Source organism: Carex rostrata, chromosome 9 (assembly GCF_964058835.1).
Source record: "Carex rostrata chromosome 9, lpCarRost1.2, whole genome shotgun sequence".
NCBI lineage: Eukaryota > Viridiplantae > Streptophyta > Magnoliopsida > Poales > Cyperaceae > Carex > Carex rostrata.
In genome coordinates, this window is record NC_135926.1 from 3,461,338 (window position 1) to 3,532,769 (window position 71,432).

Consider the following 71,432-nt stretch of genomic DNA (forward strand, 5'->3'; position numbering starts at 1 on the left):
CGTGCCGTGGACCCGGTGCACCAAAGTCGAGTCACCGTGCTTGCCGACTGCCTCGCGCATCAACTGAAGGGCATTGGTGGGGTTGCCACGTCGGAGCGCAGTCAAAGACCGCTCGCACTCCGATTTGATCTCCTGCATGGGATCGCACGGCGGGGAAACCACCGCCACCGGTGACGCTGCGGACATCGGAGAGAGCCGAATGGGTGTGGTTTAGCTTCTTGCCACAGCCGAATGGGTAGATACCAAAGAAAGATGATTCGGTTTTTTATAGAAATGAAAAAACCCAAAATTACCCGCGCATTTTTCAATGTTATTTTTGGTGAAATTCTTAAAATAAAAATTTCGGAGTGAGTCTATGGGAGGGGTGTCAATGGTACTTTTTTTAGCCATTTATCCGACCCGTATTGTATTCGATAAGGTGGGTATGGATAAATTTTTTTTTATTAGCTTATTGGGTATGGGTATGGGTATGGTAATAATTTTTTTTCGTTAAATAAATGAGTAAGGGTATGAGTAATAACTATTTCGTACCCGTTATCCTATAGGATAATTATAAAATCCAAATATATATTCAATTCAATTTCCAACTCACTTAAATGTATATTCAATTCAATTTTCAACCCACTGAAATATATATTTGTGTTTTTGAATTTTTATTCTTTATAAAAATTAATTTAGTTGAAATTGATTGCACATCTATTTTATTTTATTTTTATTATAAATGCACTTATATATGTGTTAAAATGAATGAGTTTTTGATGTTTAATTTATAAAATATAATAAAACTAATTATTATACTAGTATTATCCGTTATTCACCTGCTACCGTTTCGGTACCCGATAATATTAACGGGTAGAGTAGGGTAAGATCAATTTTTAATGGGTATGAGTAGGGTATGTGTAAAGTCAATTTTAATGGATATGGGTATGAAAATGTCTCCACCCGACCCGTACCGTACCCTTTGACACCCCTAGTCTATGGTACTATGCATATCACGGGTTGGTCCGTGCTACGGCATAATATTTGAGTTTTCAAAATCCTAATGATCAATCCGAACCGTTTATCTTGTTCTCCATATTAATATGTGTTTGGAGACCAAATTTTACATTTTTTGAAATTTTTTTACTATTTTTTTAGATATATAGAAAATCACTTAATCTGAAAATTCTGGACCATTCAAAAATAGTGATTTTCAATAAATCTAAAAAAATAGTAAACAAATTTTAAAAAATGTAAAATTTGGTCTCCAAACACATATTAATATGGTGAACAAGATGAACAGTTCGGATTGACCGTTAGAATTTTGAAAAGTTAAATATTGAGCCGTAGCACAGGCCAAATCGTAATATGCATAGTACCATAGACGCACTCAAAATTTCGTCCTCGTAGATAGAAAAGAAACAAATAATTCGGTCTTATTATAGAATTAAAAAAACCAAAAAGAGAGTGTTCTTCTTCGAAAATAGCGGATTTGGATCCCATAAAACTCTTGTAGAATTTAAATTATAAAGGTTTCAAAGAGATATTTAGTCACTCAATAAGCCGAATTTTTTTTAATTACCACGGTAAAAAATTTAAATTAATTCGTTACCACTCTAAATTTCAAATTGAAAAACTACCACTCACGCAAATTCAATCCGTGCACGAAATTTCATTTTTATTTTAATTTTTGTTTGTTGTGTGTGAAATTTTTAGACTAAGTTTTCTTTTTTTGTTCTATTATGCTTTGTTTTGTGGTGTATAGATAGGGGTGAAAACGGAGCCGGATTATCCAATCCGAATCCGCTCCGAATCTGGTTACTATCCGTATCCGAATTATGCGGATCGGATAATAGACGGATACGGATCCGGATAATTTCTTAGTATTCACAATATATCCGGATACGGATTCGGATAAATTCCAATACCCGTAAACGGAACGGATATCCGAATAAATCCGAATTTATCAGCGAACCCGCAAACTCTTTATCCGCGAACCAGTTGGCGCCGAACCCGTGAACCCGCTGCTCCAAACATGGAAACCCACTTTTATTTGAAAATATTCAAAAACTGCAGCTGGCGTGAATCGAGCCCAAGACCTCATGTTTAAGAACCATAGCACATAGCCACTGCACTAAACACCCTTTTGTGTAATTGAAGCATGTCTTGAATATTTAATATTGGCTATTCTTTTATTTTTCCATTCCCTACAATTTCTTCTATTCTCCCTTTTCCATTTCAAACCTTTTATTTCTTTTCTGATTTGTTTTTCATTTTTTTCTGTTATTATCTAATATAGAAAATCTTGTATCTTTATATTATTTTTGTATTCCCCACATTATTTGTATATAAAGTTTATGTGACTCAATTATCCGATCATTATTCGTTTTATATCCGTATTCGAATCCGTATCCGTGGACTATCCGTTCCGTATCCGTATCCGTTTCAGGCGGATTTGGTTTTAAATTTTGATATCCGTTTACTATCCGTATCCGTATTCGTATCCGCTCATTATCCGACGGATGCGGATATGGTATCAGCATTATCCGCTCCGTATCCGCTCCGTTTTCACCCCTATGTATAGAACTATATTTTCGCATCAAATTAAACAAAGAAATTGTAGAAAATAAAATGCACTTGACACAAATTTTTTACTAAGTTTAAACTAAAAATTATTATAATAAATAAGTTGGTGTGCAAAATAATATAAATTATACTCATAATTTGATTAACCTTTTAAACTACAATAGAACATAACTAAAAAAATTAGTGCGCAAGATGGGTTGACGCACATGTTAAAATTTGTGAGCTCACTAGAGTAGCGTGAGTAGTGGTTTTTCAATTTTGAAATTTAAGATGATAACTAGTTAATTTTGAATTTTTACCGTGATAATTAAAAAAATTTCGGCTCAATAAGCATGAGACATGAGTCATTTGATTTTCTACTTATCTAAAAAAATAGTAATTTTTTTCCAAAAAATGTAAAATTTAGTCTCCAAACACATATTAATATGGAGAACAAGATTAACGGTTCGGATCGACCGTTTGGATTTTAAAAATTCGAATATTGAGCCGTAGCACCGTAGGTCTCTATGCAACCCATAGCACCTTAGCCTTATCCAGAAGGGCATTTTTTATTATTTTTTCTCTATTTAATGAAGACACAAATAAATCATCAAAATAATAAATACGGTAAATTAGACCACTTCAATTATAAAAATATAATGTACAAACTATAAAACTGCAGACATGCAAAATTCACATATAAAAATGATAAAATAAAATATTAAAAAATATTAATTTTCAAACAGTAGAACCGATAAAATTTAGAGAGGTAAATAAGACATTATGAATTTTAAAGAGAATTTTATGTAGATCTTTCAAAAACTAGAAGTTTACGAGGGGCATACCTGAAATTCCACCCTTTTTTCCCCTTTGTTTTTGTTTTCGCCTAATGCGCTGCCTAGCTGTCTGCAACAAAATATCTCCTTTGGTTTTTTGTTGCTGTTTCTTATTTTGAAAAATGTAATAGTTCTCTGCAGATAGAAAACATGACATTTAAAAAGTAGAACCCAATTGGAAGGACCCGTTAGATAAATGTGATACAGTGATAGAAATATCCGACTGTTCACTTATCTTTCTCTGTTCCAACAATATTGATCGAAATGCTTATTCATTTGAAAATATTTCTCTGTGTACTTTCTAAATACTGGAGACAATTGGGTGCTTTTTCGCAATAAGCTTTCCTTATTTAAGAAACTCTTGTTGTAACCGGTCTAAGTGGAACACCTTAGACTCGGTACGTTATTGGCTATTTGGCTTATTTCAGAATACCGCGGTCGAAGGTGTAGCATTTCATAAACCAGGTGCAAGTAAAATATCTTCTCAAATGCAAAATTAGCAAAATCTGAACTCTAAACAAAATACATACCATTTATTACAGTTTTTTCAAATTTCTGTCCTTCCCGTCCCCTCTCCATTTTCCTTCTTCCTAGGTAACCTTCAACGCGTAGGTTTTGCTCCTCTTCTCGGTTTGCTCTCCTTCTCTTTTGTCCGGGACAGATCTTTTGTAGGGTTAGGCCTGGGGTTGTCTCGAATCCAGGATGGGGCAACAGACGTTGATCTATAGTTTCGTGGCGAGAGGCACGGTGATCCTGGCGGAATACACCGAGTTCTCGGGGAACTTCACCACCATCGCTTCTCAATGCCTCCAGAAGCTTCCTGCGAGCAATAACAAATTCACATACAATTGCGATGGCCACACCTTCAATTACCTCGTGGAGAATGGCTTCAGTGAGTTGATTTTTTTTATTATTATCTCTTTGCATTTCTCATACTCTAATCATTTTGTTGATCCGGGTTTTGATATACGATCTTTATGGTTGTGGCGCAGATTGAGTTGGTTGAATTTACTTTGCATTTTCATGTGTTTTAAAATCAACAACACGATGAAACAATAATATTGGAAATTTGACATTTTCGATAATAATTTATTTATTGGTTTTGGATGTGTTCAAATAGATAAGACCCACTCTGTCAGAGTTTCGTTCAATAGGCTGGTTGAATTATTTGGATATATTATCTGGGACATGACTGTCTAAGTTTTGTCACGGTGATTTGCGTTGTACATAGGAAATAGAGAATTTGGAAACTTCACACTGTGGTTATAAAAAAATAAATAATAATAACTACCATTTTTAACAGAGCTCTGGAAAGGGTCAGGTACATTGGATTCCTGGAAAATACCTGTCTGAATTTGTCATGGTATATGCAATTTGTGGTGGAGAATAGTGAACTTTGAGAACATCATGGAATTATTACAGTATTATGATGGGCCTTGGGATGAATAATTTGCAAACTGTTCAACAGATAAAATATCTCAACTGACTAAGTGTACACACTGGTTGAATTGACCGTTTGTGAAGAACCACCCCTAACACAATTGGCTAAGGCATTGCTCTCCGTGTGGGTGTATCCGCATTGAGGATGATTGGAGGGCTTTGTCCCTCATCTCATGCTAAAAAAAAGAAAAAAAGAAAAGAAAAGGAGAGGAATAACCAGTTGTCCTCTCGTTCAACTTTTGAGAAGTCGTAATCTCAGATATAAGTTTGGATGCTACTTCTAACTCATGCATCAAGATTATTACAAATGTGCTTAATGACTTGATGCTAGCCTCAACCAAAGTTCAGACAATATAAAATGCATTGTGAACTTCTCATTTTGTTGACATACTAACCACTTTTAAAATATACCTTTCATTTTCACTTTTCAACTTTCACAAAGGTTGTAAGTTTCATTGTTCTTCTTGATTGCGCTTTCTTGGATAGATGGTCAGATGGTTGATTTTCTTGCTTTACATTTTTTTGTTTTGTTTTGACATTGTTTATGTAGTTCCTTTTTTTGTTGTGTAGCATATTGTGTTGTGGCAGTGGAGGCTGCTGGAAGGCAGACACCTATGGCCTTCTTAGAGAGGGTAAAAGAAGAGTTCACCAAGAAATATAGCAGTGGCAAAGCAGCAACTGCCACTGCCCATAGCCTCAACAAAGAATATGCGTAATTCCTCTTTTTTTTCTTAACGTTTTACTGGGGCTACTTTTCACGTAGCAATTCTTATTTTTTGAAGAAAGAAAATTTCTGACTTTTGAAATAACGCCAAACTATCTACTCCCAACACCTAAAGCTGTTACAGAATTTTTTTAAATAATTCATAATGATCATGCAATTCTGATGGAATAATTATGTTTTGTCTAATTTTGAGAATTTAATGCGAGTCATGTAATATCGTTTCAAGCCTGAGATGAACAAAATAAGCCAAATGGATTTTTTTTGCTGAGCCTGCAGATTTAACTAATTAATTTGAAAATATTTGTTTTGAGTTTTATGCAGCAAATGCTATTTGCAAAGTAGCAAAATATTTGATGTGATTTGCATGAAGTCATTAACCCAAGTGAACTCCTGTATTGAACCTAAAGTATTGCACATTGGTCAATGATTTGACTGTAGTATGATCATGTTGTTAGTTTTTAATTGTAAATGTGACAAAATATTTGATCTTATTATGGGAATGTACTTGATGTAATTTGCAAAAAAACCTATATAACGTTTTTCTCAGTTCACAGTTCAATAAGAGGTGGTTTAATAGCATATTTAATTCAATCAACAGTTCATCTGTCATAAAAAAGTAATGTAACTACACAAGTAGCTGTGCTTAAGACCTTTTCTTTGAAATGTCATAGGTCAAAGCTGAAAGGACACATGCAATATTGTGTGGATCATCCAGAGGAGATAAACAAGCTTGCTAAAGTCAAAGCTCAGGTCTCTGAAGTCAAGGGTGTCATGATGGAAAATATAGAGAAGGTAATATTCTGTAAAAAAAAGAGGTTGAAATATCATGCTGTATGCACCTCTTCTTGCAGTGCAAGCTTCATTTTTACAAACTTTCTTCTTTTTCCGTCAGGTTTTGGATCGAGGGGAGAAGATTGAACTGCTTGTTGACAAGACTGAGAACCTTCGCTCCCAGGTTTGTCTGTAACCATTAAAATAAGCTTCATTTGTAAAATTATGATTTTCTTTTTGAGATTAAGAAAGCATAATTTTGTTTTAGAATTGACACCTAGTGTTTTATCTTTTTGCATTTGCAACTAGCACCCAAACTGGCGTAAAGTTAGGCCAAGAGGATGAAACACTTGATTTTAATTCAGTATAAATAATCAAGTGATCTGTCCTGAGTTTATGCTCAAAATTTAGGGTTGTTTAGTATTTTTTACAGTAAACCTTATTTTAAACAATGTCTGCTTTTCAACAAATAATCGAAAGTATTGACTGTTGCCTAGTAATAAATGAAACATCTTCTGTAATTTGCAAAACACCGTTGGTATATTCTTCAAATAAATTTAAACAACTTTCATTTTCTATTGCAGGCACAAGATTTCAGGCAGCAAGGGACAAAAATAAGGAGGCAGATGTGGTACCAAAACATGAAGCTTAAGCTCGTTGTCTTGGGCATCATTATTGCTCTAATCCTCATTGTAATTCTCTCTGTTTGCCACGGCTTCAAGTGCACTTAATTGGGTCGGAACTCAGAACGGGTCAAACTTATTATAGGGTACCATTACACTTTCATCTTCTTCTTCTTTTTTTGTTTTTTTTGTTTTTTTGTTTTGTTTCAGTCGACAGGCTGGTTTGATTTTTCGTGTATTGTTGGGTTTTAGGAGTGGGGGGATGCGGAATGTTATAACATACAAGGGTATTGTATCAGCGATGTACTTACTGACTATACGCATGTATAAGATGCAGCTTGTTCTTTTACATTATAAAATTAGTATAGGAAAAGCTTTGCTTATTTACTAATAACTAATTGAGTGTTTTCTTATGTTTTGTATATATATTATTTTGTCAATCATCCATGTCGATAATTCTTTGATATTATTGTTGGTAAAGGTGTATACAGGCGGTTGGTTTTGATTTAATTTAGGTCATTAATTCGATTTATTATAGTCAGATTATAATATTTATAATTCATAACTAACCACAATATGAAAATGATCCAATTTTAACTTTATTTTAAGTATTTGGATTTACACGAATTTTGACATGATTCATCGGAAAATAAATTGTAACAAAAACACAAGTAAAAAGTTATAATTGCAAAAACACGAGTGCAAAATATATCAAACTTATAATAATATAAAGATGTGGGTTGAAATGCACCCAAATGCACCCTATCTTTCAAATTATTTTTCTCTGTTTTCAAAGTCCGAATAGTCAATCCAAACCATTAGATGCGATATATATATTAAGATGTGTTTGGAGACCAAATTTTATATTTTTTGGATTTTTTTTACTATTCATTAAGCCACTTTGAAAATCGCTGATTTTATATTTTCTGGACCATTGGATCAGCGATTTTCAAAGTGGCTTAATAAATAGTAAAAAAATTCCATAAAATATAAAATTTGGTCTCCAAGCACATCTTAATATATAGATCGCATCTAACGGTTCAGATTGATTATTCGGACTTTGTAAACGAAGAAAAAAGATAGGGTACATTTGGGTGCACAAAAATTTGAATACCAAAACGCCACTTTTTCAGGAAAATTTGAATTTTGACACGGTCACATTCCCTAGGTTCGGCCACTTTTTTGCGGACCGCATCCCCTAGATGCGGCCATCCTTTTTTTTTTTTTGTTCAGACTGAACTGGCGCACGAGAAGGAAAAAAAAAAGGTGGCCTAGATGCGGCCATGCTATTTTTCGAAATTCCACAAAATTGTGGTCTTTTGATTTATCATTTTTTGAGGTATGGTATTTTTAAAATTCTTGGCTATGTTTTGTTGCTACTTAAATTTAAGAAATATTAAATTACTTCATCTTACTTTTTATGTTTTATATTTCGTTTGATAACTTAGGTTATGGCTTAAAATTTAATCTGCATGAAAGAGAAAGATGAAAGATGAATATTTATCTATGACAGTAGACTATAGACGAAGTGTGGTATAAATTAAAATTATAAAGCTACTTATGACAAACAAAAGTTATTTAAAATTGAATGATTTCACAATCAAAATTTAAGCATAGATATTGTTTTTATCAACTTAAAAAAGCTATAATAATAACAACATTTATTGGATATGTCATATTTTAATTCTTTATAGGCATTGGAAATTAGTTTTAAACATATTAGAATAAAGTTATTGTTATTTCAAATTTGAATGACCATCAATTATTACTCACAATAAGACAGATAATACATTGGTTAAAATCATATTATGTTTTATTAACAAAAATAATTTAAGAAAACAAAAGTCTAGTCTCTATATATAGATTTCTGACCTTTTCTAAAATCCTGCGATAATGATAAAACAAACAAATGGTTAGGAAACCCCCTCAGGACTAGATCAATTCCTCCATTTGTCGCAATAAACCCCTCTAGAATGGCATCATTAACACAACATTGTTAGTATGGTTCCTTGAAAGTTGAAACTCAACCTCATCCAGCTCGAGAGACGTGACTTTGTTGTTAATTACCCATATCAAAATCATAATTTAAATTATAACTCTAAACTAAATTTAGTTGCTCTATCTATTTACAAAATATTTTTTATTTTATTTCATGTCTATGTTCGACTGGATGAGCAAATGACTAATACAAATCATATAAATTAGTGTGCTTATATTATCCAACATAGTGCTAGGAAATGCATATTACATGTAGAAAATGCAATTCATATATAGTTTCATATAAACTTGAGTAGGAACTAATGCGTTTGTTATGCAAAATATGCATCTAATAAATGTGAAATATAATAAGTGAAAAATATAAAACTCTACTGTGTCAATTATGATATAAAAATTATGTGCGCCTTCTATATTATTATGTTTTTTAATTAAATTGACTGTGCTTGATAAAATGCGGAAATAAATTTAAATGCATAAAATTAATCTTTTGCACATACAACCTTTGAAAATTACAAAATACATACTTCATTTTCGTTTCAGTACACTTAATAGTTTTACGAAAATCAATTTCTATCTTAAATGTTGAAAAATTAAGCGCACATATAAGGCACTTCAAATTTCAACAACATCTAAAAGTAATTAAGAACATTTTTAGTCCGTTTGAAAAAGTGGTTTAACTTGCACGAATATAAAACTAGAGGAGGGTTCAAATGCCTCTATGTTTTTGTGCCTCCATCTCCCTCCATTATTTTCAAAGTTCAAACAGTCGATCCGAACCGCTCAACCTAACCTCCATACTAAAATATGTTTGAAGACCAAATTTTATATTTTTAGGAATTTTTTTACTATTTTTTTAGATAAGTACAAAATCAGTAAATCTGAACCATCTAAAAACAGTATTTTTCTACCTATCTAAAAAAATAGTAAAAAAATTCCTAAAAATATAAAATTTGGTCTCCAAACATATTTTAGTATGGAGTTTAGGTTGAGCGGTTCGGATCGACTATTTGAACTTTGAAAATGATGGAGGGAGATGAAGGCATGATGGAGGCACAAAAACATGGAGGCATTTGAACCCTCCTCATAAAAGTATTTAATTAGTTGGCACAAACATTTGCATTATTATTTTGGACTGCTTGAACTCCATTTCTCAGACGAGATACAGAGAAATCTTACATAACATATCTATATTTTAGCTAAACCAACTTAAACTAACTATACATACCCTTAACAGGTTAAACATATGACTAACAGAAATTTACACAACATTAGACCATCTACAGTACACATGCACTACACAGCAAAACCCACACTATTCACATGCACCAAAAATACTAACACTCTCCTCTTAGGCACTGGTCGACAGGAGCAGTTGACATCATGTGCCAACCATATATATAGCAAGCTTTACACCTATAAATATAACACGTACCACAAGTCAACAAGAACTTTAGCAAGCAACTGGATCTCTGAAAGCAGAAATTTCTTCAAAAATAGGCAGCCTCTTAGACCTGAAAGGAGCCCATTGCTTTATTGCCATATCCAGTATCTCTATCATGTCATCCTCCATCCTGCTCTCATCATCCACTGGCTCCTCCTTTTTGTCCCAAATGAGAAACTTTGTCTGTGAGTTGATCCTATCCATCAATTCCTCTGCCCTTTTGAAGATCTTGCTATCACTGTAAGTCATGTACTTTCTTTGGAGAATGTCAGTTAGAATTTGGTTGGCCTCCTCTAGACGACCTTGTTCAATGAGGCACACAGAGAGATTGCATGCTTTGTTTGCATCAGGATCGATCATTTGCGCCTTTCGGTATACCACCTCAGCTGCAATGTAGCTCTGTTGTTGCATATAAGCCCATGCTAGGTTCCCCTAAATATAGATTGAGCGGAAATAATTTAGTAGTGTTTTTCTTATGAACGAATAACCTTGCAAAACTTCTTTTTTTTTTTCTCATTCACGTGTGCCTTCTCATCATAGCCATTTGCTTAAATTGGAAACAATTAAATCTTGAACTTGATCGAAGTATATATCGTCATTATAGTAGTGCTGACATGCATTTACATAATAAGTGTGTGCGGTACCGGTACGTTGCATACTGTATCGATATATATCAAAAGCGGAGTGAAATGATATGAAGAAATGTTAGAGAAGTAAACGAAACAGACATACCAGGACACGAGATGTCTCTTGCTTGACTGAAACTTGGATCTTTTTCCCATGAGACCTTGCTCTTTTCGTGGTCTTTCCTTGGAATGCTTCACCTATGTATATCTTTCTTAGCTTCCTCTTCAACAACTCTATCTCTTCTTTGGTCCTCCCGCATTTCTATTTACCAAAAGTACAAGTGTACTTAATTCAATAAGAATATATATATAGATAGATTATAGATACTGATATATGTGAACTTAATTAATTATCTGTTTAGTATAAAAAGCAAACTCAGAATTAATTAATTATCTTATAATCATGTAGTTAGTAATCGTTTTAATAATTTAATTTCTGATTTGCAATTGATGGAAATTTCTTTAATTGATAGACAATTTACGTGGGCTAGATCACAAAATTCCAAATCCTTCACTCTTTTAGATAGATTTTTTTGTACTGTAGATTGGGATTCGCAATTTAATCATACAATTTTGACCTTTTTTCCTCGAATTTACTTAGATCACTCCCCTTTACTTTTAAAAGTTGGCTTGGATAGTTCGCAAAAGGAATATATGTTTAGATTTGATAGGAATTGGTTAAAAGAGGAAGGATTTTTAGAACTGTTGGAAAAATGGTGGACCGAACATGTGATATTAAATGATATAGGTAATAATTGGAAAATAAAATTGCAGAAAATGAGGCAGAAAATTAGAGGATGGCATTGTAATTTACTAGGGGAAAAGAAACGTTTAAAAGAAGGATTATTAAATGAAATTGGAATTTTGGAGAAAAAACAAGAGTCACATCACTTAGAGAGGGATGATTTGGATAGATGGGTTAACGTTGCTTGTCAGGTGAAGTTTAGAGAAATTATGAATGAGGAAGAGTCGTATTGGCAAAATAGGGCTAGATTACAGTGGTTGCTAGAAGGGGATTTAAATACAAAATTTTTTCATGTTTGTGCTTCTAATAGGAAAAGGAAGAATACTATTTTATCTTGAGAACATGAAGGAATTCTAATAACATATCCTATAGCACTAACATGTGACTAGTTTTTATAAAAGGTTATTAGGGTCCACATGTGATAGGGATCTGACTTTAGCTGAGGGTTTATGGAGTGATATAGAGATGTTAGATGACAGTCAGCATAATGACTTAGAAATTTTTTGTACTATAGATGAAATTAAAGCTACTTTATTTAATTGCAATGCTTCTAAAGCACCGGGGCCAGATGGCCTTTCTTTTGCGTTTTATCAGGCTAGTTGGGATTTTGTCAAATCAGATTTGTATAAACTTTTTGCTTCTTTTTATTTTCACAACCTTGATATTTCTAAACTAAATCTAGCTTATGTATGTCTAATCCCTAAGAAAGAAGTAGCACCTTTTATTTCTAACTATAGGCCTATTAGCCTAATTAATTGTAGTTTTAAGCTTATTACAAAGTTGTTGGCTGATAGGTTAGCTAGGGTTATGGACTTTTTAATTGATGATACACAAACAACTTTTATAAAAGGTAGAAACATAATGGATAATGTTGTTGTTGCATCAGAGGTTTTACATCAGGTTAGGGTATCAAAATCAAAAGGTCTTCTTTTTAAGTTAGATTTCGAGAAGGCTTATGACCTTATCAATTGGGATTTTTTGTTTGAAGTTTTAAAAGCAAGAGGTTTTGGGGAGACTTTTCAAAGATGGATTAGGGAAATATTGTCTGGTAGTCGAACTTGCATTAGTGTCAATGGCTCTTTAGGTGACTATTTTAGTTGTAGAAGAGGATTACGACAAGGGGATCCTTTATCTCCTTTTTTATTTGATATTGTAGCTGACTCTTTAAATAGAATTTTAAGTAATGCTAAACAGGCTGGTTATTTGAAAGGCTTAGGTAATTTTGAAGGGGTTGGGGATATCTTAAATTTGCATTTTGCAGACGATACACTTTTATTTTTAGAGGCCAAAGATAACATGGTAGAAGCTTTAAAACTCCTACTTTTTGATTTTGAAAACATGACTGGTCTTAAGATTAATTATCATAAAAGTGTGTTGATTCCTCTAAATATTAGTAAAGTTGAAAGTAATAGATTAGTGAACATTTTTGGATGTACTGTTTCTCAGTTACCGATTACGTATTTGGGGGTTCCTATTCATTGGAAAACTATACCTATTGAGTGTTGGAATGTGTTGATAGACAAAATAGAAAAACGTTTGCAAGGGTGGAAAAGCAAGTTACTTTCTATAGGGGGTAGAGTTACTTTACTTAATTTTGTCATTTCCGCTATTCCATTATACTGGTTAGCTATTTATAACATGCCTGTCACGATTAGACATATAATTGATCAGTTAAGGAGAATATTTCTTTGATATGTGGGGCATTCAGTTAGGAAAAAAAATTCCCTAGTATCATGGCAAGAGGTGTGTGCAGACAAGGATCAAGGGGGGCTAGGATTGATGAATTTAAAGACTATTAATTGTGCTTTGTTGGCTAAGTGGTGGTATAGGTTTAATGATCATGGGGTAAATGGGAAGTGAAAATGCATTCTAAAATCTAAGTATGGTTTGTTAGGTTGTACTACTACTATGTCTGCTTTTAGGTCGGGGGTGTGTAAACGTAAGCATATAGTGGACTTAGGTTTTAGCAAAGAAATTGGTAATGGAGCTAATATATTGTTTTGGTATGATAGATGGTTAAGTGAGTGTGCTTTATGTGATTTATTTCCAAAACTATTTTCAATAGCTGTAGATATTACCATTTCAGTGGCCGATGCATGCGCTGAGGGTACTATAAATTTGGTATTTAGAAGACAATTGGTAAGAGATTTAAGGAAGAATGGATGAAGTTGTGTGATCAATTAGGTCGGGTGCGAATCTTTAGGGATAGAAAGAATAGACTTTTTTGGAGATGGGATGGTCAAGGTAAATTTACGGTTCACTCTTTCTACACGTGGTTGGAGTTTGGAGGAATTAGGAATAGAGATTATGATACTGTATGGATGGTAAATATTCCTTTTAAGATCAAAATTTTTCTATGGTTAGTTAAGAAAAAAAGTGTACTTACTAGGGTGACTTTGAGTACACGAGGATGGCAAGAGGATGTGTCTTGTGTGTTTTGTGGTGCAGCTGAAACTATAGATCATTTGTTTGTGCAGTGTCATTTTATTCGAAGTATTTGGAATTGGATAGCTGATTTTAACAATTTTTCTTTTGATTATTCAACTATTGATGAATTATGGTTTATTGACAAAGATATTCCCTTGAAAGATAGGTTATTGATAGAATTACTTAGAGGAGCAGTGTTATGATCAGTATGGTTAGCTAGGAATAAGTTATGTTTCCAAGGGGTTACAACAAATTCCAAATTAGTAGGGGCTCAAATTATAGCTCTAGCGTATTTTTGGGTGAATAATAAGTGTTCGGGTTCACTTTTGAAGTTATCTTTATTGCTTCCTACTAATGTTGATCAAATTGTGGTATATTATGTGAATTCATCATTGCAGATGGGGCAGCATGGGCAGGAAGAGGTAATTAGGGGTTTCCTGCCTATCGCTGGATCCGACCAAAACATACATCCAAGTGAAGTAATAGAAGAGTAGCCTCAGTTTGGTTTTTTTTTGGCAATTTCTGCTTATAACAAGTTGTTTTGCAAATATTTTAGTTTTGTATGCTTAGTTGGAGATCTTTGTTTTTCTAGGTTGGATGCTATGTTGCCATTTGGTACTATTTTAGATGTATGTTTACATTTGTAGCTTGTTTCTTACAGGATCTGGTACCAGAGGTTTGATACCGACTCCTATGACATTGTAGGTTTCTTTATATAAGAAATCGGTGGTTTTATCCACTTTTATCAAAAAAAAATGAGTACTAGTTAAATGCATCAAAATTCATACAATTTCAAAAAGCATTCCTCTTGGTCATGACAATCTATGCAAAGGATGCAACTTCTTTTTCCTTTTTTTTATTATGTTGCAAAAAGTGGCATCTGATACCTGCTTGTGTCGATAGTTGATACAGAAAGCTAGTTTTAACATCATTCATCTGAGTTTTCAAGCATATAATGATATATTTCTATATATGCTTTCGCTACTCTCTCTCTCTCTATATATATGCTTGCATATCTGTCTCATGCGTCCATGAAGTGAGGCAAATAAAAAAAAATGTGGATTCCTTGAAGCAGCTGTATACATGCATATACAATCATCGAGAAGGCCTTTTATAATTATATTATTACATTATTACATTTATTGTTAAGTCTAAAGATAGCTATATTATATATTATATTGAAAAATTATTGAAGGGAGTAAATAAAAGATAATACTAATCAATAAAGTACCTTGTAAAGGTCAATGAGAAGATTGTCAAGGGATTCTTGGGCTTGCTTGGAGCAAAGGTGTCTAAAAGATTTAATCGCTTCTATCGCCTCTTCTGATCGTTCTCGCTGCTTCATCACCACGACCATGTCCTTTAGAGCACTGTCAATCCGGTCACAACTGTTCACCGCCTTCCAAAACCACGGTATCGATGCATCCAAATCCTTCTCCACCAGCTTTACATGCATAAATTTTTTCACATACCAGCTAATTAATTTATCACTTTCTCCTATGTAATACCCATTGACAATCTTATTATTAGCAGAATATTACTATCATACAATCAAACTTCCATCTTGAAAGTTGAGATAAAAACATATCAATTCTATCCATGGTTGACAATAATTAGCTTAATATAGTAACTATTAATCACAACAGATCTGAAAGAGGCAAAATTTGAACTAATCCAGAACAACTATATAATTGAAATGTATAATTGTACCTGTAAGTGCTTCGCTCGAGCATACGGCCCGTCTCCCGGCGGGATCTTGTATAATACATGCATTGATTCCTGGTCTGCATCTCTCTCTTCATCTCCCCATTCGTATCGACCATTTTCCATCTCCTTCAAATCTCTCTTTCTTCTAGTAGACTTTGAGAAGTACACTCCAGGCTTTTATATATCTTCCCTTTTTTTGTCGCACAGAAAACACTCAGTAGACCTGTTACAATATTTAAGGGACTGGAATTAATGTGGGTTACACTGATCATTTAATTAAGTGGGGCCCGTGCATATACGACTGGTGTTAGTAGTCCATGATGGCGAAGAACACCGGGATCATGCACAAAATTTTGTGGGTCAGGGGAGAGGAGAGGGATCCAATCATGTCATGAATCTGGTACGGTTTGTATCAAGACGCTTTTCCGACTAGGTTGGTCGTGATTGCTAATTTGGTGAGGGATTTGGATGGATAGTTTCTTGCTATTCTTGCAAATTAGTTGCTTCTTTACAAATTAGACCCTAAATGTTATGGAATATGAATAAGCGAGCACATAATAAAAATTCCTCCAATAATATTTCCCTAAAAAAATATCCTTTGTTATTTTTCAAAACTGCAGCAGATTTGAACGAAATGGTGCTGACTATCTTGGAGCGCTCCAATTGGTATTTTTGTTAATAGATATAAGTTATTATGTTAATAGATAAATATGGTGCGCCTCAATTCTTGGTGCCAAAATTAATTATTGTTTATGTTTCAGATCTTACATCTTGAAATAGTTCTATAAACTCATGTCAAGAAATAAATTTGGTGTTTTCATTTAGCTTTTCAACTGTTCATATTATATTACAAGCTTTTTGAAACTTTTTAGAGTTTATGAGTTTACATTAGCATGATTTTATGTGTAATTATGTATTTGTATTGCATCAATCTTCTATTTAATTAAACTTGAGCGATGTTGATGCCTGAACTTTTATATGCATTGAATAGTGATATCAGAAAAGAAAAAAAAAAGCCAGATCAGTTTGACCTAATTGTGTGTTTATCAATTAGATGTTTACCTGAAGAAAATTTAATGTTTATATTGACTATTGTCTATCTTAAAATCCACCACAGAAATTACCCCTAAAAACTGTGTCTTGTTGAAGAGATTGCAAATTAAAATTAGAGCAACGGGCCTCAACATGATAATAATATGAATTATTTTAAACAAATGAAAGAACTCAAATAAAACATAAAAATTCACAACAATTATCACATGTCGGATCCAAGTTGAATTTCAATTGAGATTACATGCATGTAAGAGTCGAGGCATACCTGTATCAGTCATATATAGGAAAAGAAATGAGGGAGCATTTTTTATTTTTTTGTTTTCAAAGTCTAATAAGTTGATCTAACCTCTCGACATGATCTCCATATTAAAATATACTTGGAGGCCAAGTTATATATTTTTTTGAATTTTTTTTTACAATTTCTTATATAGGTACAAAATTAGTTTTTTAGACCATCCAAAAACAATGATTTTGTACCTCTCTAAAAAATAGTAAAAAATTTAAAAAATATAAAATTTGATCTCCAAACATATTTGATCATGTTGAGTGGTTTAGATCAACTGTTTGAAATTTGAAATGAAGATAAAGGATATTGTGAGGTACGGTGAGGCATTTGAACCCTCCTAAAAAAATAGTTAATTCTAGAAAGTAATCAATCTATCATATAATGAGGGTAAAAATGTTTGACAGTTCTATTTTGACTTCACTCATTACATGAATTATATATATTTTATATTTTAACTCTATTGTTCGCATATAAAATGATGCAAAAATAACACCGTCAATATCTTTACCCTATAATTATACTAGCAAAAGAGAGTTTAAATATTCCCAAACATTACAATTCGATGGATTTATAATAAACAAAAATCCATATGGAGGAACAAAATTGAGTAGTAAACCGCTAACCGAAAAAAAAAATTTAGTCAATAAACTAAGTGTAAGTTTTGAGATTTTAAATAGTTCAAAAAAAATGCTTCAGTGATAATCCAAGCGCAAAAAAAAAAAACGCATCGTATCTTTTCTGTAACACCTTTGCATCAAATGTTTTTATTTGATCAATCGCTTGTAAAAATATCATCTAATGGAAGGAATTAAAGGATCTTCCAAAATGAAGAGAAAAAAAGGAACAGGCGCCAAGAGAAATTTAAATTCGAAAGGTGATTTTTTTTTTTAAACAGAAATGAATGATGAATCCACACAGTTGAGATGGATATATAAGAGTGGATCAAGATGAAGGGGATTTTTGGGGTGCTTGATATGAGGGAGATTTTATAAAATTATTTTTCGGAAATTATTCTGAAATTAAATACACATATTGAAAAAAAGTTTTAACTTTTAAATTAATATACTATCAGATAAAATATAATATTAAAAAACATACAAAAAATTAAATAAATGATAAAAATGTTATGTACATTTAATTAAAAAAATACTCACGCGTTGATTAATAAACCACATATTTATGAATATCTATTAGTAAAAAATTGAATAATTTTCATTCATGTGATTAAATTAGACAATTAATAATTAACTCAACAAATAAAAACACTTGAAATATTTTAGTGATTTAAAACTAAACTATCTGGAGTATTAATTCATTGAATAATAAATATTTAAATTCTATTTAATTCGATAATTGTTTTACTTTTACAGCCGCAATTCAACATCACATTATATTGCCATTGTACGCTTTTACGTTGAATATAAATTTTTTTTTTCAGTGCACACTTAAGTCCTTTTTTACAGTATGCATCTTTCTGTCATAAAAAGCCTCTTGACCTGGGAAAATAATTTACCTCCTTTATTTCTTCTTTTGTTGACAACAGTTTTGAAGTTGGTAATATGAGATGTGTGTTTCCTTGGTGTATTATATTTGCGGGCACTTTGCTCATTGCTGGTGGGCGGGTTATAAATGTGAAAAGGTGTTCAAAATTATACCGGATTTCCGCTTAGTAAAGTTCATACTGTTCTGATAAGTGTTGAATTGATATAAATTTAGATTTGTAGAGAATTCACACTTAAATAGAAAAAAAAAATATAATTATTCACACTTAATTTCTTTAATAAATGTGAATCTGTACATTTTATTGGTACATGGTTTCATATTTCTAACCATTTTAGCATTACAAGTTTACAACATAGATTTCAGTACTTTACTTTATCATCACAATTAGAGGATATATTAATTTAGAGATGGTCTCAAAATGATTATTTTACTGTCCATTCTTTTTATAGATGATTAGAATATGAGGGAATACCAAATTCAGAGTACAATACTATATGGAAATCACATATACCTCTGAAAATCAAAATTTTCTTATGGTTAGTAAGAAGAGATAAAATTCTTACAAAAACTAACTTGGCAAAGGGTTGGCCGGGTAATATAATTTGTGAATTCTGTTTTGAGCTTGAAAGTGCATATCACATTTTTGTTCATTTTTCATATATATGTTAGGTTGATTTGGAATTGGATTGCATTTCACAATAACTTTATTTATTTTTTATTGTGATAATTTAGATGAACTATGGTTGATTGATGTTGCTATTCCTTTGAAAGATAAGTTAATACTTGAATTATTAAGAGTATCTGTTCTTTGGACAATATAGTTGGAAAGAAATAGAGTATATTTTAATGACTCTAATCCTCTCCCAATTAAGTCCATTGGTACTAGAATTATTTTCTTAACTACTTTTTGGTGTCATTCTAATTCTAGAAATTATTTACTTAAAATTAAGTTTAATGTTGCCATCTGATGTTAAGGATCTCCCATATTTAATTCGGGAGAAAGAGGCAAACAGTTTGGATACAAACCTGTTGTTATCAATAGCTAGAGAGGGCACCAACGATTTTACTCATGATGGTGAAGCTGGCAACCCCCCAAATCAAATGTCTAGAAAAGAATTGAGTGAAGAATATATTGTTAACTGGAATGCCATAGTTTAGCTATTATTAGTAGGTTGTTGTTTCTTTTGATTACTCTAGCTTATTGGTTTGCAAGTGCTGATGTAAGATGAACAACTGTATGACTTATTCGTATTTAACTTTGGTATCCATTTTGGACACCATATCAGATACTTTTGATTTCTATAAGAAGTCAATGGAAATCTCCACTACTTACAAAAAAAAAATTGGTGCCAAGAAGACTTGGGCAACGAAATGTCAGCAGAAGAAATCATTCCCCCCCTACAATTTTAGATATTTTGAAACAACTTACAACTTTCCAATTTAATATACATATTCATAGTCACTCTTTTGTGGGGCATATTATTATTCTCGTAGAAGTAGAATGTCGGGTGCACCATTACTGGAAATCATATTTGGTTGATTATTGAATTTATGGTATATTAGGTCAAGACACGTATATAATTTATTTAGTTATTTATTGAATTCTTGTGCATAAATATTCACAATTATGTTACGAAATTCAAGCATTTTTTTTCCAACATTATTGTGTTTGGACTTCCCTAAAAATAGGCAATGCTAGGTTGGTAAATCTGATTTACTAAATCATAACCCTCATAATATTGATATGATATCATTAACGGTGTTCTTATCTTACAAAACTAAACTAAACTAAAGGATGAGAAAATAAGAATTTCAAATATTCTTTAATTACTTTTGCACAGATCAAATGGTATTTTCAATATATTTGCATATACTCAAAAAAATTTCAATTTAAATTAAAATATCCAAAATATTTTCAATATAACAAGATGACTAAGATCCAATTCCAAACTAATGGCTTGGTGATCTATAATAAGATATCCAACGATTCTTTAAATTTATACAAAGAAAACTCAATTACAGTATATTATTGTTGAAACAAATATAAAATTTTTGTTTACCAACTTCAAACCAATTAATAGATACTTACATTGGCTGCAGCAAATTTGTTAAAATTCTATTTAATACCATATTACAAATCTCAAATACATTCATAAGTCATAATATTATAAGATGATTTGCCCAGTCTGATATGATATCCTTCTAAATATGATGTATCAAAATTCACAATCATCTTTTATTTCATTTTTTTCTCCTAAACCTGGATAAAGAAAATTGCCATATTGTTTTAGGCAAATAATTATTATCGTAAAATTCAATTACCTTGGTCAGGATAAGACAATAATTTTCGAAATATCAGGTTTATGCTAATACAGATAACAAAAGAAGGGTGATTTATCTTCAACTTTCATGATAATATGGATAGTAAAACAAAGACAATTTATCTGAAATAATACAAATCATTTTACAAATACTTGATATTAAATAATTAATTCACCTAACTATTTAATATTCACAATCTTAGACAATACATCATCAAACCTAAACTACAACTAGGCCTGCTAAACTAGCTGGACCAACTCATGGGCTTTGAGCTGGGCTCTTGAATGAGTCAAATTTAGAGGTTTGACAATACCCGGGCGGGTCAAACCTGGTCCGGTCCACCCGTGCCCGGATATGCACGGGTACACAGGTTCGGGTATGAAAAGGGCCGGACCCGGTTTTTTGGGCAAAAATCCGAGTGAACCAGGACCAAATTGAACCGGTGCTTGCCCGGACCGGACTGTGAACCCATGCCCGTTGTGCCCGTGCCCGCACCCGTGTACCCTATACCCGTTGTACCCTCTTTTTTTTTTTAATTTCAAAAATTTTCAAAATTCCCCCCAAATTCAATTTTTTTTCATATTTCTTGTGACTGCACATGTGTATATATATGTATATCCAAGGCAATCTTCATGTATGATTACAAATAAATATTTTCCTTCAAATCTTAAGCTAAACTTCAAGCTTTATATTTATTCCATACATAAAAGTTATTATAATTAGTGTATAATTATATGAAGTTTAACATCAATTTCTTAATGCCAGCATGGAGTTAAAATAAAAAAATATATAATTTAGTGTCTAATTAATTTATTAATAAAAGTTGTCATTTTAGTTTAAACTTAACTAATATGAGTTTCTGATGGGTTTGATAATTTTAAAAAAATATTGAACAAAGATGATTTAATTAGAAGGTTAAATTTGATATTATGAATTTTAAAGAAAAACATATAAAAGTATTTTAAGAAGGTTAAATGTCTATATATATGTATATGTATATAGGGATAAGCTACCATACATTGCAATGCATAGGCATTTTTGTGCATTGGACTATAAATCATCGGATTCAAAGTCCAAATGACCGATCCAAACCGTTCATCTTTTTCTCCATATTAATATGTTCTTGGAGACCAAATTTTATATTTTTTGGAATTTTTTTACTACTTATTAAGCCACTTTGAAAATCGTTGATCCAACGGTGCCTTTTGATTTTACTATTACCGTTGGATCAGTGATTTTTAAAGTGGCTTAATAAATAGTAAAAAAATTCCAAAAAATGCTTATGCATTGCAATGTATGGTAGCCTTACTCTATGTATATATATGTATTATAATATATGTATATGTATATCAAATTTAATCTCTGCTGATAAATCAGCAAATCTGGACTGATACAGGGATCAAACTGCAAAAGTGATTACACCAGCATGTAGAGGATTCAAAAATTCACATAATTGACACAAATTTCAATTTATTTGGATTTTTCTACAGTTAGTTATGAATTTTTAAAGTTCAGCTTTCGAAAAAATTTAAACAGCCATAACTTTGGTTAGGAAAGTCGGATTTGCACGTATGACCACTTTTCGGAAAAGGGGGACGAGACGGATCTAATTTTGGGCATTGTCACATCCGAAGCATCAGAATTTAAAAAAAAAAGCCGTTTAGTGCCTCAAAAATTCAGTTTAAGTTTTCGTTCAACGATAGACATACAACAATCAGTATTTTCAAAGTGACTTAATAAATAGTAAAAAAAATCAGAAAAATATAAAATTTGGTCTCCAAGCACATTTCAATATAGAGATCACATCTAACGGTTCAGATCGAATTTTTGGATTTTAAAAACGAAAAAATGACTTATAAGCATATAGTCATATACTCTCATATGCTTATGTAAGTACAGTAGCCAACCTCTATATTATATATACATATACATATACGTATATTTGAATAATGTTGTAAATCTTTTTGCTGCATATAAAAATAATACTATTTGAGTATGTTAGAAATGTTATCACGTAAAATTGATTTTGTCACACCCCAAATTAGGAATTTTGGATTAAGGTGTGATCAACCTCGCCTCGTGCTTAATTAATCATTAAGCACGCAAGGCTAATCATAAATAATAAATCAAACAGCAGCGGAAGCAAAATAATATAAATATCAAGCATCAGTCACATAGCAAATAAATAAACATACACATACATAACATATAATTCGATCCATCTCAGATCCAAATAAACACCATCTATAGAAGGGGATACATGATCTATCGAACCCGTATATATAACACAGAAAATACGGGACTCGTAAACCTAATCAAAAGCCTAACCCTAACTAGGTCAAGTGGTGTGGCCCTCGGGGACAGCTCCTGACATTTCCTGCTGCGGACCGCCAGAACCTGTACCTAAAACCCACAAAACAACTTGTGGGTGAGCGACGAATCGCCCAGTATGTGACCCAGAATTATCCCCTCAAGGATCCTCTACGGTCAAAGCACTTTTATTTTATAAAATGAATACAATTAAAAATATGCACATGTGTGAACCTATATTAATATCTAATAGAACTTATAATACTTTTGAATGATGTCATGATGCGATTATTCTATTATGCCAACATGCGAAATAAACACAAAATAAAATCAAGGTGTAATATCAGATATAAATCAAATCGGAATCTAGTACTCATTGCACTGTGTGTCCAAATACAATAATAATAATAATAATAATATGGATAAAGCAAATCACCCCGTGCCGTGCCAATAGAATCAAAAGAATCGAATAATATAATCCAAGGACTGTGATCAGAGTGCAATGATACACGTTGCCTAGTGACATCGAGCATTGCTCCACAAGAACAGCACACTAGCCGATGGTTATACCTTTACCAAAAAGAATCTGAATAATATAATCCAAGGACTGTGATCAGAGTGCAATGATACACGTTGTCTAGTGACATCGAGCATTGCTCCACAAGAACAGCACACTAGCCGATGGTTATACCTTTACCAAAAAGAATCTGAATAATATAATCCAAGGACTGTGATCAGGGAACAATGATACACATTGCCTAATGACATCGCGCATTGCCCACAAGAACAGCACACTAGCCGATGGTTATATCAAAATCCGGTGTGTCATCTCGCCTAACGATTCATCACCCAAACATATCCAATAGGAGAAATCATACAATGCAAGTCGTAAAAAATTAATCTCTTCCCTCATGAGTAGGAAAGAACTCTACCGTCCGGCCAGACCAATAGGAATCAGGGGCTCGACTCGAGCTCGACCCCGTGCACCAAGGCTCGTCGAGTTTTTCAGGGTTTATGCAATTCTACATACAGTGCAGAAAGGATAAACATGCTCTAAAGTTTTAATACAACTACTTAAAATAAAGTGCGGATGTCAGGTCAGATGGATCGACTGGTAAGAGTACGCCCACGAAAAGAATAATTCAGATATCCCACACCTGAGGGGGCTGGAGTCTCTGTCGCTAAAAATCAGCGTGCTCCGCCTATGCTCCGATCTGCGGGTCAGTCGGATCGGCCCACGGGTCGGACGCGTACGGGGTTGACTGATCTGTGATCACGTAATTTAAACTAATTAAAATCTATGCTAATTTTATTCTAACCCTCATCCCAATTAATGTGCAAATCAAATTCTCAATTATTTCGATTTTATAAAATTACCGGTTCAGTCAGTCTGACTGATCCGATTAGGCATATATTAATTAGTTAATTTCATGTCATTGAGCTTAGAATTAATCTTAATTTCTTTATATGTTCGTCAGATATTGATCATTCACTTTGATCTAAATTAATCTAATTTAATCCTAAATTAATTTATATTTTTAATAATTTAATTTGAAGATATATTACTTGTAGAATTTCAATGTTATTCACAAATAAATAATTATTCGAGAGCTACGGTAAATTTCACGCGTTTTACTTAACTAATATATTTTAATTTCCTACTTGCTCGATTTATTTTAAACGGACTCTAGTTGATTTTCAATGGGTCGAAATTCAGTTTCGAAAGTTAATTTATAATTAAAATCCCTAAGGCAAATAATTTAATAAAATATATTAATTATATGATTATTGCGAAATTTATAATCCGTTTTAATATAGTTAAGCTATTTTATATTTTAGATGTATCATTCATTTTATAAAATTAAAAACGAACCCTTAATTAGTTTACGTGTTTCTAATTAATTTATTCCTAAGTCGCGCAGTTCATTATTTTTATAACTAATTTAATTTCTACGTTTAATTAGCCGTCTCGAATCTAAGTCCATAACAAATATTTTTCGTTGCTAATTAATCATTCTTTATTAATTAGCAACGAATTTTTGTACAAGTTCGAAAAATGTTTAAAATAATTATTTTAACTTTAAAACTTTTTATAAAACTTTTATTTTAGTTTAATGTGTTGGCTGTTTTAATTTATGTAAGTATCCGATTTTTATTCGATTCTTTATAAAATTTAAACTTTTAAAACCGCGTTTTCAAATCCGACAATTACGCATTTTGGCAAGCCAAATTCCGATTTTATTTCCAATGCCAAAGTCCATTTCAATTTCTTTTATATCTTAGGATTCTGCCCAATTATTAGCATATATATATCATGACATACTCAAATCCATTCAAGGCCCAATCCCTTTTAAAATATGCATACGGCCATAACTATTTATTATAAGGCCCATTTCTAAAACAACTTATTTCAAGCCTAATGGTAACTATTTTAATGCATAGGCCCAATTCATAATTCATATTCCTGGCCGGCCATAATATCAAACAAATTACCTCTTACATTTTAGTCCCTTTAAATGCATACAAATCACATAAGGTTATATATTTTACAATTCAGTCCCTCTATTTAATTTATTTACACCAACAAGGGTAATTAGCATAACCACCCCTCTATCTTATTAATTTATGAAAAGGCCCCTGTTAATTCAATGTTCTGGTAAACATACAAAACCATACTCGATATAATCTCAAGCACCCACAACACAACAATCAAGGAGGGTAATTAGCACCACATAGCTAACCAACAAAGGCATCAGAGAAAAAGGCAGTAGCAAAAGGGATCGGATAGAGGTCAACAAATAACAACATGGTAGCCAAACCATGCACATGATAGATGCAAAAATCCATGCGAGGCAGCACACACGAATCAGACAGAGGCAGAAACAAGGATGGAGAAAAGAGAGCACAACAAGTGCTGTACTAGTACCGGTACAGACTCGCCTCTCAACACGCAAAAAGGCACCATAGCCTCGATCAATTATCAACGAAACATTTCAATCGAGTCGCTCCCGGGAAAAACAACAACCCGGCAAGCATACAAGCAATCGTATAACAACTAGAAACAAGATGAATTAGACAATTACCCGTGAAAGCTTGATTACACAATAATTCAGCAGCTACGGCCGGTTCCGAGTTATTTCGACTTGCCTCTCGACCTTCCCAAAAACCCTCGAATCACAGCCAATAGGCAACAAGGCACCGAGTCACTCAAATATCACAGCAATTCTCAACGATGCGGGTAATTTCACTCAATCAGAGATAAACAGAAGAAAAGGAGGAAGGATTTAATTTCTCAACACATGAGAGTAAGATAGCAGCCAAGAAAAAGAAAAAAACGAGGAAGAGAGGGCCTTTTATAACCGTAGATAGGCAGGAGGAGGGTTCAATCACCCCCAGAGAGTGGTTAGATGACCCACGCGGAGAAGCCGCGAATTTCGTCGCCAAGGACAGTGAAGTCAAGGGAGGGCGTGGGTGTTCTGACATCGGACGGGACAGCGAGAGAGAGGGAAAACGGGCAAATCGAATTCCAAATCCTTCGCCCAGAAGGAAACGAGAGAGAGAGAGCACCTTGGCAGTGGGGGCCGCGATCAGTGAAGGAAGAGAGAGAGGGAGTTAGGGTTTCACGGGAGAGGAGGTAATGGCAGAAGGGAAAGAGAAAGGAGGGGTCGGGGGTCCCCTGTGGCAGAGAGAGAAGAAGGAAGAGAGGAGTCGAGGTGTATTAAAAGGATTTCATCAAGATTCGTGCTGGCTGTGATCCTATGGTTCAAACAATTTAGAACTTACATTAACTAATTTAATTTGCTTCATGGCTTGTTACGGTTAAAAAAATTTCGATTCGAACTCTTGTAAACTTCACGATTAATTCGCCCGAATAATTCGTACTTTTAAAATTTATTTACCAAACAAGATTTATAAATTTTATAATTTATGCATACAATTAATTCGTATAATTATACTTTAAATCTAGATTTTTATTTCTTCATTTAGTTTACACGAATCATTTTATTATCTTTTTCTTACATTCTACGAACTCATAACAGATTTTCAATTCATGAATTTTGCGAATAATTGCGATTAATTATAGTCCTATGTTTTATCCTAAATCTCAATTTATTTACATAATTTCATAAGTTATTTATATCACGAAATCTTTCAGTTTATATTTTAAATTGACAATATAATTTCTAAACAATCATTGGATTAATTAATAAATAAAAAATAAAAATAAAAATTATTTGAGTGAAAATTTTAGATTAGTGCAATTATTTAGGTTTTAAAATTTCGGGATATAACAGATTTACTGTTGGTAACTAGCAATATAGTGATAATGCAAATGCTGGTTCTAACAATATGATGAGACTTTTAATCTTTATGGTTATTTTTTAAATTATAAATTTCTAAACATTTCAATTAGTTTTTAAATTATTCATTTTAAAGAAGAATTACTAACAAAAAAAAAGTTATTTTACATAGCCGGTCCCAAGTCCGGAATAAAGGAGGAGGGTAACTTTTGTTTTTAAATCTATTATTTTAAAATAATTCATAATTATTTTTAAAGTAATTGATTTAAGAAATTTTTGATTTTGATTTTATTGTTTTAAAGTAATTGATTTAAGTAACATTATTTTAAAATAATTAGTAATTTTGATTTATAATTTATTATAACAAAAATTATTGATTTGAAATATGCAACCATGTCAAATGAATTTTGATATATAATTTATTGGTTTACAAAGAAAAGAAAAAATAGAAAAAATAACAGAAAAAATAACAGAAAAAAACAGAAAAAAAAACAGAAAAAAGGGAAGAAAAAGAAACCAGACCGGACCGGCCTACCCGTGAACCCAGACCACCCCGCCTCGAACCCGAGACGGGCACGGATTTGAAATGGGCAGTAGAGGGTTTTTGAAAAAAAAATCCGTGAACCCGTGCCTGTTCTACCCGTCGTCCGCCACGGGTTTTGCCCGGTCCACCCGGCCCGGCCCGTTTACAAACCACTAGTCAAATTGAGCTGAGCTCAATTCGAGTTAAGCCCAAACTCGGCTCCAACTCGAAATAAATCTCTGTTTCCCTTAGCGAGCGATCTGATTCGAGCAGAGCTATGAGTCGAACCATTCCTTCGCTTCTCCCTGTCAGTAGAACTCTCACTCCGTTGCTCTCCGTCGATCTCCAGTTTCGCTTCTCCCTGTACAAATTCGTATCAGATTTCCTACAACAGGTGGATGTTCGACGATCCTAATGGTCCACTTATTGTTAGACACGTGTCCACTATATCTACTCTCGTGGTGTCATCAGGATAGCTAGGTAGTACACTTTTTGGTTGGATATACAATGTAGTGGATTGTTGGTACTGTAACAACTTCCAATGTTTTCTCTCTGTACCAAACCAATACTTTTTTTTTTTTTTTTGAAATGCTTGGTAGAAGCTACCAAGTTTAAAAATTAGATGTATTTAGTACAACAAAATCCTAACAACTAGATAACAACAAAATAAAATAATTTCTACCCCTGTCAAAGGCACATCAATTGCTTATTGTAACCCTTCCTCTTATAGCACATCTCAACCATAACTCATTTTCCTCCCTGCAGCAATGCTAAATTCTTCAGAGGTAACCTATTCTTCTTAAAAATGAATTTATTTCTTTGCTTCCAAATGCCCCAAAGAACACCCATGAATCTTGTGGCCCATACCCTCTTCTCCTCATGTGTTGTCCGTTTGTAAAATTTCCAAGAGGCATCCCAAGTATTCTGAACTGTGTCCGATTGGAACAGTATACCCCCCATGCAGTCGCAAACCTGCCTTGCATGCCAGCATTCAAAGAAAAGGTGATAGAGGGTCTCTAGAGAGGATACCGAGCACATGGGACACTTCTTTTCTTTGCAATTAAAGTTTCGTGTAAGCATCATATCCCTTGTGAGAAGCCATGTATGCAAACAAAGATAAGCAAAAATCATGACCTTAGATGGTGCCAAACTCTGCCAAATGATTGTTTACCGCCATTTTATCTTCCGACATGATAAAATAGCCTTGTAGACTGATGCGGATGTGTACAAATCATCATGTTTCCAGCGCCACAGAAGAGAATCTTGCTGGTCATTGAAATCAGGGAACTCATCAACTGGTACAGGAATTATCAATGGCCACCTTGTCAGAATTTCCTTTAAAGACGCACCCTGTAATTGGGGCCTATTAATACCATCCTTTGGGGATCTGATCGGTACCCCCATTCCATGAATCGTACCAAAACGAAATAGACTGACCATCTCCAACCGAGTACTCGTTGCTGAATTGTACCAAACCAATACTCGTTGCTGAATCTCTCCATTTAGTTCTAATGGACACTCACCGAGCAAATACTGGGAGTCAGATGTTCGTACGAATTAATATATTGGTATTTATATATAGAATTGAACCCTCTAATAAAATAAATAACCTATAAATAATTATTATTTTTAAATAATTTTTTCTTAAAAAAATATTACCCACCAAAAAGACTACCAATTACAAGTATGATTATAATTCATTCCAACATAATCAACTAATGGAGATGAAGTCAACATGTTAACTGGAGAAAAATCTCAATCCCTCGCCAATCCCATGAACTACACTCCAACTCTACCAGTGTTTAACTCATTTTAATTCTATATAAGAACCGTTCGATTAGAATCTAGGTCTCTTCAATATTCGTTTCAAAACAGATCTGATGATCCGGATCTATTCTCAAAATTTAAGTTACTTTGGGTGAATTTGAGAATAATTCTATTAGGCGGTGAACTTAGAATAATATAATGTGAGAATATTTCTAAACGATAGTTCTATCAGGCCTACAAGCAGCCATGTATCACTGTATCAGCGGATCATTTTTTATTTTTCGAGTTCGAGCTGAGTCGAAGGCTTAAACTAACTGCTTGTTTTGTTACATGACCGAGCTGGGCTGAGCTGAGCTCATTAGCAAGCCTAACTACAACCTTCCCTATTTACCTTTGCTACTAGACCAACAAGCTAATTCTTTATTTCAAATTGTTCATAATCTTTAGGACCAGTGTTTTTTTGTTAATATAGTGTGTCATTTAAGATTAAATTATTGTCGTGTTGAGGAAAAAAATGAACACAATAAATACTCTTCGGAGAACTTCCAATCGGGTTATTTGGAAATAGGAATGTTAGGGCTTAAAATATATGAACATGCAAGCTAACTAAATCACTTTTACCGCTGATTCATTCCTCACCTTGCTAAAATGAATTTATTGGCACTCACTGCCCTCTTTGTCAAACAATTTAAGTCGAGTATTTTTGACAACTCCTTGACAAAAATCCTGTCAATCCATCTTCCAAGGAAGAAGATATTGACAGCGCTGTTTTAGCTTCACACAGCACACACAAAGACAATAGAATCAAATTAAAAAAAAATACAGACTTGTGTGATGCATGAAGCCAAAACAGCACTGTCGATATTATCTATCTTCCAAATACAAGAAACGCTCAGCAGTCAACCATTAAAGACGGCAATTTTTGGGCTAAACTGATGAAAATTAACAATAAACAAGATTGTTAACTAGAGCCCTACAAAATCAACATACAACAGAGCAAGTCCCAACAAAGCACATCACGACATGCCTGAAGCATGGTAGAGAAAAAGAAAATTAACAGCATCTCTCTAGTACAAGGCCATGTTGTGGGGGAAAAAAATATAAAAAGCTAATAATACTGGAAAATCATACACAAAGCTAATACTGATTCCCTCTACCACGCCCACCTGTTCTTCCCCTGCCACGAATATACCCTCTAGCACCAGGCCCACTCCCAGCTCTTCCCCACTTATACCCTACCTGTCCCCGCTCATACCCTACATGAATTATATTTTAATAAAGTATGATCAGCATACATTCATGTCTTGGAATAACTTCTAAATTCCCATTTAACTGTGGGCATCTCAAAGGCCCCTTGGATATAATAGTCATGGGAGATATAATCATTGTAACCTTTTGCATTTTCAGATTAGGAAGAAAAAAAATTCTTGCTTCTAATGTTTAACAGCAGTATACATGACATTTCTCATTTCTAGTTTCTCGTTTTGAATAGTATGCATATAAGGAAATAAAGGGTCCATACCTCCATAATTCTAGTAGCCTCTACCTCCACGGCCACCCCGACTCCTATTTGGGTTCCATCCACCATTTTCTAACAAAATAAAAGAAAAGGCAAGTGATATTATGTTAAAACAATATTTCAGTAAAAGTGTACAAACTCCAAGAGTAGATATAAATATCATAGATAAGATACCTTGGTTGGCATAACCCCCACCATAGCCTCCTTGGTTGGCATAACCACCACCATAGCCGCCTTGGTTATACCCGTATCCACCACCATACCCACCTTGATTACCGTACCCGCCACCCTGGTTGTCGTCCCGATTTCTATATCCACCACCTTGGTTGTTATCATACCCTCCACCATACCCGCCTCTACTTCCCCAACCCCTCCTTGTTCTCCCCCTTCCTCTGCCTCTTCCTCTTCCATAATCTGTAATGAAAATAAAATCCAAATAATGCAAAATCACAAGTTATATTAATAAACAATAATTATTTGGAATAATCTTAGAATAATCTTATCTCTAACCGTGTTTTGTACAGTACTCTGAATGCTCTCTAATATACCAGCTTCCTGTTAACTCTTGTAAATTTACTTTATATATATACTTCTCTTAAAGCCTATGTAATCAAACTTTTCAATATGGTACTGCATTTTACTTTTAGGCTTTTTTTCAGCATGATGAGCAAGTATAAGAGAACAGTAAGGCAATTAACGGTGCATTAATAAATCCCAACCTTGATTTTGTCGTGGTTGGTATTGTATCGGTTGATATTGCAGTTGTGGGTATCTTCTTGGCTGCCTTGAATGGTGCTCTACTTGAGCTGGAGCTTGATACCTACACAAGAAATACATTATGAGTTGAAAATTGGAAAACATGAAAAGAAGATATCTCCAGACTTGTACTCATGTGAAAGTAAAAAATACTCTCCTAAACAGTTCAAACCAGTGATAAATTACCAACACTATGCCAAATATCACATACCGCCTGCTAAAATCTGCACAACAGCTCCTATGCTAAAGCACAAGTGTCCTTGGCAATAATGAAATTGAGGACAAAATTGCTAACCCGGGGGAATTTTTGTCGACCTCGGCAGGTGATAAGGAGATAGAGATCATAGAAACATGACGTGTCATCTCCAAACTGCAATATAAAAACTCCAAACATTAAAAACATTGACCAGAAAAATATAGTACGAGGAAAAAGATTTAAAGAAGAAAAGACTTAACGGTACAAGGCCCTCTTCAATGGGTTCCCACACATCAGTTATACTGACAGAACTAATAGAGGTATCTTGGTGCAAACCAGGAATCCGTTTCTGTATTTGAAAAATATTAAAAAATTAATTAGATCCTTAATCGTTTGGGCAGTGCAATTCTTTTCAGAAGGGTACTGATCCATGGAAAATAGTAATCCCCGTAAAGGTTGAATAAACTTCAGATGTAATGCTTGCTAAAACAGAGTTTGCACCAGCTAGAAACCATTCGTTGTAATTTGTAAAACATAATGATAAAGATTATTGTACTGTTTTTAGGAGAAATCACAAGCCAACCTTTATGATCTCCACAATTGGGACAGTTTTGCTAATTGCTTGGCCCATTGCTTTAAACACAATCTCTTTAGCTCCTTTTTCCTGGTTGGCAAAAAAATAAAACAAAATGAGCTCAGCCTAACATTAAAATGTACCCCCTTGTTGGCAAGCAATGAAAATACAGAACAAAATAACTAACATATGATAAATATATGCATATGCATGCTTCTAAGCAAGACGAGGAATATAATTGACAGCAAGTAGAATTAGAGCATGAAAAAATTACAAATTTTCACTGCAACGTAGAAATTACTCAAAAGCTAAAGTGGACAGGTCAACTAGGTTCTGTAGTTTAATTTCCCATTCCTAAAATATAATATTAGGTTTCAGTAATTCTACATTACCAGAGTTTTTCTGAGGTTTTGCATTGCTAAATTGGTAAAATGATACTGGTACTAATTACTATCAGAACACTTATTGTCGACCAAATCATCTAGATACCAAATTGTGAGAACTAAAAAAGAGTATCGGGACGCATTAAACCTGCAAAAGACTAGTACCATAGTTGAGGTAATTCCTGATGGGGCCCTGAGCGGTGATTCGGATCTCATTTTCGTTTATGGCTGATTCGGGTCGGGGTTTCTCCACCCTCTGATACCGGTCCATGGGAATTGGACAAGATCGGGGATCACTTGTCCAGAATGAGCGAGAGTGAAGTAGAGATGGAAGACAATGTTGAGGCTCTAGGGTTTGGTTGGTTGAGGACGACAGGTCCAAGAGGAAGGAGGCGCTAAAACCCTAGATAAAGCTAAACCCCTTCCACGAGTAAATTTAGGTAGACTCGGTTTTTCCATGATGAATCTGGTCCGGCAATGAGATTATACATAAAAAAAAAGAAAAAAAAAGGAAGCGTCTAATTGTCCACAGCTTGTTGTCCGCAATTTATTTACAGAAAAATTGACATTTGATCTTCGCAAATACTGTAAAACTATTCCTTCATACATTATATTTACACAATATATCACATAAAATATGTCAGTTTATAAAATATCAATCATTTAGTATTCAAAGTGGTCCCAAGATTGTTAGAAACAAAATGCAACTTGCACAACAGAACAAAAAAATATACTTTCAAAGGGACCACTTGCTGTACTTTCAAAAATTATAGTTATAGGAAGTTATTGGCAGTTAGTGTTGGTTATTGGCAGTTATTTCGACAAAATTAAATTTTCAAAATATTTTTTTTCTTTATTTAATGAACACACAAATAAATCATCAAAATAATGAATACTGTAAAATTGACCACTTTAACTATAAAAATAAAATGTACAAACTATAAAATTGCAGTCATGCAAAATTCACAGATGAAAACAATAAAATATAATATTGAAAAATATCAATTTTTAATACTGTAAAAATCTCAAGTTAAATTGTAAAAACTATAAATTTTTAACAATGTAAAATTAGCAGATGAAAACGATTAAATAAAATTTAAAAAGTATAAATTTTCAATACTGTAAAATTGTCAACTTAAACTGTGAAAACAAAATGTAAAAACTATAAAATTTCAATGATGTAAAATAAGCAGATGAAAACGATAAAACAAAATGTAAAAAATACAAAATTTCAATACTATAAAACTGTCAACTTAAACTACAAAAACAAAACATACAACCTACAAAAAATCAATACTGTAAAATTGTTATATCTAAACTATAAATCAATTGCATGTATACAACGTCCAAAATATTCAAAATAAAAACACAAAAAATAAAAACAACAATAGCTCAATACTGTAAACTGACACATCTTAACTACAGATATGACAATTCCAAACTGTAATACACGATTGCTCAACAAAACATATCAGTTCAATAGCATCTGTTCAACACAGCCATAAAATTACAACAAGATGCATATTGTAAAATTACAAGGTGAATACTGTAAAATAACCCGGTTATGCTCCTGATCACCTCTCTCAAATCGTCTCTTTTTATCTCAGTGGTTAGAGCAGCGGCTGGACCGACAGTTGTTGCGAATTCCAACGGTTACGAGGAAGAAGATCACGATCTCCTTACCGCTCCTTAGATGGTGCTACATCAGCGCCTGGTCGACCTTCCCAACTAGGATCACCTTAAAAAGGCCCGAACCTATTCCCCCTTTGAGCTCCGGCAAATACTGTATATATATTAGATTGATCTTGTAAAATATTGTATAGATCTTATAAACCTATATATTAGATAGATACTGCAAATTTCTCTATGTTCATAATTCTCAAATGATAATTGGGGATCAGACGCTAGTAACACAATTCTCAAATCAAACGCTAGCAGAATAAATCATGCATCAGTAATTTTATATATAATAGTTGAAATTATGAAACTTGAGGTTTAGTGTTATCAAAATTGAAAACATGTATCAGCTCGATTCGCATCTCTTGATCATCCAGAAAATTAATACATATCATTCAAGAAATAAGTTATAAAAAGCAAATCAATGCATAGTCAAATAATAGATCTGATTACTATCTACTTTCAGCAACTGTAACAAGGTAGATATAACTATTGCATATAACATTTCAGTCTACTCATGAAACAACACTGTTATAGTATTATATATACTCCTTTTACATAATGTTCATTCGATCTAGATAAAAATCTACCCCACTATCAATTTAATTTGAGAAAACAAACACATAGTATGATAACATGATGCATAACGAAAACACAAAAGGAATAAGAAATACAAAAATTAAACAAATAGAAACTCATATGAATCTCCACTCTCATTGCATTTGCACGTGACGTGAAAATCCAAATTGAAATGATCAAAATAGAAAAAACAAATAGATCAATCAAATTACACTTAAACTCCGTCACAACTCGGATTGATTGCAAATACTGACAAAAATGAGTAGAGGACATTTACTTTATTTTATAAAAATTAAGTAAGAAAATTTTGACTAATCTAAGAAAATAATGTGCAATATTTCTTACCAAAGCTTGAAACGACGCATGCACTGTTCGTAGCAAGCTGAAATCAAACCAGCACTTGATTGAAGCAAATATTTTCATCTATTCACTACTTTTGTTAACCCGATTTGATCAATTGAGAGAAGAGTTTCTTCTTTCAAATGAAATTACGTGACCTTGATCGGAGGGAGTAGATAGAAGGAACAACAAGAGAAGAGAGAACGATGGCACAGAGACAAATAGATCTATTTTGTCGAACCATCGTGGAGTAAGCGCGCAACCTGACGGGGCGGAGGTGGTCTCGTCTGCCAATGGGTGGTGGTCGATCTCAATGTAGATGTGAGATCTAACGATGACGATCTGATTGGGCAGAGATGGCTTGACCGGAGCGTTGGTGTGGATCTCGTGTGTACGGCGGTCAGAGCGTGAGGGAGATGGGGGGCAGCAGTGGTCACCTTGATCTCCTCCGCTATCTGAGAGAGAGACCGATCAGATTTATTTTTGTAGATTGATTCATTGAACAAGAGAGCGATCAGTTTTGTAGATTTTTTTTTAAACAGAAAGTTAGTTTGGAGAACCGTTAAAAGTTGTTTGGAAGGCAAACTGAATAACTTGGGATAAGGTTTGTGGACAAACTGTAGACAGAACAGTGTGAACGAAAACCTTTTTAAAAAAAAAACAAATGCAATTTTTATTTTGTTGGAATAAGGGGTTGTGCTAATTACTTAATTTGAGTATGTATTTTTTTTTCAAATGCCACTTAAGAAAATTTAATCATAGCTCTTAACTAATAGACGAATTCAATCATTATCTGTGCTGGATTAATTATTTTGTTAAAAACATGGACTGATACTTAGATTTTTCTTAATAGATAATATTTTCTGTAATATATCATTATAAAGAAATAAGATAAAAATGTTACTAATTTATCGGATATGAATATACAAGTGAAAATTATTCTCTCAACCTACTACATAGCTTCAAATTCGATTATTGCATGTCAATACAAGTTTTAATAATTCATCCGATCAAATCAAGTAAAAATATTTTTCTTGGAGAATTCTATTCATTATTCATTTACATTTTGATACAGAGAATGTTAGTGTACTAGTGATTGAGGTTTTATTAAAAGTGAACAAACAAACAATATTAAAATTTGTTTTGCTTTCACGGTGTTACTATGCATACAAAACTGCTCGTAGGTTTTTATTCAACAATATAAAGTGTATGTTCACACATGCAGAAAAAAGAGAGTACACATTAGCAATATATGAGTTAACTAAAAGTTTTTTGTCATGCTCATATAATTAATTGATTAGCTGACTAGTAGACATGTAGTTTTATTTTCGTATAATATAGATGTATTGCAGATAAGTAGTGAAAGATCTTAAACATGTATAGATATTTGAAGATGAGATTAGACAACACTGCTTAGATTGACTGACCGCGTTTGAGGAGCATGTGACACCTGGATCCGAAGTTAGCATGAGCCAGGAAACAACACCTCTGTTTACATTGTTGGAAATTTGGAATCCGTTTCATACGTACTTGTAGTAGTGTTTACATTGATCGAGCCCCATGTTCACACTAGCATGATGATGCTAAAAGCTGTGATCTTGCCAAAGTTGAAAATGGCAATTGGCAATTGGCAACATCTAACCCGCTGGTCAGAGGAACCATCATCAGAGATACAATCATCCGAAAAATAAGAATATCGCAGTGAAAGAAAGAAAATCATATAAAAGAAAAAGAAAACAAAGGAGCAAAGAAGAAATAATTAATACAGTGAGAGAGAATAGAGACGAGAATAAAAGAGGTACGAGAAGAAAAGGCGTTTGAGGGAGGAGAAAGCTGAAAGCACCAATATAATTACAAACATTATCCAAACAAAATTATTTATGTCTTTATCTTTATTTGTCTATATTAAATTATTAATATATTATAAATTTTAGTATTTTTATTGAGGATGGTGTCTTTGTTTTTAGACATGTAAAAGAGTGACATTTTTACTTTGATCTGATTGATGTGGATAATTTTTAAGTATTAATTTTTTAACTCATTGATTCAGATAATAATAAAGTTTAAAAATAATAATCATTTATTTGTACATAAAAAAATTGTACATTAAAAAATAATATATATCTATTTTGACATATAAATTTAAAAAAATTTGTTATTAAAAAAATTAAATAGTAGAAGTAGGATGAATACAACAAAAGATATACATATTTACATCTTTCTCATTATATTAGATATATATATCGTTGTTCTTTATTTATTTTATTTTGTTTATTATACATTGTCCTTGACAATAAAAGTAGGATACAGATCAAACTAATCCGTATCAACAAAACTCAAGTTACAATCAAAATAAGTTCTCAAAGAATAGGGATATGAAATATTTTTCACTCGGACCTTATGTGTTGACAATCTAGTATCAACTTTGTCCTGCAACCTGCTCATCTAGGGGTGAAAACGGAGCCGGATTATCCGGCGGATATCTGCTTCGTATCCGCATATAAGATTATCGGAAATCCGACAGATATCCGCTTCGGATAATTCCCGAATACGGATTCGGATAATTATCGGAAATCCATAGAAGATCCGGATTCGGAGTCCTAAACGGAGCGGATATCCGGATTATCCGAATTCGGATAGTTTGACCGGACCCATATAAAAGAGGAATTAATATTTGATATAGGTGGGATTTGAACTCATGTCATTCCATCTCAAGGCCTTTGGACTAAGCTTCAAATCACTATACCACAACATCTTTTGTTACCATTCATTTATTTGATATATATATTATATGAATAGATTATCTCCTATATCTTATAAGTTTATTAATATTTATATTTAATATTTTAATTAATATTTGTATCTTAGAAGTTCATATATCTTAATTATCCGACCGTTATTCGTTTTATATCTGTATTCGAATCCGTATCCGTGGACTATCCGTTCCGTATCCGTATCCGTTTAAGGCGGATTTGATTTTGAATTTTGATATCCGTTTACTATCCGTATTCGTATCCGCTTATTATCCGACGGATGCAGATATAATATCAGCATTATCCGCTCCGTTTTCACCTTATGCTCGTCCTATGATATTGCCATTCAATTGTATTCTTCACCAAGCAATCAGATATTTGGAGAAGATCTATAGAATAAAAAAAAATCTAAAAATCTTTGTAGAGAATAATTCTTGCTTGTATATGTTTCTTGTTTTTTTTTTATTAATCTTTTCTAATTTTTGGGGCATAGTAAATAAGTAATATGTTTTAAGATTTAGATAAATTAAACATAAACAAAATTCTAGTCCATACAAAGGATCTGTGAGACTCTGACTTCATTGCAATCATGTATTTAGAGTTGAGACTTTTCATCTTGCATCATGTCGTCTTTTCTCCATGGTCACATTTATTGTTTGGGGTCTAAATTTTTATTATATATAAACAATTAAAATTGTGGTCATTGAATCTCTCTCAAGGAGGAAATATCTCCATATTTACTTTTTTATATAATTAAAAAGATTGTCAATCTATTTTTTTTCCATCAGATAATAATCTATGCCAACCATAACTTTTTACATGATAAAGAAAAAAAATCTAACGCTTTTCCTATAAAAATATCATATTACAAGAGATAATTGACATTGATTGAGGTTAAAATGTTCTATTTAGTGCTGTAATCATGTCTTACATTTTTATTTTTTGGTTCTTAAAATTAAAATAATTGATCTATATAGGTCAACAAGATCTTATATGGACAATCTAAAAACAATAATTCTGTACTTATTTGAAAAATAGTAAAAATTTAAAAAATAATATAAAATTCGGTCTCTAAATACATTTTAATATGAAAATCATACTGAGCAGTTCGATCGACTGTTTGAATTTTGAAAACATAGATAAAAATACAAAATATAATTATGATACAAAAATAATGATACATTACCTACCTAAAAAAGAATCAGCGAAACATCTTGCATTGCTTCAAGTCTAATAATGTGATGTGTCATTCAATATATTATAATACTGTGATGTGTGAGGTAATGAATTTAAAATATGAATGAGAGAAATTATTTATTGTAATAACATAGATATTGAATAGTTAGATAGTTTGACCTCCAGTTTTTATTTAATCTTTTTTTTTCAATAAAAATGTATAATATACAAGACTCTCTATTTTTTTTGGTTGTGTCGCAACCCAGCTAGAGAAATATTGAACTTAAATTCTATTGACTAAAATACAGAATACACTACAAAATAAAAAAAATATATTGTTTATAGATTTTGAAAAATATAACAATTAATATCCAACTGTAATTTTAAAATTTTGTAGAAGACATACATGCTCGCAAAATTTGTCTACTAAAAATAATTTTGAGTCCTCTGAAAAGTCCAAAGCCGTAATTTACTTGAATTCTTTATGACCATAGATACAAATTAAGTTTCAAATTTATATTTATTAGAATTAACTAATTAGTTTGAACCCAATTAGTTATTTAAAAATAATTTGTTATTTTCTTGTCCCCGCTCGAATTTTCTGGATCCGCCATGGCTGGTTTATGTTTTTTTTTTTTTAATTATTAATAGTAATTATTATTTTTTAAATATACAAGTTAGAAGCTTCTTCGTTACAATGATTAATCATAAATTAAAAATGTGGTAACTCACACTATCAGAGATCCATTACAAAACTGAATAAATCCGACCGAGTCCACCCGTTACTGATATACGGGCTCGGTTAATGAAAGATCTAGATTCGTCGTTTTTGACACATCGCTAAATCGATGAATTGAAGTCTCTTCTCTCTCTCCCTCCCTCCCTCCCTCTCCAGTCTCAGCAATGGCTTCCTTCTCGGACAGTTCTCTTCTTTTCCTCTCTATTCTGTTCTTAATCTCCTTCGCCCTCCCCAGATCCGACGCCAAGTTTACACGTGCGGTGTTCAACCCCACGCGAGTGACCCAGCTCTCATGGAATCCTCGCGCTTTTCTCTACAAGGGATTCCTCTCTGATGATGAGTGCGATCACCTCATTACCCTGGTTAGTGAAATTTGAATTCCGGTTATATTCATTCTACCTGCGTAATAGGTCGAGGTCAGGTGTTAATTTCTTTTTGTTTTGTTAAACTATCGATCAAAGGCGAAGGATAAGCTGGAGAAATCAATGGTCGCCGATAATGAATCGGGGAAGAGTGTTGCAAGTGAGGTCAGAACCAGCTCTGGAATGTTCTTAGAGAAGCATCAGGTAATGAAATCAATTAAACATAATTTTGGATAACTCAAATTGTTTATTGGGATTTTGGGGGAGTATGCCATTTAGCTGTAGTACCATTGTATGCTCACTCTATTGTAAAAGTTCAAAAATATAATTATAGTAGTTGAACTATGAATCATATGTAAAATAAAGTGCTTTAAGTTGATCTAGTTATCTCATATGGGAATTGTGTTTCAATTTTATAATGTGTGAGCTGTTTCCATACTTTCCTGAAAATAATTACATAAACTTTGCTTTCCTTTGGATAAATCTTTCTTTGGCAATCACAAAAACTTCAAGCTCCTAGTCCTAGTTATTTTTCTTTGTAAATTCCAGTTGTGGCAGAAGTGGTCCATGACATGTTAGGTGATATATTAGAACCAATGGGCCACACTCGGCCATAATTACTGTTAGCTTACCATTATCATCACATGGTAGTACCAACTTTTACCATTTGGTATGAATTTTGGAATGGTTCTGGTGATGAAGTAATTTTGCGATAGTTACTTTGCATTGTTTATTAAGTTAATGGAATACAAGTTGCATTTATTTCTTCACGCTCACTTGAACCAATCTGTTTTACTTCTAAAAGTTTAAATCTAGACTTCAGTAGCTACAGGCAGCTTAGTCTTAATTATATTTAAGGTATTGATCATGGTATCATAGCATGAGAGGGTGAATTTTTTAGTAATTTGCAATTCTTGAACTTCTCTTCAAGTTGTAACTCATCATAATTTTTCTTTTTATTTCTAAGGATGATGTCGTGGCTGCAATAGAGCAAAGGATATCAACCTGGACTTTCATACCAGAAGGTAAAACCCTCTTTTTTGATCTGCCTTAGATCTGTTAGTGATATCCTTATCTTATGTTTTTTTTACGTTTTTCAGAGAATGGGGAGTCAATTCAAATATTGCATTATGAGAATGGCGAAAAGTATGAACCACATTTTGATTATTTTCACGACAAGAATAATCAGGCACTTGGTGGCCATAGAATTGCGACTGTACTAATGTACCTGTCTAATATCGAGAAAGGTGGAGAGACCATTTTTCCTAATTCTGAGGTTTGTTTGCTTCCTTCTTCCCTCTTGGAAAGTTTCCTAACATGTAACCTGAAAGGTTGAGAGTATATTGGGTCATTTATAAGTTGTCCATTGGGTTGTCTAGTAAGTTTTCAACCATTGGAAATTGAGTGAGGCTATGGTACTATGCATATCGCATATTGGTCCATACTATGGATCAATATCTCCATTTTCAAAGTCCAAACAATCGATCTGAACCATTCGCTATGAACTCCATATGAAAATGTACTTGAAATAGGGGTATCAACGGGTACGATACGGGTCGGGTGGAGATATTTTCATATCCGTACCTGTTATGATAACAAAAAAATATCTTTACCCTTACCCGTTTTTTCGAATACAGTACGGGTTGGGTAAACGGATAAAAAAGTGTCATTAACATTTTGATTTGTGCTTTCGATAAAATATTTTTCAAAATAAGAAAAAAAATAATGAATACAACTAATTTTTATTATGAAAATTTAATAAAATACAAAATTTTATTGTATCATGTATCACTTCATACAAATATATATCTATATATATAATTTTTTTTTAAAATCATCTTATACGAAAACGGGTAATATAACGAAAAAAAATCATTACCCTTACCCGTACCCGATTAGCTAACAGAAAAAAAAAATTACCCTTACCCGTGTTTTCGGATATGATACGGGTTGGGTAAACGGGTGCCATTGACACCCCTAACTTGAAACCATATTTTACATTTTTTAGAATTTTTTTACTATATTTTTAGACAGGTAGAAAATCACAGTTTTTTAATATCTTTAGATCAAGTGATTTTCTACTTGTCTAAAAAAAGTAGTAAGAAAATTTTAAAAAATGTAAAATTTAGTCCGCAAGTACATTTTCATATGGAAATAATGTGGAATGATTCAAATCAACTATTTAAACTTAAAAAAATGAAAATATTGATCCTTAGTGTGGATCAATCCCGTGCTATGCATGGTACCATGGCCTCACCATTGAAAGTTATTTATTTTAACGTCCTTTCCTGACTTCAAACAATATATATGAGTAAAGTGAGCCCCTTGAAAGACCATGTGAATAACTTTAACTTCCTTCCCTGGGCTTCTTTGACATATAACAACTTTCTTGAACAAATATCAATTCCTTTTTATTTATATTCAGGTGACACTTCGTGGTGACTGAAATTACTTTGCATAATTTTTTTTTAGGGAAAACTTTCCCAGCCAAAGGATGACACGTGGTCTGATTGTGCGAAAAATGGTTATTCAGGTACTTGTGTTAATATTATGCAACTATTAGTAAGCACTGGTGATCATAAGTTACATAAAGAACTTCAAAATAAAATGGTGGCCAAGTAATGCCCTGAAAAGACAAAACAATTGCCAAAAAGAGAAAACCAAAACCACATTAAACTTGAAATGAAGGGGTCAGTATTTGTAACAACTATCTTTATAAACTGGATGCACAGTGAAACCCAGAAAGGGTGACGCCCTCCTATTCTTCAGTCTACACCCTGACGCAACCACAGATGAAAGCAGTTTACATGGGAGCTGTCCTGTTGTAAAGGGAGAAAAATGGTCCGCCACAAAATGGATCCACGTCAGGTCCTTTGACCGGGTCATGCCGCAACAGTCAGCTGATGGGTGTGAGGACCAGAATGAACAGTGCGCACAGTGGGCTGCAGTCGGAGAGTGTGCAAAGAACCCAAATTATATGGTTGGGAATAAAAAATCTCCAGGTTTTTGCAAGAAAAGTTGTGGTGCTTGCTCTCAGTAGTGATGTGGGGTGTCATTGCATACATGTAGATAAGATTGAGAGGTTCTTTGTGGTTTTAGTTCAGTCTGAAGACTTTCTAAGTAGAGAGGTTTGTGTTACTTGTGCAGTGTACTCTTTTATTTTTCCTTTTGGGGCTGATAGATAGACCTGAAATTGCACGAGGTTTTGACTTGTGGTCTTGGTAATTAAATCTGGGCACTTTGCATATGAGTAGATGCTAATGTGTAATATCAGCGGATCAAATTAATAACAAGTCCATATTTACTCTCAAAAGTTACAATGGTTATGACTTAGGAGGCATGATTTTCCTTTCGGTCAATGCCCTCAAGGACCAACACCTGTGTATGATACAAAAGTTTTCTCATTCTGAATCCAAATAACCCAAACTAGTAAAGAAAATTCTGAAATATGTTACAGTTTTCACATCTTTGCAACACTTGTACCGGCATGTCTAGAAATTTTAGCAACCCATGATTTTTCTCTTTGCAACCTTGGGCTTAGAAGCCACAGCCCCGTCATTCCCTGCAAGAGCTCTGTACTTGTCTGTCCTTGTTAAGGTGGTGCACTCATAAGATAAGGTGGAGGCAATAATTCTTTGAATGTAGTTTGCCACTTCATGGCTCGACTTGCCACCAGTGCATGTCAACTTTGCTGGTAACTTGTTCAAGTAGGTGACCTCATAAATGGGGCTCGGGTTCATGAAGAAGTAAAATGGGTCCATTCCTTTCCATCCTGTTGCAGTTGTACCATGGAACATAGTCATGTGGTTCTCCATCGCCACTGGTACAATCTGATCAGTGAGCTCCGCAAACAACGAGGAAAATCTTGTTTTAACAAACAAGAAAAGAATTATTAATATTTGTGAAGGTCTAATATTACCCCCTAATTAACCCTGATGAAGGAACCAGTGTTTCTTTCAAATAGCTCCATTACTTTTTTTTTTCCTCTGTTTTTCGTATTTCAAATAGCTACATTGTTTGCTTATTGTCCCATGTTATAAATTTAGTTGAGCGGATATTTGTATGAGCTCAAAATTAATATAGTATGATTAGGGCATGTACTTTTGCAAACATACCTCAACAAAAATGGTTCGCGGCATGTAGTCCCTTCGGGGCAGATCACGAGATCCCCCTCTCTAAGCAACTCCTTGATCATAACTGCATCTTTCGACCGGTCACGTGTCAACCTAACAGTCTTGATTGGTGACAGGAACTCCGACAAACAAGACAATGAATAGGTGACAGCAGCTATAGGCCGTCCCAATGCCACAGACAAGAATATCGGATCAAGCAATGTACGATGAGAGCAGACAAAGAGAACACCAGATTGATTTGCTGACTGTTGAGCTGGCGGTGGCGGTGTCCCCTTGACAATTACACGTACTCCAAGGGCCCAGAAGGCATTACGAACCCATGGCATGGGAAGAAGTGAACCGGCAGCTATACGCAAACATGCCAAGATAAAACCAAATGGAATCCAGAGGACGATGAACAGGGCAGTTAGTGGCGTCGGCTGTTGGACCAGTCGACTGTCATGGAAAACTATTGGTTTTGGAAGCCGGTGCCTATTTAGGGGTTTCACATTCTTCTGCGAGACTACATACGCTTCCTGTAAATAACATGAAGTTAACTCAAACCGAATTTAAGTTTTTTATCAAGTAATTAAGTAATCTCATTCAAATTTAATTTTGTGGGACACAAGTCCAATTATTTTCCTATGGATCAGTGGTTGCACCAATAAATTAATTGTATACTATTATCGTTAGAGAGAATTAAGAATATAATGAATGTTGATTGTGCTGACAAGTCACTCTTACAAAGGCGACAAGAACAGTTTGAGGTCCACAAGCCAAGGTAACTAACTGTAGCCAAGTAACACTACTATAGTAAATTCTTGGATATTTATGCTTTATTGCATTTTTTTGAAGGTATTCCACCCCCTCCCCCCAGATTACCTTAAGCGTTTAGTTATCCTACTAAAGTAATCACCAAATAATTCAGCTTCTTTTAGCTTTGTAACAAACACACAAACTGAAACACCTACCTATATTTCGTGTCTCTTACAAATTATAATGGTGCTCACACTATTTGTATTTTCTCTGTAAATGCCATATTCTTAAAGTGATAGCGGTAATTTTGTGATGGAGTATTTAACCAAGGCTTTATACTTCATCCTCCAATTAATTTACAACTTCAACACTCCTCCGAATTTCCATCTATTTTAATATATGTTTAAAAATAAATAAAATAGAAATATCTAGATTCTACTGACTACTGATCAGTAATCAGTTGGGTAAATTACAAATCGTCCTTTAAGTATCAGTTGTTTTAGTTTTGTTCTTTAAAGTTTCAAAAGGTATTATTTGGTCAATTTATTTTTTAAGTTTCTTATATAGCAATATTTTCAGAAGGTACTGTGGTGTTTAAAGCGCCAGATTGATCATCCATCTTTGCGTTATTAAAGCATTGTAAATAATAGGGTAAATTTCGCTGGAGGTCACTAAACTTTGTTATTTGTCACGAATTGGTCACTCAAGTTTGATTTGTCTCTTTTAAATCACTAAACTTTGTTATTTGTCCCTATCAAGTCCCTCTATACTTTTCCCTCTATACTTTGTCCCTATCAGTCTATCACTACGACATTACATATTAATTAAATTGGTACTAGCACCCATCTTATGTCATTATAAATCCACTAAAAATAATATTTGCATTTATGTCATGATCATGAGACATTAATTTACATCTATTTTTATCTATGAAAAAGATATAACCATTTCAATACAAATCAATAATAATTACGAGATCTAGGACTTAATTTGGAAATAAAGAGACCAAAATGCAAATTTGTGTTAAAAATATTGTTTCTTAATATATAGCGTAACCGTGAACCTGTCTGTATTCTAATGACTCTTAGGTACACTGGCTGATATATTAGGAAATGGCAGCTGGATGTCATAATCTGATGGAAATCGAACGGTTCAGAGCACATAAAAATAACCAATGGCGAAAGTTTGATCCTTGCCATTGACAAACTGCGCTACACACTATTAAAATTTCTTAATGAATCTTTCATATGCAAATTAAGAGAGTTTTGTAAGGTTGATTCACCATTTTGACATTTATTGATTATATACGGACTTACGCTCCTTCTAACGCATGATATATTAACGAAAATTTTGACGAGTGCAACCCTCTAGTCTCTATATATTAAGATCTATCTTAAATAAATAAAAATAAAAACTTTTTAATCAAAGGTAATATGGATATTTTTTTTCCCTATTTTTTGACCGGATGGCTAAGAATAACTATTGTCATAGACTCATAGGAGACCAGCGATATGGGGATTCATATATACTTTGAAAATCTTCATTGTCTAGCTCCCAATCCCATATCAACAATAATTAACAAGAAACACAAATTAATATAGGTAGAACACAAGAAGGCAAACCTGACACAGCTTCATAAACGGATAATCTGTTTCCATGCTACCCAACCCGATCTCCGGCATCTTTTCCCCGAACGCTTTCCTCAGTGCATCTGCCTTGTTATCTTCAACAAGCACTCCTGGCCTAGAAACAAGTCCAGTGGCCCGATCCCGCCACATACAAATTTCCGTACCTATGACATTGTCAACCCCCAAGTACTCCTTTAGGAAGGGCTCCGCCATGATTCTAGGCTTCCTTGTGATAACACAACGTCGGCCAAAGGCTGAGAATACACGCCATGTCTCTGGGTGGATATCTGTGGCGTAGAATTTTGGTAGCACAGCTCGTGCCACGGACTCCACTTCAGTTACTCGCATGCCGACAACCGTAGCAAATATGAGCACCTTTTTAAAGTTTTGTAGATGAAGTACACATTAATTATAATTTCCTTGAAAATAAAATTACCTTCATATATAATTACTCGTACAAAATAAGATAAAAAGGTTATATGGATTCTTTTTAATTATGTTATATTGGAAGAATAAAATGCACCTCCTTTTTTCCTTCACTCAACATCCAGAAAATCTTATAAGATGATAGACATAAAAATCTACAATATAATTAATTCGAATATCTTCTTGCCAATATTGGATCCAGCTTTTGGATTAATTAGTTACAATACCGAAAGGAGAAGCACAGCACGTATGGAACAAACCTCTCCATTAGATTAAGCAGATGTTTACCATATAGAAAACTTTTATTGATGAAGTGCAGGAACAATCAGAACTCTGTTTCGTGATGGAAAAAATATACCAGAAAAATGATTAATGGCATGTAATGACCTACTCGGATACCAGCAGCCTCAGAGACGAAACAGTACAGTAGGCCTGCTATAGGAGATAGAAGAAGCAGGAAGAGGAGACGAAGGACACCACCGGCTTCAAATGCCAGCAGTGCAAAGTACGGAAATAAGCTACGGTCACGGAGCAGCGTCCCGTCCATGTCAGCAATCACCGTCTGGTTTTCTCGACCATTTGACGAGCATTTCTCGATGGTAGGAAAGGGATCGTAGTAAACTATTTGACCCATATTTTCTTAGGTTCTAATTACTAGTTCCGAGTGTGCTTGGTGGAGGTGTGTGTATATATAAGCAAAGTATAGGATATCAGTGGAAGAATAATTAAAATTAAAGGTAGGTCGGTAAAAAGTAGAAGATTAAAACAGAAGAGGGGATGCACATAATTTATGGAATTAGTTGTGTAATATGGTTGACGGGGTTTCTTGATTAAATTTGGTTTCAAAGATCCTTGGGTAACTAACCCAAAGAAGCATAAAAGGGTTTTGTTGATTAATTTGATATTAGATTATTCAAGTTTTCTTTGACACAATTCAGATATATATATGCATGCTTCCCATAACGGTTTAGTTAAAATCAATGCATCATGCATGTACTGAAATTTAAAATGGAGCAGCAACATCAGCATCAACCTGCCACCCTTGCAACATAAATAATCCGTCCTTTCCCTAATTTTATTTTTTGAGAAAGGTATAACTGCCATCCGATTCTATTTATGAAAGACAACGAAATTAACCTGCATGCATTTCTAAACATCCATTATCAATGAATATTATTTTTATTTTTATTTTATACAAGACAAATTCATTACAAGAACTATTGATTTTTGGCTTTTAATTATATATATATATTGTATATATAAATATATTGATTTGCATATGCATACATAACAAAATCAATGATAATCATGTCTTGTTTTGTAATTTAGATTTAGTGATAAATAGAATTTGCAATTATTATGGAACGCCGATCTCTATATATATATATATATATATATATACAGAGAGAGAGAGATAGTAAGGCTTGCAATGAATAGGCATTTTTATACATTGGATTATAAATCACCGGATTCAAAGTTCAAATAATCGATCCAAACCGTTCATCTTGTTCTCCATATTAATATGTGTTTGGAGATCAAATTTTATATTTTTTGGAAATTTTTTACTATTTTTTTAGATTTATTGAAAATCATTATTTTTTATGGTCCAGATTTGTCGGAAAACAACGATTTTCAATAAATCTAAAAAAAAACAGTAAAAAATTTCCAAAAAATATAAAATTTGGTCTCCAAACACATATTAATATGGAGAACAAGATGAACGATTTGGATCGGTTATTTGGACTTTGAATCCGGTGATTTATAGTTTAATGTACAAAAATGCCTATGCATTGTAATGTATGGTAGCCTTACTCTACACACACACACACACACACACATATAGAGAGAGAGACGGGAGTTTGGTGACACCGGATTACACCTTACATTTTTAAAATCCAAACCGTTCAACATGATAGATATATTAAAATGTGCTTTCAGATCAAATTTTACATTTTTTTTGAATATTTTTACTATTTATTAAGATGGGTACAAAAATTCAATGGTCTGGATATAGCGATTTTGTTAAATACTTAATAAATAGTAAAAAAATTCAAAAAAATATATAAAATTTGGTCTGCTAGCACATTTTAATATATCCATTATGTTGAATGGTTTGGATCGACTATTTGAATTTTGAAAACTTTGTAAATCGAGAGTGTAATTCGATGTCACAAAAAAAGGTGTAATTGGATCCCTCCTCATATATATATATATATATAGAGTTAGGCTGGGGTGTTATGGATAGCATAGTGGCCTCTATGCTACGGCTCAATATTCGAGTTTTCAAAATCCAAACGGTCGATCCAAACCGTTCATCTTATTCTCCATATTAATATCTGCTTGGAGACCAAATTTTACATTTTTCTGAATTTTTTTACTATTTATTAAGTATTTTACAAAATTGTTGATCCAACGGTGGCTGCACAAAACAGTAAAACCGTTGGATTAGCGATTTTCAAAGTGGCTTAATAAATAGTAAAAAAATTCAGAAAATTATAAAATTTGGTCTCCAAGCAGATATTAATATGGAGAATAAGATGAACGGTTCAGATCGACCGTTTGGATTTTGAAAACTCGAATATTGAGCCGTAGCATAGAGGCCACTATGCTATCCATAGCACCCCAGCCTAACTCTCTATATATATATATAGGTTGGCTAATATCAAAACGTTTACACCACGGTTCCCATGCAACCAAGTCGTTTTTCAATTTTTTTTAAAGTCCAAATGATCGATCCAAACCATTAGATGCGATCTCTATATTAAAATGTGCTTGGAGGCCAAATTTTATATTTTTCTGAATTTTTTTACTATTTATTAAGCCACTTTGAAAATCGCTGATCCAACGGTGGTTTAACAAAAAAGTAAAATCAGAAGCCACCGTTGCTTAATAAATAGTAAAAAAATTCAGAAAAATATAAAATTTGGTCTCCAAGCACATTTTAATATAGAGATAAACTTGAACGTTCGGATCGACATTTTGAACTTTGAAAATTGAAAAACAAATTGGTAGCACCAAAGCTCAGAAACTACCACTTTGATCTTAGCCAACCTCTATATATATATATATATAGAGAGAGAGAGAGAGAGAGAGAGAGTAAAGCTAGGGTGTGATGTGCTCACCAAGAGGGTTTGGTGAGCACAACTCCAAAAGTATATCGGATTGACTTCAAACGCCGAATCCAAACCGTTGAAATCCTTGTATTTCATGAGTGATGCATGTACATATAAATTTTTTAAAGTTTCGAGTTTATTTGCTACACGGTCAAGCGGTCAAAGAAAGGAACTTTTTATAACTTAATTTATAAGTTGTTTTATATATTCAATTTTTATCATTTCTTTGACCGCTTGACCGTGTAGCAAATAAACTCGAAACTTTAAAAAATTTATATGTACATGCATCACTCATGAAGTACAAGGATTTCAACGGTTTGGATTCGGCATTTGAAGTCGATCCGATATACTTTTGGAGTTGTGCTCATCAAACCCTCTTGGTGAGCACATCACACCCTAGCTTTACTCATATATATATATATATATATATATATATGAGTAGAACTAGGGTGCTCTTAAGCTTACCAAAGTTTTGGTGAGCTTAACTCTAAAACTCATCAAATCAATTTCAAATGACAAATCTGAACCGTTGAAACCCGTCTACCTTACGTGTCATGCATCTACATGTGAAATTTTAAAACATTCGAATTAATTTAGTATAAGTCAAGCGGTCAAAAACGTTCAAAAAATGAATGCACTAAAATTAATTTATTAACCTTCTAATTTTGACCGCTTGACTTTATACTAAATTAATTCGAATGTTTAAAAATTTCACATGTAGATGCATCAGACGTAAGGTAGGCGGGTTTCAACGGTTCGGATTTGTCATTTGAAATCGATTTGATGAGTTTTAGAGTTAAGCTCACCAAAACTTTGGTGAGCTTAAGAGCACCCTAGTTCTACTCTATATATATATATATGAGGAGGGAACAAGTTACCACAACCAAATTTTATATTTTTTGGAATTTTTTACTATTTATTAAGATGGGTACAAAATTCAATGGTCTAAATTTGACTAGTTTTTGTACCCATCTTAATAAATAGTAAAAAAATTTCAAAAAATGTAAAATTTGGTCTCCAAGCACATTTTATTGTAGAGATCATACCTAACGGTTTGGATCGACGATTTGGACTTTGAAAATGTAGAAAATAGTTGTGGTAACTTGTGGTAACTTGTTGTAACTTGATTCCTCCTATATATATATAGAGAGAGAGAGAGAGAGAGAGAGAGAGGAGGGTTCAAATGCACCCAAATTTTTGTGCACCCAAATGCATTCTATCTTTCATATCCTTTATCTCTGTTTTCAAAGTCAAAACAGTCAATCCGAACCGTTGAATGCGATCTATATATTAAGATGTTCTTGGAGACCAAATTTTACATTTTTTGAAATTTTTTTACTATTTATTAAGCCACTTTGAAAATCGCTGATTTTTCATTTTATGGACCATTAGATCAGCAATTTTCAAAGTGGCTTAATAAATAGTAAAAAAATTTCAAAAAATGTAAAATTTGGTCTCCAAGAATATCTTAATATATAGATCGCATCTAACGGTTCGGATTGACTGTTTTGACTTTGAAAACGGAGATAAATGATATGAAAGATAGGATGCATTTGGATGCACAAAAATTTGGGTGCATTTGAACCCTCCTCATATATATATGCGCGCACATTAGATCACTCTTTTTAACATTATGTCTAAAATTAGAATTAAAAAGATCTGATTGTGAGAACATAGCATTGATAACATTCAGAACTTTAGCAGTACTTATAAATCAAATTACGTTTATTTAATTATCAGTCTGTCTAGAAAAATGTTTTAAATCAATATATTAGAACATTTCTGCGTTACACAAATACTTTTAACCTGTCTGAATTTTAGAGTACTTGTGAATTATATCCTAGCAACAATTACCAGCTGAATATACTTACATATATTACTACTAATAATTGTTTGGAACAAATAAAACTTAATAATGAAATTTTACTTAGAGGGAACAAGTAATTATACCGTATATACGGAAACATCTTAAAGTTGTTTTTGTCACAATTAATGAACTTTAAAATCTTGTACAGACTCACAAACGTTTATTCGAACAACGTCTTAATTAAGTACAGTTGATAAGAATAATTAAAAAAAAAAAACTATTCCAACGTAACTACAATTTAATACCGTTGATTTTTTTTTTTTTCGCATCTCTCTTTCACTAAAGAAGCCGACATTTTTAAAAATATCCAATTAACTAAATCTTTTAATAATAATAACTAGGTTTGAGCCAAATTAATAAAAATGTCCAAACCGTGAAAATTTTTCACGGCTTGAAATTTTAATTCCAAACCGTGGAAAATTTTCACGGTTTGGGCATTTTTATTAATTTGGCTTAAATCTAGTTATTATTATTAAAAGATTTAGTTAATTGAGTATTTTTAAAAATGTCGGCTAAAGAAGTGAAGATAGATAAATATTTTTAAATCTGTCATACACATCGGCGGTTCTCTTATTGCACTTTTTCTAGAGATAGATAAATGGTTTCAGATCTGTCTCACATACTTATATATATCTTCTTCTTCAAAATCTTTATTTTCAAATAAATTGAAGTATGTTAGAAATGAAGCTCAATTGAAATTAATAACACAGACTTTCCAAGAGGTCACCCATTCTAGTACTCTACGTGTCCGATTCATGAGTGTTTTATTTTCATAAAAAGACTGTTTTTTAACCAGTGGCTTGCCAAGTCTATTACAAATTCTCCTTTTTTTTTCTAACTTAAGACAAGCTGTGTAGAAACTGAGAGAGGATCGATCAAGCAAAAGAAGAAGAAAAAACATTTGGCCTTCCAAACTTGTCACAGCGGATTGGAAGTCCGTTGCAACAGATTGTGTGATCGTTTAAACTGTTACAAATTAAAAAAAAAAAATTACCATTACAGCCCCTCGTTATTCTGATTTAAGTCAAATTCGCTTCGGTCCTTACAATAATTCTCATGAAATTAGTCCAAATATTTTCAATTCAAGAACACAAAACATGTGCAATTTTATTTTTTACACTATAATTCAACCAAAAACTCATAATAGAATATGCAACTTTTGTCATGCACGTATGCATTTCTCGCGACGTGAAAGTCTAGATATGTCATTTAGAGTTTAACTTTTGATTTTTTTTTTTTACTTTATTATGTGACACTGAAAAATAGACACGAGAAGCATCAAGAAAGCGAGCATGATCTCTGATATCTTTGAAAAGGATAGCGCAAAAGCTTATGAAAGGCATTATTCCTAGGAGATATTCGAGTTCATTTTTAAGAACAATATCGCTTCCTAATACTAGTTTGAGAAACTTTCTTTTTTGAAGTTTGAAAGCTATTTTTAAGGCTTAAGATCACATGAAGTAACAAGCCTACAAAAAATTGTATTTATTTTTAATCCGAGGATCACTTGTTATTGAACAAATTTTACGGCCTTTCACCCTTCAAGCACAATTATACAAGATCCAATAATAATTAAAAAAAAAAATCTAGCATACATGCAACTCCCATGATATATATATTTAAAAAGTGAGTCTTGTAATTAGAAGCGGGGCTACTAATTAAGAGAAATGGGGTTCAATTGATATCTATTTTTTATTTTTGTACTTATACATGATTTTCTATATAATTTATAGTAAAATGCTACGGATACGATAAAATTGATTCACATTCGCATTATGAAAATTTTATATGATTAACTCTCATTTTCAAAAAGATTGGCTTCACCTCTGCTTGCAATCATGGGTGGGCCAATAAGGATCGGGAGGGACAATCTCCCCTCTGGATTTTGAATTTTTATTGAAATTTAAAGGACTGGGCCAACTCCCCCTCACTGTAATTTTATTTGCCTCCTCTGAAATTCTGATTTGTAATTAGGATTTTAGAGTTAAAATTATGACAAATTCTTTGAATTTTGATTGGTAACTAGAATTAAAAGTTAGAGCATTGAAAATTAGAAGTCAGAGCGTTGTAAATTATAAATTATATTAGAGCATTGTTTTAATATAGTACCTTATTAGTTAATGAGTTTGTATCCAATTAGCTATTTAAACTCGATTCACTATTTTATTATCCTCTCCTGATCAAAATCCTGAATCCGTCCCTCCCTGCAATGGTATTCTCCTTTTAAATTTCCTTATGGTGTTCTCCACCATCATAAGCGTTGAATTTTCATTTGAAATCTGAAACATTGAAGTGATAAAGAGTAAAATAGAATCGCAATTTAAATAGAGTATAATAGAATCGCGGACTTAGTGCAGTGACACGAGTCCTGTCTCTCTACGAAGAGGTCGCAAGTTCAATTATTGTAAATAACACTAAAAGATATTAGATTGTATTGAAACCTTCAACAATAATAAAAATAAGGAGAAAATTTTCAGTGTACCCATACAAACTTTTGAAATAGTCAATATTCTCATAAAAATATAACTTTCTTATTTTTATCCCCTTTGAATTATTTAACTTTATATTTAATTGTTTTAAAAACTGAACTGACCAATATATCCTTGAACTTTGACTGGAGGTGTCCATTCTAATTGTTTCTTTCTCCATCCCGTCACTCTCAGCCCCATTCAAATTTCTTAATAGTAAATATACACCCAGTGATTAAAACTAAAGGTTAATCATAACGGCTCACAAGATTAAATTTGAGATAATTCTTTTGTGTACACCCGCTCTCACAGGATTAAATTTTAAGCTACATTCCGACAAGAAAATAATTAAATTTTAGACCTACAGTAAATAAGAAATACCCATGTGAACCACCTCTTGATTGCTATCATTTCTAATCATTTTGTTTCATCTGGAGACCGCCATTGCATCAAGTCCTGAGCCAGATGCAGGTGAAGATCAAGCAAAAATAAACTAACACGAGATCTCCGATGTCATGCCAATTGAGATTAGCAAATGGAGCTAAGGAAATCAGTCTCCTTTCCAGCTGGATTCGTCTCCTTTAGTTTCATTTTTATTATTTACTCGTTTCACTTTTTGTATTTTTTCTTTTGGTGCAATATTTAGGTGAGAAGAAATTGAAAGAGGTGTCGAATTAGATAAAATTTGACATATTGAATATGATGGAACTTTTACTCTTTATCTTTGTTAGTTTCATTAAGGAACATTTTTTCCTCGCATTACCCCTTTCCAGCAACATCTTGGTTTTGTTGTATGAGAGAGACGCACAAGAAGGAAGAAACAATTAGAATGGACACCTCCAGTTAAGGTTTAAGGACATATTGGTCAGTTCAGTTTTTAAAATAATTAAATATAAAGTTAAATAATTTAAAGGGGATAAAAATAAGAAAGTTAAATTTTTATGAGAATGTTAGCTATTTCAAAAGTTTGCATGAATACACTGAAATTTTTTCCTAAAAATAAAGTTGTTATCCCTGTATGTAGGGCTGGCAATAAAATTCGAGGTTCGTGATTCGATTCGGGTTTGATTCGGGTTTGATTCGAGTTTAATTCAATTCGAAATGGGTTCGAATTGAAACGAACCAAACCAGGTTCGGTTCGGAATTAATTCAAACCAAACCCAAACCTAGCCTGGTTCGATCGAAATGGGTTCGATCATTTTTATGGTTCGAATCTCATAATAACATCGGCCGTCCATTTATCTGATGAAATTAAAATCCAAGATAGAGAGCCATAATTTAACTTAGCCGACACTCCCTCGCTCTCAAATCTCAAACCTAGTTCTCTCTCCACCTCTCCCTAACTCACTCTCCCTCTAGCTCTAAAATCTAGCCGACGCTCTCGGCGACTGGCTGTCTCTCCAGCTGTCACTCCTCTCTCCGGCCTAGATGACTGTCTCTCCTCTCTCCGGCCTAGATGACTGTCTCTCTTCTCTCTTCGGTCGTCTCTCATAGTTCATACCAGGAAAGCCGTCTCTGATGTATTTTTTCATGAACAATTTTTCAACTTAAAAACACTCATTTCATAGTTCATACCGGTAAAAGGAAGCCATGTGAATTGTCCCGCGAGAAAAAATTAATGTATAAACTACCGGTATAACTAGGACTGCTAAAAAATAATTTAGTTCGTGATTCGATTCGGGTTCGATTCGAAAAATGTGTAGTTCGAAATGGGTTCGGTTCGAAATGGGTTCGATTCGAAACGAATCAAACCAGGTTCGGTTCGAAATTAATTCAAACCAAACTCAAACCTAGGGTAAGTTCGGTTCGGTTCGGTTCGTTGCCACCCCTACCTGTATGCGACCTAGAGGGAGGGAAATAGTTGCCTTAATCGCAACTTGATGGAAGAACAGAAAAAATAATAAAGGCAGACAAGCTTTGATGGACCAAAAGTTCGTAAACAAAAAGTAAGCGAAGTACAGGGAAAAAAAAAAAATCAAACTTGTTAACGAAGTTCGGTCTAGCAATGTTAGGTGACCAATTAATTAAAATAAATTTATATATCTTCAGGGACCTGCAATCACTTGGTGCATATTTTTATTTTTGAAAAAATATTACAACTTGAATCGATTGTCCCTTATTAGTGGTTTGCAACTCGGGCGGGTACGGGTACCCCGGGTATACCCGTCTCGGGTACGGGTACGTCTCGGGTACGGGTATACTCGGGTACAAGGGTATTCGGGTACGGGTATGGCGGGTATAATTTTCAAAACCCATACCCTACCCGTCCTATACCCTTACCCGTGTACCCTTGACGGGTAAGGCGGATACGGGTATTTTTTTTTTTTTTTTTTTTTTTGCTGTTTTTTTTTCTGGTTTTTTTGTTGGTTTTTTTTTGTTTTTTTTTCTGGTTTTTTCCTATTTTTTTCTGGTTTTTTTTGTTGGTTTGGGGGGGGGGGGGGGAAATCAGATTTTTTGAATTTTGAAATGGGATGAACAGTGGTCGGGTATACGGGTACGGGTAGTCGGGTACGGGTTTAGTCGAGTACGGGTAAACTCGGGTAGGGTATGGTCGGGTATTGGTCCAAAATAACGGGTCCGGTCAGGTTTTTGCCCGTACCCGCGTACCCGAGTACCCGACCCATACCCGAACTCGGGCACGGGTACCCCGGGCGGCGGGTACCGGCGGGTACGGGCGGGTATACCCGACTGGGGTAAAATCAATCCACTATCCCTTATATAGATCAGTGAATCACAATCAACCCTGTGAGAATATCAATAGACCTATATAAAATTTAACACTCTTTGAGCCGACATTTTTATTTTTACCCCATTAAAAAATTCTTTTAATAATAATAACTAAAGTTTAGCAAAAGTTTTAAAAATACCCCACCCGTGGAAATCTTCCACGGGCTGAAATTGAAATTCTCATTTTTTTTTTTTTAAACAGAAATTTTTTTTGTATTGAAATATTAGAAATGTTGGATATATTTCTTTGAAAATAGATGGAATACAATATAATTTGATTTATTAGAAAGACTGTAACAAATAACCCGGATTAATATTTTTCAGGTCGGATTTTTCGCGGCCGTAAGAAAAATTAATATATTTCTGTATGTGTTATTGGAAAAAAATAAAAATGCTTAGATTCTGAGTTATTGATCCCGGTTCAAAAGTCACTTCTATGTAATCTAGAAAATATTGTGATCCTTTTAGGACATTTAATTTATGGAAAGTTATATCTATTTTTGAAAAAAAACAAAAACTTTAAGTTATTTAATAATTATTATTCAAAAAGAATTCTCAAAATAGATACAACTTTTTATAAATTAAATGTCCTAGAAGGATCACAATATTTTCTAGATTACATAGAAGTGACTTTTGAACCGGGATCAATAACTCAGAATCTAAGCATTTTTATTTTTTTCCAATAACACATACAGGAATACATTAATTTTTCTTACAGCCGCGAAAAATCCGACCTGAAAAATATTGATCCAGGTTATTTGTTACAGTCTTTCTAATAAATCAAATTATATTGTATTCCATCTATTTTCAAAGAAATATATCAAACATTTCTAATATTTCAATACAAAAAAAAAATTTTGTTAAAAAAAAAAGAAAAGGGAATTTCAATTCCAGCCCGTGGAAAATTTCCACGGGTGGGGTATTTTTAAAACTTTTGCTAAACTTTGGTTATTATTATTAAAATAATTTTTTAATGAGGTAAAAATAAAAATGTCGGCTCTTTGAGAACACACAACATAGCTAATTTTTTTTTTCTTTTTCTTTTTTGAGTAAAAGTTAGAGATCAAGATATCCAACTATTTAATATTCACAAATAATTATTTTATTTCAGATTTTGAACATGTGACCTATCATACGAAAAACATTGTTTTTGTCACTAAATCAAAGGTTGGTTCTCAAAAGATAATTTACTTGTTAATATGATGGATTTGAGACTTGAATGGAGGATTTGATCCAGTAAAGCTCAAGAATTTAAAAGGAGATCTATAGCTAGAATAACTATGATCTATGATAGAGGTAACTTAGCAAATCAATTAAAAAGAACCAAGAGGCTGCCTATTTAAAGAGAAATCAGGAAATCAATACCGCCTGAAAAATTTACAAACGTGTGACACCGTTTTCAGGAACCTTGGCAATACTAAATTCATTTTGACACTCAGTTTGTTAAAAATTATAAATTGTTTGATAAAAGACTAAACGTCATTCAAATCAATTCAAATTTGATACACACCCAACATAAATAATTAAGAATACATCTATAATTTTATTTTTGTAATTTAAATATATGCATTAAATTTTTTAATATACATAGAATTAATTTCTCAATAAAAAAACATCAAATGAACCAATCTGAAACTAATTAGACCACAAACATGACAATATGGCGTATCAGTTATTATAATCATCACTAGGGCTTCTAAGAACCTCTGTAATGCACGGAACAATATTAATTGAAACTGGATTGCTTTCAAATTTGTATATTAAGAATTTGAACGAAAAATTAATTGACATTTTCTCTGATCCTTTGGTTATTAGCTTCGCCTATAAATAGACTTTCATTGTAACCAAAACAATAAGGAGATATATGAGAAATTGAGTATTTTATCATTTCGTTTTTTCCTCACTGTTCTTCAATTATGTATTTAATTTTCTTAAATTCCATCAATTGAGTTGTTCGCTTGTGAAATTCTTTTTTACCTGAGCTTTGTGAGGTCAAGCTCCTTACATCTGGTATCAGAGCAGTTCAAAAAAACTCTGGGAAGGCACCAAACCAAGAACTCAAAAAGGTCAACAAAGGTGAAGACATGCACGCAATTCCTCCAATCCAAAAGAGCTACCACTCGACATTGCAACACTGACCTATCATCTCAACAAGTCAGAGACGTCAATTAACCAAAGAGTGGAGATCTGGCAACATAATTTGGCAAGTACCAATCATCAAGTGGTGAGCTTGCATCTGAAGTTTGACGAGATGAATTAGAAGATAGATAAAATGTTTCGAAACTTCAATCAGTTAATGGGAGGGGCTCGGGGAAGTCACACTGCTTCTCGAAATTCTGACAGAGATGGGGCATCTATCCCACATCCTCAAATCCCAGTCCTTAATTAGGGTAATGAGCTAGAAAATTCAAGAAAACATCGAGATCAATGGCAAAATCCCAATTCAATACCAGACCCAAGATTCAATCTTCACAATCCAAGAACTGCCCCCAAAACAAAGAACACAAATGAACTTTGATGATTACAGAAAAGAGTCGAGAAGAAGGCAAGAACAGTGGCACAAAGATGATCAATTTTAGAGTCATAGGTTTAATCTACCTCGAATATAATTGCCAAGCTTTAATGGTGATGATCCATCAGATTGGATGGAAGAATGTAATTTATATTTTGATGTCTTTCAAACTTCTGAGATGTACAAGGTAAGAATGGATGCAATGCATTTCATTGGTGATGCAAAGGAATGGTACAAGAGTTATAAAATTGCCAAGCCTGATCCACCATGACCGATTTTCATTGAAAAAGTGATGAAGTACTTCTCCAAGGTTAATTCAAACCCAGTGATTGATTTTAGGAAGATCCAACAGCAAGGGAGTTGAGGAATATATCAAGAATTTCTCAAGAGCCAAAGAAAGGTTTATGTGCCAATTAGGGATTGTTAATGAAGTTTTTTTTTATAAAGAGAGCTTTTTAGTGGTTTAAGGGATGATATTCAAAATAAAATTAGATTATTTCATCCTTTATCTCTTGAAGACGCCTTTCAAATTGCAAGGGAAATAGAGGTGTCTATAGTTACTAGTTCAAGAAAACTTAATTCAAACCTCAATTACTCTCAAAACCCCATTTATGCAAACAACCAAGAATTCTACAAGAATTAGAGGGATGCTACTAATTCAAACAACAAGCACTATGCCCCTAATCAAAATGCATTGATGGAAGAAAGGAGATTAAAGGAGTTGTGTTACAAGTGTGGAGAGAAGTTTTATCTCGGACACAAATGTACAAGGCACGCCATTCATGCAATCCTAGCTAAGGGAGATGGAGAAGAATATCAAATGGGTTGTGCATCAATTGAATTCAACTTTGAACATGAAAAGGAGGCCACTATTGCTTTATGTGAACCTTAAAATGACCTAGATAGCACAACCATGAAGATTGATGGGAAAATTGGCAAATTTCCCATTTTAGTACTCTTGGACATTTGAAATTGCCAACCTTTTGAAGCTAGCCTTTATGAAAACCAAACCTCTCAAGGTCAGATTAGCAGATGGTAGAAGGATGACAGCCAATTCAGTGTGCAACACTCATAATTTCCAACTCCAAGGACATGATTTGATAGCCAATCTCAGGTTGCTAGACATCCAGGGGTATGATATGGTGTTGGGAGTTAGGTGGATGAAGCAGGTAAGGCCAGTGACCTTCGATTTTGAAGAAGGAACATGCGAGCTAGAGCACGAGGGTAAACCAATCAAGCTAATCTCTGGAGGGCAGTTTGCTGACGCTAACATGTGTGAGGAAATATATGAAGAATTAATGAAGAACAGTCATAGAGCTCTAATTTTGGATGTTTTTAGCATAGAAGAGGTCGGGTGGCGACCAGTCAAGGGTGAGAGGTCAAAATGAGAGTTAGAGGCACTCCCAGGCCAAATAAGCACACCATTGGATCGGGCATCCTCAAAATAAGGGGAAAAGATTATCAATTTAAGCTCAAGGATGGGTTTTTGGTTAAGCTGGGGGGATTGTCACAACCCGGGTCGCGATCAGAGACGGAATGGGTCGCGATCAGAGAAGTGGAAGGTAGGGGCAGCTGGGGCACACGCTCGGGCAACCTTATGAAGTGCTGAGTGTAGAATCCGCATTTAATTTCCTAACCGAGAATGTTAGAACATTGTTTTGCTGAATGGAGGGACCCACACTGGCAAAATTTTCTCTTGATTATTTTCTCTGATCCTTCTGTTATTAACTTCGCCTATAAATAGGCTTTCATTGTAACCAAAACAATAAGGAGATATATGAGAAATTGAGTGTTTTACCATTTCATTTTTCCTCACCATTCTTCAATTTTGTATTTAATTTTCTTAAATTCCATCAATTGAGTTGTTCTCTTGTGAAATTCCTTCTTCCCTTAGCTTCGTGAGGTCAAGCTCCTTACATCACCCAACATAATCTCTAAAATGTCTTTTCAAGGACATGTTATCCGCATCAAATAGTACAATCGACTGTTATAATAGGGAGAATTTCATATATAACACTCAAAAACTGTGAAATTACATATTTACCATCAAAATTTCTATAATTACATGTTTACCATCTAAAAATCTAATAACTCACATATTTATCCAATTAATCAAAAAATGAGATTAATTAAGTTTAAGATTATATAAAATATAATTAATAAGTTATTTGGTCTCTTCTCCTTCTCTGCCACTTCATCTTTTGCGCATAGATTTCCCTCCCGTCTTTTTTAACGTAACTTCCTATTTTCGCTTAAACTCTCTCCCCATCTTGTCTCTCCCGCTTAAACTTGGAGAGAAGGGACAACAGACTCAGATATAAGGATTCCAACTCCAGCTTGATCGTCTAAAAACAAGGTAACAACTTCAACTTTTTCAGCTTAATCTGTGTTTGATCGATGCTGATATCGCAACCATTATGAAAATAGTAACTGAGTTTGAGAATCTGTGTTTTGTTACTGACTCAGTTTGAAATATCTATTTTTAATCTTTTATATTGGGCATAAAAGAGAACGGTTTTAAGGAAAGAAAGAGAGAGTGCTAAATTAATCCTTGATTAATTATAGTTTTAAGAAAATTAAACCTAATTAATCTGAGTTTTGGGTATATTTGATATATACTAAAGTTATATTGGGTAAATATATGAGTTATTAAATTTTTAGATGGTAAATATGTAATTACAAAAATTTGAATGGTAAATACGTAATTTCACAGTTTTTGAGTGGTATATATGAAACTCTCCCCCATAAGATCAAAGTGAGCAAATAGAACAAATCATTTGAATGGTAAATACGTAATTTCACAGTTTTATGAAACTCTCCCCCATAATAAAAAAATAAAACAAAATGATTCCATAAACCGAATAGAAACGAACATAATAGTTGAACGAATTCTTTTTTCCTCCTTATTTTTAGAGAAAGAAAATTTTATTCATTATTTAAATTTATCTTGTTTCATCATATTTAATTCCTCTGTTATGAAAAATATTTTATTCATTATTTGAATTTATTTTGTTTCATCTTATTTGATTTCTCCGTTACGAATGATATTTTATTCATTATATGTCATTTTTTTGCAAAAAAAATAGATATCCATGCATGTTCTAAAAGGAATAATCATCATGTTTTCATATATCCATCTGATATGCACTGTCTCAAATCAACTAATCAAAAAGCAAATCATTAAATTTAAAACAATTAATTAATTTCTAGTAGCAGTCAGCCTCGACTAGAACTAGCTACCAAATCTGGTTACCAGTCATAATTCCTCCCATATATATATATATATATATAATCCTACAAAGTTTCTCTTGCAATAAGTTGTATAATTTACATCTCGTGAGATATCTTAAAATTTGAGTTAATATGTGAAAATTTCGAATCGTTAAAATTTTCATAGCACGAATTTTAAAACAACCTATCCTATTAATATTGTCTCCGTAAATCGAAATAGGCTCTATAAAACAATTCGGTTCAGTTCTAAGATAAACTAAAAATTTCAGTTCATCAGACTATGTAATCTAAATTGTATGCGGTGAATGCTAGAGGGTACGTTATTGAATTGTTAGAGCATCTACAATAATAAAATTAAGAAATTAAAAATAGTTGTCAAAGTCTAAATAGAAATTAAGTTAGTTTTAATTTCAAACCTTTATATTTATGCAATTAGCTTTTAATTTTTTTTAGTGGCCGCGTCAACAATTAAAATCCAATAAAAATAATTATAAAGTAATATCTTTAAAAATAATAATTAAAAAATACATTACATTAAATGTCACGCGTACTTTTAAGAAAAAAAATTATAATGCTGATTAGATATCATAAAGACTAAATTATCCTATAATGATAAAATCAAGATAAAGATATCAACTGACATGATTCAAGGACAAATCGACACGTAGGATTGAGGAGTCTCATTTTGTTCTAACGTGGAATTTTTTTGATAAACCATAATTAAGAAAACGATTTTTACTGATCCAGCATGATTGTTTTTTTTTTTTTTCAAAAACCAGAAGGACCGGACGGCTCCTCCGGTCTCAAATTTTGCCTTTTCTCAAGACTGGAGGAGCCCTCTGGTCTTAACAATTTCTCACATTTTTGATTGATGTGGTGCGGCGGACTGTGTAGCGACTCATTTTTTTTTCACTTTTTTTCTTTTCAAGACCGGGAGGTTCCATTCTCACCAATTTTGTAATATTCTTGACAGAGATAGATTTTTTATTTTATGCTAAGTTATTAACTGTTTAGACGAAATGGCATGTAAATTAAATATGCACATAAATTAGCATGGCTAAGTTGAAATCTATTGGTTTTGTGACGATTTTGTAATTAATGGTTCAATCAATCAAAAGGGTATTTTTGCCCTTTTTAAAAAGAAATTTGAAATCAATTAATGAAAGTTTCTATATGAAGTAAAATTATTATCATTGGAATTGAATAAAATGAAACTTCAACTATATAGCTAGTAATTGATTTTCTATATATACTATTGTTTGAGCAATAATATTTTTCTATTTTTAATATAATCATAAGTATATTTTTCTATTTTTAATCTAATCATAAGTCTCGGTCTTCAAAAAGAAAAGTTTATTAACTCTAAACTGCAATCACGAATTTCCAGCAGATATAATAATCATCAAAATTAACTGGACAACAGGATAATAATTTATTTTATAAATATACTAAGTTTTCAAGTTGCTCATATGTTTCATTAAACAAAAATAATATTTAGATACATTCAACTTTTATGGTAAGTATATTTAGAAATATTGCTCAAAATAAAAATAAAAATGTATATGTCATCTCATTTATTTAGATATGATGTATATCAAATTGGAGTCAATTTGAAATTTGAATGATTAGTCATCATAAAATTATTAAGGTTCACTGTTAAAAATTTAAATTATTTGATGGAAGACTGATGGGCTTTCAAATTAATCTATTTTGATATACACCCCATCTTGTTAATTGAGAAAATCTATAATTTTCAAAAAAAAAAAAATTAGTTAAGACCGGACCGGCCATCCGGTCTTGGTTGATTAATTCTTGGAGAGACCGAACCGGCCATCCGGTCTTGATTTGTTTAAAACTTTTGGATCTTCTGTGACACCTGAATTGTAATGCAATTGTAATGGACCAAACCGATTAAAATTTTGGGAGACCGGAGGGCTCCTCCGGTCTTGAGTAAAAGAAAATTTTAAGACCGGAGGGCTCCTCCGGTCCTTCTGGTTTTTGAAAAAAAAAAAAAAAAAGCAATTATGCTGGATCAGTAAAAAATATTTTCTTAATTATGATTTATCAAAAAAATCCTCTAACGTGTCATTGATGATACATTCTCAGAACCTAGCTAGTAGTACATATCATTAATATAAGTCATGTTGTAATCAGCTTTATGTTCTAGATAGGACCACAAATAATAATTTAGATCGACAAATTATTTAATATTGGAAAAGGCACTCGCACCCTCTCTCTCAACAACTTGCATTGAACCACTTTTGGATATTCTGGGACCCGAATTTAAGACTCGTATTGAACTATTGATCAAGTTGTAACAATTTTATTTTAATTCTTACACGCGATAATAACAATTAAAAAAAAACTAATTATAACATTTTCTTTGTTTGAGTTGTCATACGGATAATGCCATTCACCAACTCTTTTTTTTTGTTATACAATTTTGTTTCCGCCATTCGAATCTTGTGCTTCTTCCTTTTTAACATAGTTGAAATTTTCCTTGCCCCAAGATTTGCTCTGGAACTTTAGTAAAATATTTGCATTCTTTCTTGAGGCCGGTACTCTGGTTAGTTACTTTCTTGAGGGAACATTTTTTGTTTGAAATTATGAAAACATCAAAATTGAAAAACACAAATTTAAGTTGGAGAATTGAGCCAATCGAAACACCGGATTTTAAAATTCTGACTGTGGGTCCAAATCACGTTTACAGCTCACACTCTCAGATACCCGTTTTTTTTTTGTACCACCCTAAAAAATCGGAATAAATTAAACACCACCCGAAAATTCGGATTTGAGATTCCACCACGTTCGCGTAGTGGATCTGCGAACGGATCGCCAATCCGTTCGCGTAACGGATCCGCGGACTGACCTGCTAGCGCCATGACCCGCCAGAGTGACCCGTCCGCGTGGTGGATCCGCGCACCGACCCGTTCGCACGGTGGATATGCGCACTCATTAAGTTTACAATAAATACAGATCAGATTGATTCTGTTTCAATTCTTCACCGAAGACAGCCGCCAAGGTACGTTTTTTTCCATTATTTTTTTCAAAAAAATTATTTTCTGTAGTATTATTTAATTTAGTGCATTATTTTATAATATTAGGTTTATTCAACCAATTATGATTGGAATTGCTTGTTATTTTGGTGGTGAAGTATTACAAGGACCAAATGACGCTTATTATAGCCACCAAATGCCGAAAATGTTCAATATCGGCTTAGGTTTGGATTTTAGAAGTATAAATAGGGAAGTGTACCAACAACTCGGTATTGACCACCGTAATTATGAACTAGTAATTAACGCAAGGATCAATATTGGCCAAGGCAACCAAACCTGGTTCCAACAGTTTCCGGTAGAAGACGACAGCAGTTGGGAGTTATATCTCCAAATGACAATGAATATGGCCACTCCTTTCAAGTTTCTAGAGTAATATGTGGTAGCCAACCCCAGACAAAACTCTAGACAGAATACCAGACAATTGTTGCACTTGACTCAGGGTTTGGGGCTCGAGCAATCCGTAACGGGTCCTAGCCGGACCCTATCTGTAGCAGGTCCTAGTCGGGCCCCATGTGTAGCGGGTCCTAATAGAGTCCAATCTGACAGGGACCGATCTGAAACCCCTGAACGGCTTTATTATGCTGACAATACGGACGAGGATCCTGAAGAAAGGGAGGCAGAGGCTAATTGGGATGATAATGGGGACGGTGGGGTATCAGATCACAGTGATGAGGATACTGGTATTCCTATGCTTGGTAGACGGAAGTGGCCTATAGTGGGTCGTGGGGAAAGGCATCCGTTTGAGCAATTTCATGACACATCAGGGTTTGAAGAGGCCGATAGCTCTTTTTTTGCGACTTCTGAGGTATGTTTGTTAATTTTTATTTAAATTTAATATAATTATTAAATTGATGTTGTTTAAATTTTGTTGTTTCTTTTGTAAATCAAAAGGGAGAAAGACATGAATTGTCCGAGGGGATGACATATGACAGCAAGGATAAGATGAAAGATACAATTAACCACTGGCACATCAAACAAAATAGGGAGATTAAAAATACACACAGTGATACCACCAGGATGAGGTACAAGTGTGTTAGCGCCCGATGCAAGTGGGCGTTGGTTGCGAGGGCTACAGGCTTTGGTAATACTTGGGCCATCACGAAGAATGTGGCTAAGCACACATGTCACGCATCGGCATCCAAGTTAGATCATGCACAGTTGACGTCCGCTATGGTCGCCAACTGTATAAAATTATCATTGGAAAAAATGTTAATATTTCTATCCGGGCAGTCGCTGACTTATGCGCTGAAAGGTATGAGGACATCATTCCAAAGTACAATAAATTATGGCGTGGTAGAGAGTTAGCAATTGCCCGGACCTTTGGTAGTTGGGAGGGGTCTTACGGGCTGATTGTCCCTTTGTTAGAGGCAATAAAAAGGTCAAATCCGGGAACCCAATATAAAATTGTTTCAAAGGCAACCACTAAGCCAGGGTATCGTTTTTTCATGAGAGCAGCATGGGCATGGGGACCATGTATTGCCGCAGTCGGTCACCTCAGACCCGTCATCAGTATCGATGCTTGTTTCTTGTCTGGCAGATACAGGGGTAAGCTGTTAATTGTAACCGGATATGATGCAGAGAACCAGTTAATCCCGTTAGCATTTGGACTGGTAGAGAATGAGGATTTTGAGAATTGGGGATGGTTCATGAAGTGGGTGCGGGAGTTTGTAATTGGGCGAAACAGATACATGTGTGTGGTATCTAACCGACACAAGGGCATTAAAAAGGTGTTTATTCAAGATGATTTGGGTTGGTGTGAGGAGAAAGGGGAGTGTGCTCATCGCTACTACTCTCAACATGTGTTTGAGAATTTTGGAAAGCACACTAAGGATAAGGTAGCTTCCACTTTTTTCAAGGTCATGGTTAAAAAGAAAAAGAGAAGAAGATTGCAAGAAGGACTTGATGCAATCTAGAGGCGAAATCCTACTTGGTTGGCTTATTTGGATACATGTGGCAAATATAATGAAAATGACGAGGAAGAACCGCCTAAGCCATGGAAGGTGTATCAAGCTATGGATGATGGATCTCGTTGGGAAATGCATAAGGCTCGGTATAGACATGCCAAAACCGCCGCACCCCAATTCATCTATGGAGGGTCTGCTAAGTCCCTCGGCCACTGTAGCATACAAGCAGGGACGGTGTTCCCAGAGGAATCTGGGAACAACCAGCAAGAGAACAGCTCCATTATGTAAGCTCGTGTCCACCGATCTACCATCTCCTCAGACGCCTCTTCTTCCAATTTTCCACTACAAATACGAACTAATTTAGTACAGAGTCTGAAGCATCACAATCAAATACTTACTATTAAAAAAATGCAACTTACTTGAATGTCGCCCGCAAACGCGGGATACTGATGTCGTTTTTTGATGCAACCTTCGACCTCTTGAGCGGACTTTTCTTCATCAGGTTGGGTCCCAACAGTTCTTCAACGTCCTTTGTGAAGTCCCCCTACTCCACACCTGTCCAGAAATGGGCCTGCGGAGCCGGTTTTATGCATTTCCGCCACGTTCGCATATCCACCGTGCGAACGGGTCGGTGTGCGGATCCACCACGCGGACGGGTCACTCTAGCGGGTCAGTCCGCGGATCCGTTACGCGAACGGGTTGGTGATCCGTTCGCAGATCCACTACGCGAACGTGGTGGAATCTCAAATCCGATTTTTCAGGTGGTGTTTAATTTATTCCGATTTTTTAGGGTGGTACAAAAAAAAAAAACGGTTCAGATACCATGGATATATCTTTCAGAAATAAAATGAATTTGACTTCTAAATTTGTAACTGAATATTCAAAATGTAGTCACTTATACAATGTTCATACATAGATCACAGATTTGAAATACGTACGGATGAAAGATTTTTGTGAAGATTTAAAATTCAAATTAAGACTTGCATTTAATTTTTATCTTAAAAAGTAAATAATTATGCACAAAACTTTTATTTTAATGCTCGGGGGGTATTTTCTTAAAAAAAAATCCGACCATTGACGTATTAAATTCTTCTTTGCATTTACACTTGTTTTTATTATTAAAGGTCTTGTACACTCTAATAATTATCTATAATTTTTAGATGCTATTTTCGAAATTACATCTACACTTTAAAAAATATTGCTTTGAATAAGGAGGCACAAACATTGATCAGGAATACATATTGAATATCTTTTTTACTGGAATCTTCGGATATAATTTTTTCATAAAAGCATAAAAAGTCTAGTTAGTTAACTTAAAAGTGAAGACTATATATACTATGTACGTATAATCTTAACTCACTGCACTTAAAAGTGAAGGTGAAAAAACAGTACACAATTAACACAAAAGTGAAACAAAAGTATATGACAAGTGGCACTTCCAATACAGTTTCTTGCATTGCAAACCAGGTAAACCAATATTTTTAATCCCGAGACATTACTTTTTGAAGTCTTAAGTACCAGTTCAAACACATATCAGAAGAATATATTCCGGTTTTGCACTTTCAAATTTCAGGACAATATGTATTTTGCAACATTTTCTACTCATTTGGCATGCTTTCTCTTCTTCATAGGTAAATTCATTAAGTTACATAACACATAATATTTTTCAAGCAGTTGTTAGTTGTTCAATTATCACGCACACATATATGTCATCTCGCGATTGTTCGTGATTCTTTTGATATGAAACTTCATGAACAAAACTGCAGATTCATTCCCTTCCTAATTAACTGACGACACATCCAATTTTACATCCTAATTTCTACGAAACGGTACTCAAAACTGATCCAATAACAATCTAATCAGTCTGTATCTATAAAATGATGATAGGTACAGTTGTCAATGGTCAGATGGTTACTTTCCACATAAGGAACAAGTGCTCCTGTCCTGTGTGGCCGGCAATCGCACCAAACTCTGGAAATCCAGTGTTAGCTGACGGCGGGTTCCTTCTCCAGCCAGGTCAGACAAAACAGGTCAAGGCGCCCCCTAAGTGGAATGGTCGCTTTTGGGGACGAACTGGGTGCAATTTTGAATCAGGCACCAAACCAGCGTGCCAAACGGGGGATTGTCAAGGGTTGCTTTCATGCAACGGATCCATCGGTTTGCCCCCGGCTACTCTAGTTGAGGTACTGGCTGTTGATTGAGAAAACATCCATTTTCTTTCAATGCATCAGAGAATCTAGTTGTTATTATTAATTCTTCATTCAATTTCCAATGAGGATTTGGAATGTTAATTACCAAAATGCAGGTCTCGTTGCAAGAGGATCATAGCAAGCCGAGTTTCTATGACGTGAGCCTCGTCGATGGATACAACCTACCAATATCTGTTGCTACCAAGCCATACAACAGCAGTTGCACTATTGGAAGTTGCAAGGAAAGCATTAATAATGCATGCCCAAAAGAACTCCAGGTACCATTTTACCATTTTCATATATATAATTATATGAAAATGACGAATGATATGATATAGTTCTATTCATGGCTTATAATCTATACAATGGCACCATTTTGCCCGTTTATCTGACCCGTACCATATTAGATAAGACGGATACAGATAAGTTTTTTTTTATTTAGC

At 33.6% G+C, this 71,432-nt stretch overlaps 7 protein-coding genes and 1 long non-coding RNA gene across 10 annotated transcripts in view; 4 read left to right on the top strand and 4 right to left on the bottom strand.

Moving 5' to 3' along the window:
* The first annotated feature begins 3,911 nt into the window (after positions 1 to 3,911).
* Positions 3,912 to 7,336, top strand: LOC144559775 (putative vesicle-associated membrane protein 726). Its single transcript, XM_078308895.1, has 5 exons — positions 3,912 to 4,272; positions 5,391 to 5,532; positions 6,216 to 6,336; positions 6,437 to 6,499; positions 6,900 to 7,336. Exons 1-5 carry the CDS (start codon positions 4,083 to 4,085, stop codon positions 7,044 to 7,046), a joined length of 663 nt encoding a protein of 220 aa, XP_078165021.1. The 5' UTR covers positions 3,912 to 4,082; the 3' UTR covers positions 7,047 to 7,336.
* A 2,699-nt stretch (positions 7,337 to 10,035) lies between these two features.
* LOC144559425 (protein SULFUR DEFICIENCY-INDUCED 1-like) lies at positions 10,036 to 16,042 on the bottom strand. Its single transcript, XM_078308445.1, has 4 exons — positions 15,886 to 16,042; positions 15,407 to 15,619; positions 11,110 to 11,265; positions 10,036 to 10,809 (listed from the first exon to the last, which is right to left on the bottom strand). Exons 1-4 carry the CDS (start codon positions 16,003 to 16,005, stop codon positions 10,387 to 10,389), a joined length of 912 nt encoding a protein of 303 aa, XP_078164571.1. The 5' UTR covers positions 16,006 to 16,042; the 3' UTR covers positions 10,036 to 10,386.
* A 7,137-nt stretch (positions 16,043 to 23,179) lies between these two features.
* Positions 23,180 to 26,700, bottom strand: LOC144559704 (uncharacterized). The gene is made up of 3 exons (XR_013513210.1): positions 26,440 to 26,700; positions 24,514 to 24,623; positions 23,180 to 23,449 (listed from the first exon to the last, which is right to left on the bottom strand). It is a non-coding gene; the product is annotated as an uncharacterized LOC144559704 (long non-coding RNA).
* Positions 26,701 to 30,884: 4,184 nt separating this feature from the next.
* Positions 30,885 to 33,801, bottom strand: LOC144559796 (uncharacterized). 2 transcript variants are annotated; one of them, XM_078308917.1, is made up of 8 exons: positions 33,524 to 33,801; positions 33,002 to 33,082; positions 32,679 to 32,767; positions 32,518 to 32,592; positions 32,186 to 32,286; positions 31,641 to 31,880; positions 31,470 to 31,538; positions 30,885 to 31,203 (listed from the first exon to the last, which is right to left on the bottom strand). In XM_078308917.1, the coding sequence occupies exons 1-7, from the start codon at positions 33,644 to 33,646 to the stop codon at positions 31,480 to 31,482; spliced, it is 768 nt and encodes a 255-aa protein (XP_078165043.1). In that variant the 5' UTR covers positions 33,647 to 33,801; the 3' UTR covers positions 30,885 to 31,203; positions 31,470 to 31,479. The 2 variants fall into 2 exon arrangements, with proteins under 2 accessions (XP_078165043.1, XP_078165044.1); XM_078308918.1 differs by having other exon boundaries at positions 31,108 to 31,182; positions 33,524 to 33,771.
* Positions 33,802 to 40,704: 6,903 nt separating this feature from the next.
* On the top strand, positions 40,705 to 44,313 carry LOC144559826 (putative prolyl 4-hydroxylase 7). The gene is made up of 6 exons (XM_078308962.1): positions 40,705 to 41,000; positions 41,100 to 41,204; positions 41,968 to 42,025; positions 42,101 to 42,276; positions 43,473 to 43,533; positions 43,733 to 44,313. Exons 1-6 carry the CDS (start codon positions 40,803 to 40,805, stop codon positions 44,038 to 44,040), a joined length of 906 nt encoding a protein of 301 aa, XP_078165088.1. The 5' UTR covers positions 40,705 to 40,802; the 3' UTR covers positions 44,041 to 44,313.
* Positions 44,278 to 48,682, bottom strand: LOC144559825 (glycerol-3-phosphate acyltransferase RAM2-like). 2 transcript variants are annotated; one of them, XM_078308961.1, is made up of 5 exons: positions 48,314 to 48,682; positions 47,491 to 47,871; positions 45,361 to 45,648; positions 45,116 to 45,252; positions 44,278 to 44,864 (listed from the first exon to the last, which is right to left on the bottom strand). In XM_078308961.1, exons 1-5 carry the CDS (start codon positions 48,554 to 48,556, stop codon positions 44,501 to 44,503), a joined length of 1,413 nt encoding a protein of 470 aa, XP_078165087.1. In that variant the 5' UTR covers positions 48,557 to 48,682; the 3' UTR covers positions 44,278 to 44,500. The 2 variants fall into 2 exon arrangements, with proteins under 2 accessions (XP_078165087.1, XP_078165086.1); XM_078308960.1 differs by having other exon boundaries at positions 45,116 to 45,648.
* A 19,231-nt stretch (positions 48,683 to 67,913) lies between these two features.
* LOC144559376 (uncharacterized) lies at positions 67,914 to 69,088 on the top strand. The gene is made up of 3 exons (XM_078308389.1): positions 67,914 to 68,038; positions 68,149 to 68,695; positions 68,810 to 69,088. The coding sequence occupies exons 1-3, from the start codon at positions 67,914 to 67,916 to the stop codon at positions 69,086 to 69,088; spliced, it is 951 nt and encodes a 316-aa protein (XP_078164515.1).
* Positions 69,089 to 70,316: 1,228 nt separating this feature from the next.
* Positions 70,317 to 71,432, top strand: part of LOC144559573 (Pathogenesis-related thaumatin superfamily protein) — a 1,715-nt gene continuing 599 nt past the window's right edge. Inside the window, exons 1-3 of the mRNA XM_078308636.1 lie at positions 70,317 to 70,431; positions 70,688 to 70,983; positions 71,106 to 71,267. Coding sequence (XP_078164762.1) covers positions 70,380 to 70,431; positions 70,688 to 70,983; positions 71,106 to 71,267 — 510 coding nt within the window. The 5' untranslated portion in view covers positions 70,317 to 70,379. The remainder of the gene's footprint in view (positions 70,432 to 70,687; positions 70,984 to 71,105; positions 71,268 to 71,432) is intronic.

Bases quoted from the DNA above. Each gene is read 5' to 3' on its own strand.
- LOC144559775 (XM_078308895.1), top strand. From the start codon at position 4,083: ATGGGGCAACAGACGTTGATCTATAGTTTCGTGGCGAGAGGCACGGTG. The intron at 6,337-6,436 runs GTAATATTCTGT...TTTTTCCGTCAG, and splicing joins TGATGGAAAATATAGAGAAG to GTTTTGGATCGAGGGGAGAA. The intron at 6,500-6,899 runs GTTTGTCTGTAA...TTTCTATTGCAG, and splicing joins CTGAGAACCTTCGCTCCCAG to GCACAAGATTTCAGGCAGCA.
- LOC144559425 (XM_078308445.1), bottom strand. From the start codon at position 16,005: ATGGAAAATGGTCGATACGAATGGGGAGATGAAGAGAGAGATGCAGAC. The intron at 11,266-15,406 runs GTACTTTATTGA...TTTGGTAAATAG, and splicing joins TTCTCATTGACCTTTACAAG to AAATGCGGGAGGACCAAAGA. The intron at 10,810-11,109 runs GTATGTCTGTTT...ATCTATATTTAG, and splicing joins AAGAGACATCTCGTGTCCTG to GGGAACCTAGCATGGGCTTA.
- LOC144559796 (XM_078308917.1), bottom strand. From the start codon at position 33,646: ATGGACCGGTATCAGAGGGTGGAGAAACCCCGACCCGAATCAGCCATA. The intron at 32,768-33,001 runs GTTGGCTTGTGA...TTTCAAATACAG, and splicing joins CAATTGTGGAGATCATAAAG to AAACGGATTCCTGGTTTGCA. The intron at 31,881-32,185 runs GTTGGGATTTAT...TTTTCATTACAG, and splicing joins CCAACCACGACAAAATCAAG to ATTATGGAAGAGGAAGAGGC.
- LOC144559826 (XM_078308962.1), top strand. From the start codon at position 40,803: ATGGCTTCCTTCTCGGACAGTTCTCTTCTTTTCCTCTCTATTCTGTTC. The intron at 41,001-41,099 runs GTTAGTGAAATT...TATCGATCAAAG, and splicing joins GCGATCACCTCATTACCCTG to GCGAAGGATAAGCTGGAGAA. The intron at 41,205-41,967 runs GTAATGAAATCA...TTTATTTCTAAG, and splicing joins TGTTCTTAGAGAAGCATCAG to GATGATGTCGTGGCTGCAAT.
- LOC144559825 (XM_078308960.1), bottom strand. From the start codon at position 48,556: ATGGGTCAAATAGTTTACTACGATCCCTTTCCTACCATCGAGAAATGC. The intron at 47,872-48,313 runs GTAGGTCATTAC...AACTTTAAAAAG, and splicing joins CTGAGGCTGCTGGTATCCGA to GTGCTCATATTTGCTACGGT. The intron at 44,865-45,115 runs GTATGTTTGCAA...TGTTAAAACAAG, and splicing joins CGCGAACCATTTTTGTTGAG to ATTTTCCTCGTTGTTTGCGG.
- LOC144559376 (XM_078308389.1), top strand. From the start codon at position 67,914: ATGAGGTACAAGTGTGTTAGCGCCCGATGCAAGTGGGCGTTGGTTGCG. The intron at 68,039-68,148 runs GTTAGATCATGC...ATGCGCTGAAAG, and splicing joins TGTCACGCATCGGCATCCAA to GTATGAGGACATCATTCCAA. The intron at 68,696-68,809 runs GTGTTTGAGAAT...GATGCAATCTAG, and splicing joins ATCGCTACTACTCTCAACAT to AGGCGAAATCCTACTTGGTT.